At 40.7% G+C, this 72,089-nt stretch overlaps 1 protein-coding gene across 1 annotated transcript; it reads right to left on the bottom strand.

Moving 5' to 3' along the window:
* Window positions 1-29,572: 29,572 nt before the first annotated feature.
* On the bottom strand, window positions 29,573-63,820 carry LOC145655647 (homeodomain-interacting protein kinase 1-like). Its single transcript, XM_081709141.1, has 9 exons — window positions 63,780-63,820; window positions 35,398-35,749; window positions 34,465-34,832; window positions 33,788-33,911; window positions 33,396-33,500; window positions 33,193-33,279; window positions 32,710-32,891; window positions 32,434-32,513; window positions 29,573-29,851 (listed from the first exon to the last, which is right to left on the bottom strand). The coding sequence occupies exons 1-9, from the start codon at window positions 63,818-63,820 to the stop codon at window positions 29,646-29,648; spliced, it is 1,545 nt and encodes a 514-aa protein (XP_081565267.1). The 3' UTR covers window positions 29,573-29,645.
* Between the last annotated feature and the right edge of the window lie 8,269 nt (window positions 63,821-72,089).

Below are 72,089 nucleotides of genomic sequence, written 5' to 3'. Positions count from 1 at the left end.
TTATATTTATTTTTCCAAAGCATGCCATTTGTGTATTTTTAGGTATGCTCTGTAATTATAGCTCTTTGCCACCTGCCTGAAGTGGGGCCGCTCTTCTCTGACAGCAGCCTGTGGGCCGCGGATCCTTCGCTCTCTCTGGGGCTCATCCAGTGGTGGGAAATGGCTCACAGAGGAAGCATCTGCCTCAGAGTGGGAGCTACTCTGGCTTTTCCTCAGGGGATCAAATCAAAAATCAAAATCAAAAGTTATTTATATAGCGCTTTTTAGAACAGATGTCACAAAGCACCTTTACAAATGTCCAAGTCCAAGCCACCAGTGAGCAAGCCAAGGCTGACAGTGGCAAGAAAAAACCCCACTAGAGCATGAGGAAGAAACCTTGAGAGGAACTAAAACTAAACGGTGGGCCCATCCTCCTCTGGCCGACAACAGTCACCACAATAATAACAATTACCGAGAAAAATATAATTATAAAATGAAAAAACAAGTAAAGTGTCTTGGTACAGGTAAAGAACCTGCACCTTTCGATCTAAGCAGACATGGTGGTTTATAATGAACTAAGAGTTCTCTAAGGAACTGTGGGGCAAGACCATTCAATGCTTTGTAGGTAATTAGAAGTATTTTATAATCAATATGAAATTTTATTGGGAGCCAATGTAAAGTATCTTAGATAGCCGTGATGGATTCAGATTTTGTCGTTCTAATGAGCACTCTGCCTGCTGCATTTTGAACTAGCTGGAGCTTGTTTAACCACTTAGTAGTACAGCCTAATAGTAGGGCATTACAATAGTCCAATCTTGAAGTAATAAATGCATGGACTAGCTTTTCTGCATCATGTGAGGAGAGCATGTTTCTAATATTAGAAATGTTCCTAAGGTGGAGAAAGGCCTTCCTAGAAATATTATTTACATGAGCTTCGAACGAGAGACTGGGATCCATGATACCGCCAAGATCTTTATCTGTGAGGGAAGATGTGACTGTGATTTCATTGAGGTTCTTTGAGTAATTAGAGGATCTAGCTGTCTCTGTGTCTAATAGAAGCACCTCTGTTTTGTCAGGATTAAGTGAGAGAAAGTTTCTCAACATCCTTTATGCATTCGGTTCTGATTCAGATATGCGCTTAGCTGCTGAACTACAGCTTTTTCTAGGATCTTGGAAATAAATGGTAGGTTTGAGATCGGTCTGTAGTTTGACAGCTGACATGGGTTGAGGTTAGATTTTTTGAGAAGTGGTCTGATTACTGCAAATTTGAATGATTTAGTAACGTAGCCAATATTTAAGGATTAGTTTATTAAATTTAGTAAAGGTTCAATTACTTCAGGTAGAATTTCTTTAAGAAAGTGTGTGGGCAGTGAATCTAGTAAGCACTGGAGGACTTTGAGCGCAACATCAGATATGCAATTTCTGGCTCTTGGATAGGTGTAAAAGATTCAAAAGTCATTTTTGGCTTGGTTGTTCTTGGTTGTACCTAAGTAGTTGCCCGATGTCATATTAATGCTCTTAACGTTATCTCTAATGTGCTTTATTTTCTCATTGTAGAAATTCATGAACTCTTTACTACTATGGTGGTGATGTAATCTGAGCATTGGTGTCAATCTTATTCTTAGTTAGATGGGCAATTGTACTAAAAAGAAATCTAGGATTATTTTTTTCTTTTTCTATTAGGTTTGAGAGATAAGCTGTTCGAGCGGTAATAAGTGCTTTTCTAAACTTGAGAAGGTTCTCCTTCCATGCAAGCCGGAAGACTACAAGCTTAGTGTGGCGCCATTTACGTTCAATTTTTTATTTAAAATGTGAAAGTGTTTTGATTTAAATTGCAAATGTGGTCATTATACCAAGGTACCAATTTTTTGTCCCTAATTTTTTTATTCTTAAGTGGGGCAACATCATTAAGTGTGCAGCAGAATACTGATTCTAAGCATTCAGTTATTTGATGAAGTTCTGTGGCGTTTGAGGGCATCCTAGTCACAAATAGTATGTCTGGGAGACTGCCAATGTCATGTTATGGCCCCACCCCCTCCTCAAACGTCTTGGTTTGTGTGTTCATCCGTGTTGCCATGTCCTCTCGTGTTGTCCACCTGTTCTGCATTATGTGTAATCGTCTTTAATGTATATACATCCCCTGTGTCGTAGTGTGTTTGTTGATGTTTAAGGTGTACAGAGCATGTGGGTTGTTTTATGTATCATTCGTGTGTGTAATAAACGTCTGGTTAATCGTGCCTCTTCCCCGCATCCTGTTTACCTCGAGACGTTACAGAAACACCAACCGAAGAAGGATGCCTGGGAAGGGTAGGAAGAAGGGGAGGAAGGGGAGTAGACACACTTCCCCAGCTCGTGCATGCAATTCCCCCGTGTTCTTGGCTACCCTGCTGACTCCCACAATACGGGAATGTGGTCCTGGGACGGAAGTGGAGGAGTCACAAGGGACTGCGTCCGACTACCATGACTGGTATAATGATTTCCAGTCCTCGGAGTTGTGTGCAGCAGAATACTGATTCTAAGCATTCAGTTATTTGACCAAGTTCTGTAGGGTCTGAGGGCATCCTAGTCGCAAATGATATGTCTGGTAGATTGCCAATAAAACCAGGTGCAGTGGCTGATGTGATTGTGCGTACATAGTTCAAATGAAATTAAGGAATGGTCTGAGATGGAGTAGTATAACTACATCTACACCATACCTCAGTACTAAGTCAGGCATATGTCCACCAGAGTGTATGGGTTCTGTTATACATTGGGTAAAACGAACTGATTCTAATATAGAACTAAAGGCCCATCAGAGGGTCTTGGCCACTATCAAAGTGAATATTGTTGAAATCACCAACAAAAGTGTAAAGGGAAATCTGCAAATTCCTTAATAAATTCTGAGTAGCGTCCTGGTGGCCTGTAGATGCCAATTACTGGAAGAGGCTGGGTGGGCTTTTTATCACTGGCTACATGATTTATGCTAGTAAAAATCATTTCAAAGGCTTTCTGGTTTATGCTTAATGTATCAATAGAAATAACTGCAATGTCACCTCCACGGCTAGTTAGACGAGGGTGGTGTACATAGCTGTAGCCAGAAGGACACGCTGCATTTAAAGCTATGTACTCGTTTGGCTTGATCCAGGTTTCTGTTAGGAAAAGTACATTACATCTATGATCTGTTAGTATTTCAGTTATCATGAGCATTTTAGATGCTGATGATCTAACAGTTAGTAAACCCAGCTTTAGATAAAAGGAGTTTTCTGTGAATCAGTTACTTTAATACTAATTATGTTATTAAGAGCATACTACAGCATCGGACATCGCCTTCGCTAATTGACACACCTCTTCAATATTATTTTCAGTAATCTCTGACTGACGAAGGCGTATATCGTTAGCTCCTACGTGAATAACTATCTTAGAAAACCCATGCTTGCCTAAAACCTTAACACTACCTGCAACATCCGGCGCCCTGGCACCTGCTATACAGCTAACTGTTGCTGCTGGTCTCCCTAAAGGCCTGCTAATTTCACGTGTCGCAAAATAAAGTCCCCTATAACCAGAGCACTTCTAGCGCTTGAGTCTTCTCCGTCAGACTAGCAATTCAACTACACTTCTCACAGATAAAACTATCGCTAACGACGAAGAATAAACATGTTGCAAAAAGCAAAATGTTAACGTTACTTACGTTTCTGGTAGTTCCTTAGATGTAGTTTGTGATGATAAAGTAGTTTTCGATGGAAGTTGCCACCATACCTGGTATGGTATTAATCCACAAAATAGCACATCAAATCGAATTATTTGGCTAGTACAGGGTTATGCAATATTCCCTCAACTCAGCAAAATGCAACAGCTTGAATTCCTTAACTGATTAATAATTTAAAAAAAAATCTTTCCTAACTATAAAAATATAGCTTACCCATTAGAAAGATTAAACATCCAGTGTGTGTACCCTGGCAGTTTAATGTAAAAGGCAGCTCCGACTGGAATACGTTTAAGCGGTCTCGGGCGCCATCTGGTGGCGACTTGGAGTCATTATCACGCTCTCATTTCTTTTATATGGCGGGACAAGTGTTTTGTTATCCTACCTATCGAGCAGTCCTACCTAGATTTAATGCACTTATGTACATTAGTATTCGTCCAGGCTTCTGGTGTTTATTTTGGATGTATATATTATAATTAGGCTACTGTGGACATTTTCTATTTTGTAAAGCTACAGCACCTGTACTTCACACACGTGTAATAATCGGATCTAGAAAGTTGCCAGCCCTGTTAAAATATTAGGTTTATAGTATAATAGTTTAATTAAACAGACAAAGCGTTAATCACAATCATTTGCATGATGATTAATCTTGAACCAAAAATCTCACCGGGAGCTGTAGTTCTCTTTCCAGACACACACCCAATAAAACTGTGCTTGATCATTTCTTGTTGATAGCCACTGACTATAGGATCAATAGAATAGTACAACCAAATAATCTTTATTGTTTTGCTTTACTGTAATACAATTTAGAATTGCGATGTTACCCTTTTAAGAAGAACTGAACACACTGTGATAAGAGCAACTGGATGTAGCTTTATTGACATGCTGGTCAAGGACTCACATCTAATATGTTTAAAATACATTAATTGAGGCCAAATGCAGCATAAAAACTTTTTTAATTTATACAGAACCAAAACAATCAACATTAAAATATATAAAATATATAATGTATAAAAATATGGGTATTGTTAAAAAAAAATTAAAAAAAAAACTAATCCTAACCCTAAACCAGTAGCACAGACGTGTGTCCCAATTTGTCTGGGACAGCAAGAGAGAGGGAGAAAGATAGATAGATAGATAGATAGATAGATAGATAGATAGATAGATAGATAGATAGATAGATAGATAGATAGAGAGATAGAGAGAGAGAGAGAGAGAGAGAGAGAGAGAGAGAGAGAGAGAGAGAGCTACTTGAAAAGAAATGTGAGCTATGTCCTATTTTCCTTTCTTTACTGCAACACTGTCATGGGACCCAATGTTAATGCCTTTCTTTTGTTCCACTTTCCCACTGTTCACTTTACTATGTTATGAGATGCTATGAAAGGAAAAATAAAACATGCCACAACTACTGTACGCATAATAAAGCACAAATAGAACATGAAAGTCCAAGCTATTGTGATCTTTGGCGTCCAAGAGCTCGTCTGCGACTGCCTCTTGCCGTAGTTGTGACAAGTCACCACAAGAGGTCTCTGTTAAAGCAAACATACAAAAAAGACAGGTCTTCTGTGACCTACGGCATTAATTCTGCTTACTCCAGATACAAAAACAAGTATACAATTTTGCAAAAGGTGCAGTCTTGTATGTGAGATTTGTTTATAGATCTGGGAAATGTCAAAGTATATGTATCCATACCCTGCCTGTTCAGACACAGAACAAATGTGTAAATATAATAGATAAATGCATTTGTTATAATAATTTTAACAGAATTCAATACATATATTTTGCATAATTGATGAGAGAAACATTATCAAATAAAACCAAGACAAACAGCTGGAAAAGAATCGCGAGGATCCCTTTTTTAAGTGCACACTGTTCAAGTTCAAGTTTGGTTTATTCGTCACATACATAGTCATACACAGTATAACTGTTTGCACAGACAGCAGTGCGAGCCACTGCTAACCAGACTGGATCTGCTTCTCCAGAAAATTGGTTATTTCAGTGATCAGTAACATATAATTTTCTAATTTAAGGCATATGTTTTGAACAGTTTGCATACTTTTAGGGCACGCACACTGGCTTTGAAAATTACGTGAACTGGCTTTGATGTGGTATGAATGAACAAACAGAAATAAAATGGATCATTAACAATGCATTGGTCAAGGAATGTGCAGTCATGCAACCCGCAGTCCCTCGCTCGCCCTTGGCCAAAACTAGTCGAGGAATAGCAAACCCATTCCTGATACGGTAGGCTTGGACAAAACTCCAGTTGTTTCTGCACAGTCCGAGTTCGCTACGTCTCAGCGCCACCGAACCAGAGACAGTAAATCCCCTGGCACTGCAGGTACACGGGCATCTCGTCGTTCACGGAAAAAGCAGGATGTGGTTACTTTACAAGTTTTATCACACTAGGTTCTTGTCCGTTATCACACTTTGGGCTCTTAACACTTCTTTTTATGCTCACGGTTTATCTGAAAACCATTTCCTTTTTTCCCACCTACACTTCTTTCTTAAAGCCGTGTTTTACGGTACTTCACTCCTTTAGTTCACAGTCGTAATTGTAAGCGATACATCTAAAAACTTTTGTCAAGACCTCTGAACGAACATGGACATGGCTCATCCGTTTTGAACAGGTAAGCAATTCAGTAATGCTTAACTAATTCATGCTATACTTTATATTAGTATAAGTTACTAAAAAGGCTGACGTGTATCTAGTTATTTATTTAGCTAATGGTTGAAATAATTTATCATGCACTGTATGATTTAACTCGGTAGGCCTTAGCGTCATAATTAATTTTTAGGTCTAGATAAAACATACATCTTAACAAATGATCATTACATATTATGTACATTATGTACGTATCTATTCTTTTTGCGAGCTAGGAAAGGATATTATCTTTATTCTGATTATTTTTGATCAATATCAAATATGACCATTGTGTTTTAGAGTACGTGAAACATTTTGATTGACTGAAACTCGATGGCTATTCTTATTCTCATGGCTAGCTATACAGAAAAACTTGAACTTCGAAGTAGGTAATTCTATTTCCTTAAATGAATCATTAAATGATGTAACATCTATTTGTTCTGGTAAAGAAGATACCATCATGATGATCTTTTTATGCTCACGGTTTATAATTCTATTTTATGTATCTCCGTAGGTTCACACGATCACGAGTTCCTTGTTCCTGATAACATTGTATGGTGTTATACATGTTGGCAACCTCTGTATGATGAGCTGATGAACAAAATAAACCCGAGTTACAATTTTTTTTCAGTTTTAAAGGCCACTAAAGTCTTTTGCAGCTCCTCTTCATAAAAGATCCCATCTATATTTTCCCCATCAAAATCCCGTAATTTGTATACAGGAGGGTCTCTCCTTAGACATTCAGAAACAGTAAAATATTCATCCATAAAGTGATTCATCCTGCTCGTGCCCTTTCTCAAAATGTCTTTTTAATCGTGACATTCTGATGGTATCACCGACTTTAAACTTCAATCTTAGTTTTTCCACCTTTTTCAGTTGAAACAACTTCACGGTTTTAAACACCGTGAAGGAATTTCCTTCGTTCACTTCAACGGCTTTCATTTGAATGCTTCTGTGAAAGCTGTTGTTATAAGCATGAACCAAGTCTTGTACCACATCGATGTATTTTCTCGTATTGATGGCTGTGAAGTATCTCCACATTCTGGTTTTCAACATCCTGTTGAACCGTTCACACACTGATGCTTTTTGTCCCGTCCCAGTAGCAAATTGATTGACGTTGTTTTTTTCATTAATGTTTTGAATCCTTTATTAAAAAATTCTTTCCCTTCATCAGCCTGAAGTTTTTTAGGAACTCTGCCTTCTTTTAGAATTGAAACAAAGGCTTTGGTAACCTCAGCACCTGTCTTGTTTTTCATCATGCATACCCAAGCATACTTGGAAAGTATATCTATACACGTTAGCATAAATTTCATGTTCCCGTTATGTTGGTCATGTCCACCAAATCGGCCTGCCATTGTTCATCTGTGTTTTTTTTACAATGACTCTGTTTCTTTTAAATTTCACAGAGATTGGTTTATGTAGCATGTATGCATCCTGAGCTGCTAACCAGTTTTTGATTTCCTTATCATCAATCCGTTTACCGATTTCATCCACCACGGACCTTTGCAGACTCTTGACCCCTCCATAGGATCCTGGGTTTGAAGGAGTGTAGTAAATATTTTTCAGCAGACGTTCAGTCATGGCGAAATGATTGAAACACAATGAAAAGAGTGCTAGATTGGATTATGGTTTTATTAGCATCTTTTTGGCAAAAGAGGTTATGTTTACGTTACATTCAATTAAAAATGAAAGCATGCAATCAAAGGTTTTATATACATCAACCTTTTCATCGTTACTTAGTTTCAAAACACATACATCTATTACATATGTGAATATATATATAATATATGCCCGTTTTTACATTCATCGGGTTTTCAAACATATGTGAAATAACATGACATATATATATATATACATATACATATGTGTAAAGGATAACATGTATTATTGGCTTCCGATACTAGAGAACTCCACTGACTAGACTCACATACTACACACATCAGCTTTTCCAAATTATATGCGGATTTGATATTATCGATTTACGGTTCTGACTCTATTTTCAAGGGTTTTACAGAACAGCGTGATCAACTTCGTCCTCAGCACTCTTTTTTTTTTCTCGGTTAAAGGACCAGCGCTGGTGTCCATGCAGATTCCCATTTGGCTCAAGCACCAGGGTTCAGGCTTGTGTGCAGCTTCCAGTAGTATTCGACATCGCCGTGTACCTGCTCCCCGCACGCTATCGTTTTCATTGTTCAGGTTTTCATGCAGCTTCCAGTAGTCCATGACGTCGTCATGTACCTGCTCCATGCACATGCTATCGTTTTTTTCATTCAGGTTTTCGTGCAGCTTCCAGTAGTCCACAACGGCGTCTTGTACCTGCTCCCCGCACACGTTATTGTTTTTTACTATGAACTCTTTGAGAGTGGATTTGATATTCTGTTCTTCCTGCAGGTCGGTTACCACTACCTCAGCGATTGCCTGAATCTTGCTAGAGGATGGAGGTATCTGAATGCCGCACAGCTTCAAAGCTCTGGCTAGAGTATGTATGAACCACGGCTTGAACAGTTTATTGTATCAGCTTAGGTGTGTTGAGGCTGAAATAGGATTCATCCGGATCGTACAGGCATGTGTGCTGACGCTGACTAGGATGGTCAATAGCACAGCCGTGACAGTTTTCTCTCATATCTTCATCAATATTTCTATACAACAGATTCCTGATCACAGCTCGAACGACAACTGCTAGCACCGGTGGGTTGATGCACCCATCGGTTTCGTTGTTATTCATGTTTTCACTAAAGCTTGTTTCAGAGGGTCCGCTCTCACTGTCATTCACACCTGCAAGAGCCACTTTATTGTCATGAGTTCATTGTTGGAGTATAAAATATCGGACCTGTTTCTAGACTCATCGTTTCAAGCTGTAATATTTCGGCGGGTCCATGCCCCCCCTATGCATATTAGATGGGCGGGGGTGTGTGAGGTGGGGGTAGGAAATGTTTCTCTTTGTCTGTTGTTCGTAGGTAGTTGGCTAGGCAGAAGGAATCGTGGGTCTGACCAGGTGGGACCACAGACAAGTTCAAGTTCAAGTTCGGTTTATTCGTCACATACATAGTCATACACAGTATAACACGCAGTGAAATGGTGGAGAGTGCTCTGTCCAAACTGAGGAAGAGAACCAGGGGTGCATAGAGAAAAAAATATATATACAGATAAATATATATATTCTATGTATGTACAAAAATATATTAACAATGTATGTACAATATATGTATATTATGATTATATACACAATGTACAATGTACAATGACAGCACAAGGGACCTTGCATCAATAGATTAAAAATTGCTTCACCAGAGCACTAAAGAATCAAGTTCATTTGCGTTTTTATTACATTTTGCTGTTACTTCAACCCAACCCTGCTGGAAGCAGCTTTTGTGCATTGCCAATGGGGGGAGCCTTGCAATGCCATCCATGGTTGAGCACTTGTTCACCAACCTCTGACATTCAGAACTCTAAGGATTGGAGACACCATTCTTTTACTTTGGGAGGAGAAATTTTGAATGAATGCAATTTTAAATATAATCAGTAAATTAGTCAGCCTGTGATATTGCTGTTTCTGTCCTTTTCTATCCACCTGTTTCCTGTAGGATGACTAAAGAAAGTTTCGTTCCTAGAGCTTCCTAAGTTCAACACTGTTTAGTCAATACACAATTCAATTCAATAGAAATAAAGATCCAGACTTTGAAATAATTGAAGAGAACTGCTGGTCCTGTCTTTATTCTGAGCTCAATGTTACAAATGAGGCATTGACAGGAGAATGTCTAATAGTCTCAGGTGGGCACATCTTTTATACATTTTCTTCAAGGACCCTTACATAACCATTTTTATTTTTTCATAATACTTGTCCAGGTTCCAATATTGTTCTCCAAACCATACATTATTCAGTGTTTGCAAATTGATATTCAATACTTACACCAACCGGTTCTTGGTACCATTATGTTCTACCTGAACTACTTTTTTTTTTTTTTAAAGGCGATCCTATTCTATATCACCGGATGCCCATATTGGTTCTTCCAGTGATGTCCATATTGTTTCTACCAGTGTATTTTTCCGCTTAAGATATCTTTATTACCTCATTTCCCCTCTTTCATGACTTTTGTCATGAACCCATTATAGTCAGCGTTTTTGTTTGCAATCTATCGATATATTTTTTTGATAGTGTTTTAATAGTTTGTTTATATACTTAATATAACTCAATTGGTTAATTGACTATCCCCAACCTTTCATTCCTTCTTACCTATACGTTGTGTCCAAGGCGGCTATCTCTGCCAGCAGAGACCCTATCTAATCATCATCAGGCATGGGGCAGGATAGTTGAGTTGTTCCTTCTACTAAGATATTACACTTCATAATTTTACTAATACTGTGAGTAACTGTAACCTATTGATATGAACTACTGTATGTGAGCTCACTAATACATTCCTAACCATCTAGGAAGTCAGGAAGGTTCTCTTGCTGTGCTGATTCGGTACACTGGATGATTAGACATAATGTATAAAGCAAAGTAAAAGAAAACAACAAAAGTAACTGGGAAATGCGAGATAAGTAGGAACAAAAAACAAAATTGGATAAAATAAAATAAAAACATAAACCGCCATCAAGTAGGAGCTGAATTTATATCCTTACCCAGCAAGACAAGACAGTATTACCATCGCTCTAATTTAGAACGAAATCTACTGCATCACCATGAATGGTCATGCTAAACATTTTATCCAGCCTCTACCTTAAACAAAAATGACCTAATGTCAATCAAATAGAAGAAGACTAAAACAAAGAAAGTCATCATGTAGTCAAACAGTAAAGAAATGATAACAAAACAAAAAACAAGAAAAAATAAATAAAACCATAAAAGCGAAAAAGCCATCATGTAGCCTCCATGCTCCTCCTCATTTCCCCGAATATCAAATACACAAATTTAAAGACATAATTTATGCTGAGGCCTAGAGAGGTCTTTCCTCTATGAAACCAGTTTATTCCGGACCATCCACACTTTTCTGATACAATATCATTTTATTACCTCAAGAGGGCCCCCAGTACAAATGTAGAAATGTGTCTACATATTTGATCTTTTTATTAACCACTGCTCCTCTAACACACATAGACACATATTTCTTATTGTTTAATTTCTTTCTACTGGACAAATTTGTAACTTGCTATGTTTTTCTCAGAACGACGACTGGTTTCCAAAGTTCTGTCCAGGCAACGAGCAGCTTTTACCTTCTCCTTACCGTCATTACTTGGTCTTAACCATCAATATTTGCTCCTTTTCTCACTCACATCCATATCACCCACTCTCCCTGACCTGTCAACATCCTCATACTTTCTGAATGAACCAGAGTGAACAGGAAATAAAAAGTATAGAACGAAATCTAAAAACATTAACGTTGTCTGAATATGACCGAGACCATTGATGAACACTGCATGAATGTGTGACTATTTAACTTTCCAGGAAACTTAGACATGATAAGCTAAAGTCAGTAGTAATGGTTGATTGATTTCGCATTTACAAACTGACCCATTCTCACCAAAAATGTCTGTTTCCACTTAACACAATTACTGACACTTTTAAGTAAAATATTTATTTCTACAACTACAGTTTCAGCGCGAAAGGCCGTATTGACGTTAAGGTTGCCTTTTCCTGCAAATCAAGCGTTAGATAGTCAGTAGTAGTGAGTGTTATAATAAAAAGTGAATCATTAGCAGATGAGAACACTGATGCATCCTAACACAGCTGGTGAGTGGAATATTTAAATGTATTACCTCGATATTGTGACTACAGTCTTGCCTAACATTCATTTTTGCAGACTTGCCCCTCAATTAAACGATACACAAAATCAGCTAGCTAGCAAGATATAGAGTTAACCTAGCTAGCTAATTCTGGTTCATACTGGGTCATTTGACATACAGCTGGTCATAACGACATAGCTACAAGTTTATCCTTCGGTCATACAGTTTGATGCATTAATGACATTTACCATCTCCAGTTAACATTTTACTTCACGTTTTGGCATTTTTACCACAGGTTTTTACCATAGCGTTTGTGTACTCAAAGTTTCGTTGAATAGTTAGCTAGCTGGCTAGCCTAGCTAGCGCTAGACCAAAGGCAGTGATCTAACAGAAAGAAACAAAGCAGAACAAAAATGGATTTTCACATGAATCATTGAAAAATAATTAATCATATTGGTGACCCTTGTTAATAAAAGGGGACAGAATAGCCTCGCCATTACTGGAATTTTCTATGTTTACATTGTGTTTTAGTGCCATTTCTGACGATTTTGTATCATGGCAAGTTTTAGCCACCTACCGTTAGCTAACTGAAGGCTAATCGGTTAATGTAGTTATAACAGGAGGAAAGCAGCATAGGCTACGGTGAAATTTAGGTTACCTTCACATTACGATATATTAATTAGTTAACGTTAGTTTAGTTTGTTTAAGATCAATAAATAATACGATTAGTTTAATTTTAAGTAATTAACATGTCACTGGCCAAATGAACACAGAAGTATCAAGAAGACGTGGGCGAAGTAATGTTATAGCTTTATTACTGGCTTGGCCCACAATGTGAGGAGGGTCGAACTGCTGGCGTGTGGTTCAGTTTAACATCAATATTAACGAAAAGGTAACCAGTATTCTGGTTATTCGATGTATCCTGTTTTGTCGAAATGTCATTTTACTTTTTATGTTATGGTTAAGCACAACATCGAAAAGAACTACGCGGGTCCACCAGAAACCTGACCTGATGGTGATTGATGTACCTGTGTGTTAACGCGTGGTTGCACCGCTCCGTAGGTAATAGAAATCGACCGAACACTGGCGCTTTATGTGGACATAATTTAAGCCCTGCCCTTGAGAGAAAGCAAGATATTTATAACTTGGCTATAGAGCAAAACATCCGTAACCCAGTCCCGTAAGTAGCATATTTTAATCACGATAAAACGAGACAGTCGTGTGTATATTTATGGCATTTGGCGGAGGCTATTATCGAGAACGACTTACAAAAGTACTGTTGTCGTTTACTCATAGAATGAAAACATTCTAGCCAGTATAGTAGGTTAGATACCAATGAACTAGAATACAGTATATTAGCATACAGTAGAATACAGTATATTAATGTGATGCCTAGAAGTGCAAAATACATATAATCTCTCTCAGACAACAATCGGTGCAATAAACAATAAGCACTAGAGCTTCCTTTAGTCAGCATCAGTGCAAAAAACAATACCCTATAATAAGTACTAGAGTTTCAGTTAGTCAGCATAGGAGCATGGAAAGTGTTCATTTAAATATTCCACAAATAGATGGGTCTTCAGTCTGCGTTTGAAGATTGCAAGGGACTCTGCTGTCCAGAGAGCAAGCGGACATTTGTTCCACCATCTAGGATACAGGACAGAGAATAGTCTCCATGCTTCTCTTCCATGAGACTTGAAGCATGGTGTTTCAAGGCGAGCCGTACTTGAGGTTCGAAGTACTCGAGGTACAGATCAGGCTTTTACCATTGACATCATGTATTGAGGGACTGGTCCATTTTTGGCTTTGTAGGTTAACATTAAGTTTGTAAATCTGATGCAGGCAGCTACTGGAAGCCAGTGAAGGGAGCGCAGCAATGGAGTAATGTGTGAACCTTTGAAGACTGAAGACCAGTCATGCTGCTGCATTCTGGACAAGTTGTAGAGGTCTGATGGCTCTTAGAGCAAGACCACCTAAATGCTGTCACCTAAATGAGAAACCACAGCCAGGAGTCTCTAGGTGGGTGCACATTCCTGCAACCAACAACTACATCTGTTTTTTTTTCATACGATTAACTGAAAATGCATCATGGATCGTTGAAACCCCATCTCTGTATTAACAGGCCTCTTTCATTCTCTCTCATTCTGTCTCTGTGTCTCTCTCAGCCTGTATCTCTCTTCTTTTTGGTCTCTCTCTCTCCTCACCGGTGGGCTTACGTGCTGTCTTCTAGCTCCCTGTCCTTCTCCTCTGTCATTTACTACTGATGGATTAAAAGAACTTAGTCATTATGGCAGATACTTATACACAGCCATATTATCACTCCACTGAAAGAAAATGGCACAACTCTACCTGGCTGGGGACTGGAGTTTGCCCCCAGTTTATCATTTTGCTTTTCTTGGGGTTTTTCCTGGGTTCCCGCTGCTCCACTGAGGACAAACCACAAAGCCATTCAGTCAGCATTTTGTAGCTAAATGGGAATGGGTGGACAGAGAAGTATGTGGGCACGGGTTGATGGTACGAGCTCACCTCGACTGCTGTCTGAGAGAAGCCACCCCAGGAAGGGCAGAGAGATCCAGCTCGGACGGGACGTCCATCACGTCTGAGAGCTTTTGGCCCAGCATGTCAAACCGCTTAATGTGGAGGATCAGAATACTGTTCCAAGAGGAAAAGTGACTTAAGGACTGGAAGTGTGTGTGAGTGGAGGAGGGTGTGTGTGTTGGACTGGTTTAAAACTCATTCTTTAAGGTCATCTACGTCAGACGAGACTCACTGTGGCAGTGTGAAAAACTCCACCTCTTCAGTTGCCTTGCAGCCTACTTCACACACAAAAACGCTCAAGTAGTGTTGGCTGAAAAAAGAAAGAGACCCTTTCATTGAGAGTGATAAAATCAAAATGGCAGCATGTCATAACTGTATTCTCTCCTTTACAACACAGTAATGAAGCGTTATCCAAAGAGGGTGTGTGACGTGACAGACCTTAAAGTAAGTGTGTAGACTGTCGGTCATAGTAGGGCTCAGATTAACAGAGAGGTAGTTGTAGACATCCACTCTGCAGCTCTGCTGTCCACAGCTTTCACAAAATGGAGAACAGAAATATTAAAACATTTGCACAGAAATAACTTGCTGCATCCCTTATACAGTGTGTGAGTTATCACATGCTAATATGCTTGTGTATGTTTTACTAGTAGATAACAGCTTATCTAATGTGGAGCATCAAAACAGTAAACATGTACACTAATGGAAAGCCAGCAGAGCACGTAGAATGCTCAGTCCATGTCAGTTATGTTTTCCCAAACTCACACACTCTGGGATTTGAAAGTTATGTGATGAATAGAAGCTGAACTGGTGAGCATTTTAAATGTTCACATTTAAGTTATGTATGTTATGAAACTTTCATGAACACTTTAAACAGATGTCCGGAGAAAGCGCCTGCTCTCGGTGAGAAAATGTACACTTTAAACAAGCACGTTAAGACTGGTTAAGACCAGTCCATTAACACAAATGAGATATGGAACAGTGATACATAATTACCTGGTGCATGTGAGCACAGACTTGATATGAAACTCAAAAGTTTTCCACAGGGCAGATGTAAGAGAAGAAAGAGGCCCCGAGCCTCTCTTCCTCCTCTTTCAGCTGCAGTAACTCAGGAACTCATGGGCATCCTTTGGAGGACAGCACAGGAGAACATCAGAGGAGGCTTTGCTCCTGGACTTCAACAGCAGTGAAAAAACAAAGGTGCCTGTGTTCAGTTCCTGCAGGGTACTGCGTGAGGTTCTGAGGTGTTCTGAATGGCTGAGGGGGCCGTTTAACTGGACATGATCATAATCTTCTTCAAATGCAGGGCAGCGGGCTGAAACACACTCAAGCAGGGCTCCCAGGAGCTGAACCTTCTGCTTTGTGCTCCGACTGGTGAGGCGGGCCTGCTGCAGATCTGCAAAACATCTACACCCAGCAACAGGGAGACCAAGTGGTTTATATCTCTGAGCTTCACAGCACCTCCTTAAGCACTCATGATTAAACTGTTCATTTAGACCCATCTGAAGCCTCTGGTTCTGAACGGACATGTGTGCTGGTGTGTGTAGACATGCCTGGAAGAGCAGGATGTTCAAATATATGGCACAGAAATCCAACCGGAGGGCTCTCGATTGGAAGAATGTGGTTGGACCAAATCCATATAAGAGTCTGAAAGTGTGTGAGTAAAGCGCACTTTTGCGGCAATTAAAGTGTGTAAGGCTCACTCTAGCAATGATGAAAGTGTGTAAAGTGCACTCTAGTGACGATGGTGCGCATAGCTTTAGCAGGCCCGTCCAGAGCGCTCTGTATTTGTCCATGACGTCTGCAGTGTGGATCAGCGCTCAAGGAACAGCTCACATCACACCTAACCTCAGCAGAAAACACCAGACTCCACATGCTGATTGCCTTGCGAAAGCACAGACTGCCTGCATGATCCCAGCAATGTTCCTCTTTAGGACTTTGGGAGCAAGTCCCTCCTACCACACAGTAAGTCCAGTGCTCCCAAATTATATAATCATTTCTGCATTAACCTTTGAGTTTTAATTGGGTTTTTCAGCAAAACATATTTACTGAGCTTTTGCTGAAATTTAGGATATTCTATTAGTCATATAATGCTAATGTTCTTCTTGCTGTCCTGGTTGCCATGCTGGTTGCCATGCTGGTTGCTGTTCTTCTTGCTGTCCTGGGTGCCATGCTGGTTGCCATGCTGGTTGCTCTTCTTGTTGCCATGCTGTTGGCCGTTCTTGTTGCCATGCTGGTTGCTTTTCTTGTTGCCATGCTTGGCGCTGTTCTTGTTGCTGTGCTGGTTGCTGTGCTGGTCGATGTGCTGGTTGCCATTCCTGTTGCCGTGCTGGTTGCCGTTGTTGCTGCTGTCCTGGTTGGAGTGCTGGTTGCCGTGCTGGTTGTGGTTCTGCAGAACTGAGTCTTTGCTCCTCCATTTCCTGTACCATGTAGGTATGCTCAGAGATTGCCCTGTATGCACTCTCAACATCATTTGGTCTTTGCAGCCTTACAGCTACTTCCAATTCATTCCTCATGATTGGTGTTGTGTATTTTGAATACACTATGTCTGCTTTTTCCCTGGCAATTTTCTTCATTTCCTGCAACAAAATGCTGTTGGTTGTCTCAGAGAGGAGTGTATCGTAGTGCTGCTTGTAGCTGTTCCATTCACAATTGCATTTAAAGCAAACCTAAAGGGAAAATGAGTCGTGAGTAACACCACAGCTGCTTAAGAGGTACCATAGAAACAATCCACCAGCCATGAGGATCAAGCCATACGTCTACATTTTCTCTTTCATGAGCATCATTTCTTTCTCTGTTTATAAACAGTATAATTACAGGAGGTAAAAGCAGATACAGTACTCCATTTACATGTACACCAGGTTTGCAGGAGCAATGAAATTCCATTTCAAAGATGCTCTGGAGGATGTAGAAACTATGAAGATGAGAAAAGCGTTGGCAGCCGTTGAGAGGAGGCTGAATAGTTTCTGTGGTACATGAGGTTACTTCACTCAATTCACTCAGTTCAACTTCAGATGAAGAAAAATTGTGAGAAAAAGTTGATGTCCAGCTGCCCAAAAGCCCTGCATCCCGTCTTTAACTTGTGTGATCGCTTTAGAGGTGTCAGCAGTCCAAACAGAATCTGATTCCAAAGGCGAATCCCTCGGAATGCTTCAATTATGGAATGTATCATGAGGAGGACATTGGGTATCCACAGGTTCCTCTTGGAAATATTTCCAACCACATTAGCAAGTTTCAGTATAAGTAACATATGTTAGAGACTTATTGTTAATTTCATATTGATGTGTAAAATTTCTTTTTGTTTTCAGTACCTATGAAAGATTTTGTCTGTTTTCTTGCTTTTTTTTTTACCAAGTTTATTTTTTTGTATGTGATGTTGTTATTAATTCCATTCTTTTCTAGGCTTATTTACATTTCCATTCACGATATTTAGCAGATGTTTTTATCCAGAGTGACTTACAAAAGTGCTTTATCATTTACTCAAGGAATGAATACATCCTAGCCAGTGCAGTACGTTAGAGTCCAAGATACCATTGAACTAGAATACTGTTGAAATACAGGGATCAGTGCTGATGCCTAGAAGTGCAAAATACTCTATAACAGATATCGATAAGTTCGGAAAACAATACTCTAGAATAAGTACCAGGGGTTCAGTTACTCAACATAGGTGTAGGATCAGTGCTCATTTAAATATTCCACAAATAGATGGGTCTTCAGTCTGCGTTTGAAGACCACAAGGGACTCTGTTGTCCAGACAGTAAGCAGACATTTGTTCCACCATCTAGGATCCAAGATAGAGAATACTCTCGATACTTGTCTTCCATGAGACTTGAAGCATGGTGTTTCAAGCCAAGCCATACTTGAGGTTCGACGTACTCAAGGTACAGATCGGGCTTTTAACATTGACATCAAATATTGAGGGACATTTTTGGCTTTGTAGGCAAACATTCAGGTTTTAATCTGATGTGTGCAGCTATTGGAAGCCAATAAAGGGAGACCAGTCGAGACCAGTCTTGCTGATGTGTTTTGGACAAATTGTAGAGGTCTGATGTCTCGGAGGAAGACCAGCAAGTAGCGAGTTGCAGTAGTCTAGCCTTGAGATTACAAGAGACTGCACAAGCACCTGGGTAGCTTCCTGTGAGAGAACGGGCCGAATCCTTCGTATGTTACAAAGGAGAAATCTGCAAGACCGTGTTAGATTAGAGAAGAATGTCAAAGGCTGGTGAAAGGACTAGAAGAATCAAAACACATGACAGTTTGGCAGCTTTAGCAGCAAATTTTTCCGTCACTGCTATGAGGGCCGTTTCTGTAGAATGTGCCGGTTTGTAGCCAGACCGATTGATCACTTTATGCAAGTGCATGTACAACCAATGTTTCAGGAACTGCTTAAATATTAGGTTTCATACCTCAAATGTTAATCAAAATGAAGATTTTGAGGAAAATAAGTTTAATATGTAACTTTTCTCTGAAATATACCACCACTTTACTGGATATTATTGTTACTGACTTGTTCACAAACAGTAAATGTCATTCTTTGCAGTACAAATCTTTGTAAACTTTGCAGAGAATTAATTTATTATGATTATTCTTTATGTCTTTGGTTTGGCCTTTTTTGGGGCAAATATTGTTTGAAACTGGATGTTTGACAAATCACATTTTTTTTTTTTACACACAAAAGGGTCTCTATACGAAAAAAAAGTTGATAGTCATATAAGGGTTCTTTTGAAGAAAGATGTACCCATCCACCAGTACCCATCTATCAGCTACTTACTCGGCTGCTGCTAAAAATAGGGATTTCAAATATTTTTTGAACTATTGACTTATTTTCCCAATAACCAAAATGTCAGTGCAGCATTCTAGAAATGTCACAATTGTCACAATGTCACAATGATTATTCTTTATGTCTTTGGTTTGGCCTTTTTTGGGGCAAATATTGTTTGAAACTGGATGTTTGACAAATCACATTATTTTTTGTTACACACAAAAGGGTCTCTATACGAAAAAAAAGTTGAAAGTCATATAAGGGTTCTTTTGAAGAAAGATGCACCCATCTACCAGTACCCATCTATCAGCTACTTACTCGGCTGCTGCTAAAAATAGGGATTTCAAATATTTTTTGAACTATTGACTTATTTTCCCAATAACCAAAATGTCAGTGCAGCATTCTAGAAATGTCACAATGCATATGACATCACAACAGCTTTGACGTCACTACAAGTATATAAAGGTGAGCGCAAGCATTTATATGTCATTTCACTTGACAGATTTCAGCAGTTATAAAGTTGGAAGACAATAGAGTGAATTAAACCTAATCGTAGGTCAACTTTCCAGAACAAGGTACGGTTGAATAAGTCAATTTTGTAATTACAGAAGGCTATTTTCCATCTAATTGTATGTGTATGTATCTGTCTGTCTGTCTAAATGTCCGCTTAGCTACTATAGCTAGAGCTTTTCTAATTTTATGATGAACGGTCTGTCTGCTGTAGTTTTATATAGTTATGGAATGCATTGACGTTCCACCTGTTTTCTCACACAAGGCTTTATGTCAAGCATAAGCGACTGCTTTTTATGCTATTTAGATTTTGCTGTTTTAAAGGTACAAGACAAGTAATATAAGTGATTAAACCAAATTTCATCACCATACCCGCCCTTTCTCGTCTGCCCACAATTGGTGACGTATTTCGATGTGGTACGTCCACGCTGCAGGTGCGTATAACGTTCCTAAGTGCGGGCAGTTTGAGACGAACAGCTCTACTTAGCAGAGAAGAGTCGATCCACAGTAGCGCCCCTCTCTCTGCGTCTACCTCTGTTCACTCACTAGAGAGAATCTGCTTAATATAAACAATTTAATTTGATAATTTTGACCATTAACACTTTGTGCGCTGTGTGAGCAAAAACAATGTATGTATTCTGTGCTTTCTAACTTTCACAGCAGTTGTCGGTTATGTGTTGATTCTGTCAGATGCCCTCACGGTTATAAAATCATTTTAGCGGTGCCGAGCCACAGGTTGAATATTTGGAAGTGACTGTTGGTTAACACGTAAGCTAGTGTTAATGGGTGCGTTTCAGTCGCTGTCATACTCGTCCCGTTGTCTGAAACGGAAAAAAATATATGTAATAGAATTATCAAAAAAAAAGACTTATTGCTTGAAGCAGTGAAGCGAAAACGGGTTTTATGTTATGAGCAAATTTTTTGGCCCTTAACTCAAAAGAGAGTTCCATTTGAGAGTTCCAAAGTCTAGAGTTTAAAAGTACCTTGTTAATGGCTATAAATGAACAGTTTAAATGCGTAAAAAGAGCAGCTGACCTGTTGCTTGCCATATGGGCTAGTTAGCTCACCTTCATATGTACTGCTAACCTGACTGGTTACTTATCTTAGTTGGCCTTCTCCAACAGTCACCATTACGTGGGGTCAGATATTTGTTAGCTAATAAGTTACTTCCATATACCCACCAACACATTCTACAGGTCAACACATTCCTGCTGCCCCTTTTGTGTATGTGTCATGACTGTTTACTTAATGATGTTTAAGTTGTTTGTGACCTAATTATTAACCACTAATAAAATCAGTTTAAACCATTCATAAACTTTTTGTATTCAATGCAGTAAGATTTAGCCTTTGGAACTAATGGTTTAGGGATATGCATACCCAGCTGCTTGCCTGTTGAAATTTGCCTGTAAAGGTGTGCTGCCATTCTGATTGCTTTCTTGCCTGTTTTCTGTCCTCCATGAGTGTTGGTCTGCATACTGACAGTCTTTCTGAACTGACTGCCATTCACATGTATAACTGTCTGCCTTCTGATCCTCAAGCCTGCCTGCTTACATGTTAGATTGCTGTCTGTCCACCAAACTGTAAAAATGATTTATGCTTTTGACTTCATATTGCCTTTTCAGAACAAAGTATTCCAGGAGAGTCCTAAGAAAACTTGGACCAGGACAAATGGAGAAACAGAAGCGTCTTTTTGGCAGGAAGATGTAAGCCCTTTGCACTACAATGTTAAAAAATCTTAGAATAACAATATTAATTTAAAATGATTCTTATTTATATAGCATATTCCTTATAGAACCCAAAATCTCAAGGTGCTTTACACTGCAATGAACGAACAGTATTCAGTAATAAAACATTGATCAAATAAAACAGTTAAAAGTCACAAAATATAAATGTAGAAAATGAAATTAATTGAAACAGAATTTAAATTAAACCGGCTAAACAAGCTGAACAATTAGATCAAGCTAAACAAGCCACTATTTAATCTGTATTAAACACCAATAGAGCTTGCACTCTAAATACTTTCTGGACTATTCCAAAGTATCGGAACGATGAAACATGAAACAGATGAAACATGTTTCATCAGCCTTGTTATTTTAAAAGATTAGGAAGTAATGTTAAAGGAATTAGTCTTATTTTCCTTATAATGTGCTAAAGTAGAATAAAATAATTTTGATTGTATTGTGCAATTAACAAAATACAACATGGACCTGAGCTCTATGAGTGATTCATCCATTAAATAGAGAATAAGAATAACAATCTATAAACTTAGACACAAGCTCTCTCAAAATAATTTGATCATGGATTTTAGTTCAGGCTGTTGATGTTTGAAGAATGACAAACAAACAACATTTCCTTATATATTTTTTTTGTTTCCATAGTAAAATTCCTTCACCTCCAAAAGTGGCACGGGCTTCTTCAGTATTTAAAAAGGTGAGTTTAAAATGACCAAATTTGTTATTCATCATAAAATCGAATTGTTGCTAATAAGTGAGATGTCAGCACAGTTGTTATGTTATCCTGATATTTAATTTCTTTTTATTCAACCTCTTCTATGGTTCTCAAAACAAGAGCAAGTCAAAAAGCACAAGACAAGACGAGAATAAACCTGTGAGGAATGACAGCAAAATGCTCCTTGATAGAGCCAAAAAAATCATCCCAGACTTGGAGAAGCTCGATATTGCACCAATCTTGACCCATTTTGTGATGGATCTGACTAATGAGTATGCCATTTTTAAACCTTTTTTTCTTCTTCTTCTTCTTCTTCTTCTTCTTCTTCTTCTTCTTCTTCTTCTTCTTCTTCTTCTGCTTTTTCAATTTATCATTTTTATTTTTGGTATACTTTTGAATGTATGAGATTTTTAGAATAAATATTAATTATAGTTCTAAAGAATGCTTTTATTCACATTCTTTTAGGCAGTGGACATCTATCCGGAAAGCAATCCCTAGTCCAGTAAGTCATACTACATTGCTTACACATCAACATATTTTAAATGGGATTCATATTAATTCTAAACCAAACAACCAAAACCATTTTGGAGCAATTTTCAATGTTCGCCTTTCTATGTTATCTCTCCTTTCTTTCACAGGAGACAAAGGTCATGATCTCTCATATGGGTTCATTCATTGCGGACATTGTCACTGAAGTAACTGTGATGGGTCTTCTTTCATCTCTGGAAGAAATGTTAGATGTTGATCTAAAATCAGTGTTGCTTTCAAATTCCAAGAAGGAAACTGCAGATTTGCTGAATGCTTTCCGTACCAGATCTTGTGAGATAAATCATTCAGCTTCAGTCCACGTGAAGGAGGGGACAGCTCATATAGACTCTCTAAGCAGAGATGTTAGGACTGCAGTTATTGATACGCATCGCAGTTGCCTGGATGACCATGAGAGAGACCAAATTGTGATGAAATTCCACTCGACTATGGAAGATACAAATTCAGAAGCAATGAGTGAGCTTCTGATAGGAGATACTGAGAGTTTGACATCGTTATCCTCAGATGTCCATGACGATGGTACATCTAGACCTATAAGTACCATTCCTATAGCTGGCTCTCCGGTTTCGGATATGCTTCAGCGCTTTGATGATGAGATGGAGGAATTTGCTGAACTGTCGCAAGACATCAATCCCCACATAAAAGGAAGGACACATTTTTTGTCCCGTCATTTAATAAATCCTGACCTTGAAGGGGTCTCATCTTGTGAGCTCTGTGGTATGGTCATGCCAATCTACCTAGAGCAGGATGACTTGAAATCATCACAGGCATCATCAGAGCTATGCACAGATAGTATGAACACCTCCTCCGACGTCATGGCAAGCCAAGTTATGGAGTTGGTTGTCCCACCCTCTGTGAAGAAGGCTCAAGAGTCCCCCAGTGTACACAATGACTGGTCTTCCCTGTTCAGCATCGATATACATAGCTCTCCATCACTACAGTCTGAGATGTCTGCTAGGTCACCATGTACTGAGCCTGCTCTGGACAATCAGAGCAAAACCATGAAAGCCCAGAAGGGGAGATTGCATTTCCTATTCCCCTTCAGTAAGGTCTCAAAGAACTTAAAGGTAAAACATTTGACTTATTTCTTATTTAGATTTTGTTACATTATTAATTTTTAAAGTAGTGCATATTTGAATTTCATTTCACACTGAATGTGTATATATCACTTTGCATAAATGACATAATTTGTTCTAAATTATATTCTGTTGCATTATTACTGGTTTGTATCTGTACTTTTAGTTATAAATGTACTTATGCTCTGATATTTTTCTACTAAATCATTGTTTTGTTTTTGTTAGAAACTCAAAAAGAAAAGCAAGGAGCACCCTAACACTGTGGCTGCTGCTGCAACTACAGGTAAGAACATATTGCTAGAAACATATGACAATTTAGTTGTTAGACAGAATATCACAGTTATATCCATTTTTTAAAAATCAATAACTTTTTTGTCTTATGATAGGTAGTGAAGATGTTTCCCCCATCTCGTCACGTTTCACGAGGATGTTATCGTTCTTTACAAGGCAACGCTCAAATCATCAATAAAGCCTGAAACATCAATTTGCTGAAAATGTGCAAAAATGGCTGGTTTTTGATTACATTTACATTTACATTTACAGCATTTAGCAGATGCTCTTATCCAGAGCGTCTTACAAAAGTGCTTTGTCCTTTACTCAAAGAATATATCCTAGTACAGTACAGTAGGTTAGAGTCCAACATACCAGTGAACTAGAATATGTAAAAGTAGATTTGGTGAATACATTGTAACATTGGTAGTGGGATGGACAATTCTTTGTGCAAGAATGATGTTATTGGTTCATTTTTCTGCGGTTGCATTTAATATCACTATCCTTATGTATTTATATATCGCTTTTTACTGCAGATGTTGTCACAAAGCAGTTTTACAAATGTCCAAGTCCAAGCCCCCAGTGAGCAAGCCAAGGGCGACAGTGGCGAGGAAGAACTCCCTAGAGCATGAGGAAGAAACCTTGAGAGCAACCAAGACCCAAAGGGGAAGCCCATCCTCCTTTGCCTGGCAACGCTCACCACAATAATATCAATTTTAAGAGAGAAATAAATAAATAAATGAAAAAATAAGCAGTTAATGTCCAGTCCAATTTGCTAGAGGCCCTAGTCTTGACGCGATGGTGTGCATGTGTCCAAAGCCCATCCCACAAGAGAGCATCCATTAAGAGCAAGGGAGAAGCAGTTGGCTAGGGTGGAGCTGTGGTGGCCTACAGCAGGGCACATCAGGGGGTGGTGGGAAGAGCCATGGCAGCTGAGACGGGCTGAGGCTCAGTAACATCATGACATCAGGAGTAGGTGTACCTCGGCAGAAAGAGAGACTAGATTATTAGGCATGTCCAGGTACAAGGGTGTGTAAATTAGGGAACTATAATGTGCAAAGATGGGCTCCGGCAGATCTAGCTATGGCAGCACAGCTAAAAGGAAAGAGCCAGAAGGAAACACAGGCACGAGGGCACCCTGGAACATCAGCACTCCGCCGCTCTCAGTCAACACACTCGAGTGACAAAAGAGAGGTGAAGTGACAGCATCATAACATCCCAGTTTATCATAACTCTCAAAACCCATGGACCCCCAAGATGGGAAGTAGTTAATAAAATACCTGACTGTACAGATACTAAAAAGAAATCTAGGATTATTTTTGTTATTTTCTATTGGGCTCAAGAGATAAGATGTTCGAGCAGTAATAAGTGTTTTTCTATAGGTGAGTAGGCTCTCCTTCCATGCAAGCTGGAAGACTACGGGCTTAGTGCGGTGCCATTTATGTTCTATTCTTTGAGTGTTTTGTTTTAAATTGCGAATGAGATCATTATACCAAGGTACTACATTTTTGTAGCTAATTTTTTTATTCTTAAATGGAGCAACATCATTAGGTGCACAGCAGAATACTGATTCTAAGCATTCAGTAATTTGATCAAGTTCCGTTGGGTTTGAGGGAATCCTAGGCGCAAATTATTAGTCTGGGAGATTCCCAATAAATCCAGGTGCAGTGGACGATGTGATCGTGTGTCTGGTATGATAGCGAGGCGAGGTTACGATAGTGTGGCTCATGCATAGTTTAAATGAAATTAGGGAATGGCCTGAGATGGCACCTGACTGGGGTAGTATAACTACCTTCTCCATGTCTACACCGTATGGCAGTACTAAGTCAAGCGTATGTTTACATTTACATTTACAGCATTTAGCAGTACGCTGTTATCCAGAGCGACTTACAAAAGTGCTTTGTCATTTACTCATAGAATATATCCTAGTACAGTACAGTAGGTTAGAGTCCAACATACCAGTGAACTAGAATACTGTAGAATACTGGGATCAATGCTGATACCTAGAAGTACAAAACACATAAGGTCTATCTTAAACAATGATAAGTGCAATAAACAATAAGTGATAGAGTTTGTTAATCAACATCATTGTAATAAACAATACCCTACAATAAGTACTAATTTAGTCAGTCAATATGAGAGCAGGGTAAGTATGTCCACCAGAGTGTGTGGGTTCTCTTTGTACATTGAAACCAATTGATTCTAATATAGAACTAAAGGCCAAGTTCAGAGGGTGTTGGGCACTATCAAAGTGAATATTGAAATCACCAACAATAATGGCACTTTCTACTAGAGCAGATCCCTCTCAGTATCTACAGCTAGACAAAACGCACCTGCCACCTTGTGGTCAGTTGAAGTATTTGCTAGTGATTCTAGACAGGTTTTCCAAGTGGACTGAGGCGTTTCCTTGTTCTAAGGAAGATGCCCGCGCTGTGGTTAAAATCCTAGCCAAGGAGATAATACCGAGGTACGGTGCGCCTCGGGTAATAGATTCAGATCAGGGACCCTGTTTCATTTCTATGGTAACTCAGAAACTATGCACCTACCTAACTATTGACTGGAAGTTTCACATCCCTTACCATCCTCAGTCATCTGGCATTGTTGACAAAATGAATTATACATTGAAACAAAGGCCATGATGGAAAACAGGAAAGAAATGGATAGATCTTGTCCTTCCTAGGTCTTCCTAAGTTCAAGACTGTTAACTCAATACACACTTTAAAACACTCAATACACAATTTAATTTTTTAATAATACTTGTTCAGGTTCCACTATTGTTCTCCAAACCATACATTATTCAATGTATGCATATTAATATTCAATACTTACACCAACCGGTTCTTGGTACCATTATGTTCAACCTGAGCTACTTGCATTTTATTTAAAAGGCGATCCTCTTCCATATCACCGGATGCCCATATTGCTTTTATTACCTCAATCTACTGCCAGCAGTGTTGTGTGAGATCAGAATGATGCCCAGTGCCACCACCAAATTGTCACTATTTGAGGTCGTTTTTGGTAGACCATTTACCACCCCATGGGTCAGAGGTAACCCAGGTGTTTCTCAGTCAGGTGACACAGCCATAGCTGATGACTGACAGACAAATCCTCTAAGACTTGGCTTGCGTTGCTTTGGTGTTACAGGAAAGGTTTGAAGCCCTTGTTTTTGTCTGTCTGGCATTCAGATTTCCTGAGCAGCCATGTTGTGGTTCCTAATTAGGAACATGTTCCAGCCTGCTCCATGCAAGCTGGAGCACTGGATCCACTCTTTAAATGTGCCTTTTTAAGGTGACAGCTTATAAAAGTCATCTCTGATTATTTTTTTTGTTGTTAGCTTTTTAATCTGTCAAGTCTGTAATTTTCCAGATTTATATCCATTAAAAAAACAGATGCTCTAAAGGGAGGGGGTGGACTCCTTCAGTGGTACAGCAGAAGTTGATAACTTCAAAATCATTTACAGCAGCTTCAACCTTGTACTAACAGAACAAATACGGACACAGCATTAACTGAACTATGGCCTGAGTGATTTAAGTAATTAGTGAAACTGGCACAGCACCACCAACCGTTTATTAAAGAAAACGTGTATGACACATGATTATCTTAATTCTTTTAATTAAAATAGTCCCTTGCAAGGCATATTATTCAATTATGTTCAAAGAGGTACATAGAGCATGCTGGCAAAACCGAACCGTTGAAGATACTACAGGAAATAAGAAATTTCCATAATGTGAATGAAACATTTATTTAAATGTATTGAATATTGCACATCTCAGAGCCTCCAGAGGTGGAAAAGACCAGGCCAGGTGAGCCATAGGTTGAATTGGACCCCGAATCCGAGGGCCAGGGTGTCCCCACCCGAATCCGAGGGCCAGGGCTCCCGCCAGACGCATGACGCTCGAATTTGATCTTCTTGAAGTAATTAACTAGAGTTAATTGAAAGCGGAAGAGGATGCCTGGAGCTGCGATGCCATACCTTTAGGGAAAGATGAAAAAAGGAACACGAATCAAATAAATGAGACTGTTTGTTCTTCGAGGCTGAATGGGATGTGCCATAATAACCTTCAATTACTATATTGGTGTCCAAGCTGAAATTCAACTTGATTACAATAGCCGCAAGCCATGCAGATCTAGTTATGGGCTTTATTCAAAATTAAAACTAAAACAGAAGTAGATTTTAAAAAACACAACCACAATTCTGTGATTTATCTAATGCCAGCTAGTTAACTTCATAACTTATTCTCTGTTGATTTTCCCACCCTTAATCTTGCAGAAAGAAGGCTCAAGAAAATCAAGCGGATGTAAATCACAATCATCCATGTTGTTTTGCCTCCACATCACCCTGAAAGCGCTTTATTTAAATAATCTAGCTGTGCTGTATCGACAGGTATGAGAAGATTCCCACAGAATATCAATTTACTACTCTATGGATTCTTCATGACTTGGCAGTAAGGTAATAATAACAGGCAGGTGTAGCATCTAAAAGTGGAAAGTCCAAGTGCACGTGTTATTAGCTAGCCAGTAGACAAGATCAAATACAAGGTCACAAATTTTAACCTGCCCTTTATATGGAAAATCTGCAATATTTTATATTTGCCACATCGTTAGTGGATAGGTAGCTAGCTATAGTAATTAACCTGCAAAATGTGTTCTTAATCTGTTGATTGCAACTGTCAAACATTTTTTAAAAATGTGTTGAATATTACCCACTCACAGCCTACAGAGGTGGAAAAGACCAGGCCAGGTGAACCATAGAACAAGTTGAACCCTGAATCCGAGGGCCAGGGCGACCGCGCCCGAACCCGAGGGCCAGGGCTCCCGCCAGACGCATGACGCTCGAATTTGACCCTCTTGAAGCAGACGAGCCCACTAGAGGTAACTGAAGCGGAAGAGGATGCCTGGAGCTGCGATGCCATACCTTTCGGGAAAGATGAAAAAAGGAACACGAATCAAATAAATGAGACTGTTTGTTTTTCGAGGCTGAATGGGATGTGCCATAATAACCTTCAATTACTATACTGGTGTCCAAGCTGAAATTCAACTTGATTACAACAGCCCCAAGCCATGCAGATCTAGTTATGGGCTTTATTCAAAATTAAAACTAAAACAGAAGTAGATTTTAAAAAACACAACCACAATTCTGTGATTTATCTAATGCCAGCTAGTTAAATTCATCACTTACTCTCTGTTGATTTTCCCACCCTTAATCTTGCAGAAAGAAGGCTCAAGAAAATCAAGCGGATGTAAATCACAATCTTCCATGTTGTTTTGCCTCCACATCACCCTGAAAGCGCTTTATTTAAATAATTTAGCTCTGCTCAATTTCAGCTTGATTACAATAGCCGCAAGCCATGCAGATCTAGTTATGGGCTTTATTCAAAATTAAAGCTAAAATAGAAGTAGATTTTAAAAAACACAACCACTATAGTAATTAACCTGCAAAATGTGTTCTTAATCTGTTGATTGCAACTGTCAAACATTTTTAAAAATGTGTTGAATATTACCCAAGTCACAGCCTACAGAGGTGGAAAAGACCAGGCCAGGTGAACCATAGAACAAGTTGAACCCTGAATCCGAGGGCCAGGGCGACCCCGCCCGAACCCGAGGGCCAGGGCTCCCGCCAGACGCGTGATTCTCAAATTTGACCTTCTTGGAGAGGGAGATCCCACTGGAAGAAACTGAAGGGGAAGAGAATATAACTTTAGCGAAAGATGAAAACTGACCACTAACCAAACGAATGAGAGAGATTGTTCTTTGAGGCTGAATATGATGTGTCATAATAACCATCAATTACTATAAAGGTGTCCAAGCTGAAATTCAACTTAATTACAATAGCTAGCCAGCAGCCAAGATAAAAGGTCACATGCCACACAATTTTAAGCTTCCCTTTATACGAAAGAACTGCAGTATTTTAAATTTGCCACATCGTTGGCGGACAGGTACCTAGCCATAGTAGCTAATTATCCTAGCTAGTTCACACTTCATTCTCCCCCAAATGATCCCATTATCGACAGGTATCCGTGCTTAGACATGAAGACAGTTCATCGACCGAGGACTGACATGCAGCTGTCACAGCTCTTTTAGAGCAATCCGACGGTTAGCGAGCCAATGCTAGATAATAACGTTAATTGCAGCTACAGCAAATAGTTGGCAGTTAATCTGCAAGTTAACTAACGTGCTCCATCGCCATGAAAATTAGAATCTGTTGCCGCAAGAGATGTGCATAAGTAATGTGTGAACTAGCTAAGTTAACCATCTCAAATAGACAGCTTGTCTGTTAGCTAACCTAGCTAGAGAGCCCAATGTTACCTGAGTCGTTGAATTCAAGTCCGACTTGACACTTTAGCCTTTCCCATTAGGCCTCATCGTCTTTTTAAACAAAATTAACATACTATTCATAAAATCCATATAGAGCAAGTTTTATGGATGATCTGCTCAGTGAAGCTGCATTATTTCTGTTATAATACGGACACGGCAGCATTTTCACGGCATGTTTTCTTAATCTGTTTATTGCAACTGTCAACACATACGAATGATTAATAATTAATGTAAACTGTTATGCAGCGAATTAAAGATACTATATTTTCCTGTTTCCCTAGAAATAATCCAAACTGCAGTGTCTGCTTATTTATGCTGAAGCACACTTAAGTGGGTATAATTTTTGTGGATTCCACATATACATTAAAAGGAAAATGTTGCCCAATCATGTCAGAAATAGCAAAACAAAAAAACACAGGCTCCGAGTTACTGAAAGAGAAGTACGCGATGAGGTCCTGGTAGAGCATAGGCACAGGTTGGTCATACGTGTTTATGAGGAGTTTAATTTAAGCAAAATCCTCATCACACACCCAAGAAGTCAAAGCCTGCAAAATCCCCAAGCAGCAAGACTGCATCAAGTTAGCACTGGCTGAAGCAAAAATAGTGCTGTGTCCTGCTCTGTGGCTCATCCACTCTACCAGTCTCTTAGTATTGGGCTTAGTGTGCTTAATTCATCTTGATGTCCTAACTGACATTCAAAAAGAAATGGATGTGAGAAGACAGTGTAGGAGTTCAAATTTGAATTGGCTTGAAATGTAGGCTGAAGTGCTCTTCTGCAGCTGAGCAGCTCATTTTCTGCTGAGCATCTTCACAGCCCTTACAAGGAGAGCATGAAAATGATGGAGGGGACAAGAAAAATCAGAATAATGCTTTAAGGACTGGACACATTTACAGCTTCTCACACTAAACAAAGTACTCCAAGGTAAAAAGTTCATCAAAGTAAAACATGTTTCATCCATCTTTCTGTGAACTGATATTTTAATGACTGACAGACAAATCCTCCAAGACTTGGCTTGGGATGCTTTGGTGTACAGGAGAGGTTTGAACCCCTTTCATTAAAGAAAACGTGTATGACTCAGGTGCTAGGGTATTATCAGAATGTAATTTATTCCAAATGTAAACACATGATTCTCTTAATTAGAGATTCCCTTATAAGGCATATTATTCAATAATGTTCATAGAGGTACAAAAAACAAAACAAAACAACAAAACCCTACTGAGTCTGGAAAAGAACATCTTTATCAATAAAAAGTATCAAATGACCTGAACACAGTTGTACCACCATTACAAACTCCTTGCTTGAGTCTGCATGTATACATGTATGATAGTAACATATCAGCCAATGAATGATGGACTCGAGTTTGTACTCGAGGAAAGAAAGAAATTTTCATAATGTCATAAAGAATCAAGTGTTTGGAAAACGTCTAGGAAAAGAAAGAAACATTTATTTAAATGTGCTGAATATTGCACAAGTCGCAACCCTTGAAAAACCAAGAAGAGTTCTCGGTCTGCTTAAGTACTGTGTACTGCAAAAACACAAGTAGAATTGAATTTTCCACAAATACACATACAAGAACCATAGAAGAAAGCATAGTGTTGGTCTTATAGAACGAGAGACACAAAAACCTCAGCTACAATGATCAACAATTACACAATGAAGTTTGGATTCAACGGAATTTCGTTTTGAACTACGGTAGAGGGGCCTCTTTATCGGCTACTCGAATACTAGGCAACAACCTGATTCACCATTTGTGGATCACATTTGAGCAGTAACATGATTTGGTAGAACACTTGCATTTGAAACCATTTTTGTCTTCTTTTATAGGTGGAATCGGAGGCCAGTTTGGTGATGTTTTAAATCTACTTGAAGAATAACAAACAAACAAAAAGCCAACCCTAATGTAACATTTAAAAGAAGCACCAAAGTGGGCATCAGATTTACCATCAAACAGGGTCTTGCTGCTGTCGAAGCCTGTGCACTGCCGCTTGCAGATCTCCATGTTCTGCAAGCAAGATTTCACACTGCAGCGAGAGACACACACACACACACACACACACACACACACACACACACACACACACACACACACAGGTGGGGGGGGGGTTACAGTACTAGCAGAGAAACTCTGATGCTATTTGGATTTCTAAATTAACACGGTGTTCCTTAAAATGTTTTTGAAACACTGACATGTAGATTGGAAGGCCTGGAGCAACTCACTGTGCACTCTGAGGGAAGTGGAGGAGGTGGGTCATGGTCAGAAACAGGTGGTTCACGGTCTTCACTGGCGTGATCCTTTTGTGAGCGTCTAGCGTGAGCATCTTCTTTAGTAGGTCGATGAACTCCCGCCGGTCGGCCTTCTCCGCCAAGACGTCGGTGCCTTTCAGACTGGTCATATTGACCTGCGAGAGAGACCCATGGGTGAGTCATATTATTCACCAGCAGAGGGCGGCAATGCACCCAATACGAACGAAGTTCTGCAGCAAATTTCTACGCACTGCTCTGCCCTTCGCAGATGCCGTTCTCCAGAGCGACTTACATGCGCTACTCATTATGACAGCAGAAACGCTCGACCTTTCAGCTAGCACCTTGTTCTACCTGCTCTATAATGTGAGCTGCGGGAGCCCTTTGTCACGTTCTTCAATTTCACATCGCAACACTAAAAGAAATGCGTATAGTTACGCGCACAAAAGCCCAAATAACCTGCATCATGTCGTCAAGGCAGTTTAAAATGTACTTCCGAGTCTCTTTGGACTTGATGCCACGCTCCGCCTCATGCTCCGAAGGTGTCTGGAGAAAGGAAAGAAAAAACAAACCATTCAGCTCCACCATTAAGTTACATGAAGTCATTAAGTTACGTCCCTTATAAAAAACACATGGCATTTGGCATTTGAAGACAGGCAAACCTTGAGTCTCCACAGGGGGTAGCAGTAGAAATAGTAGTGCGTCTTGGTCCCTGCGCTCAACATGCACTCTGCTGGTAGGCCCTGCGTCTCGGAGATGTAACGGATCTGCAGAGACACCATACGGCAAAAGGATTATGACTTTATTTTGAGTTAATCCTTTCATTTTCAAAGTGCATGTCTAAAAAAACAGGCCATAGAAACTCATTTATATTAATCCTAAAAATGAGCGGGCCGACAAAGCAGCTAAAAGGTCAAACTACACACACACAAACACACACACACACACACACACACACACACACACATATCACTACAGCCACAAAACCACTACAGGTCTGCACCACTGATGCTGTACGGGCGTTAAGGCACAGCTCAAAGGACCATGTGCTTACCTGATCATATTCGGAGGCTCCGGGATACAGGGGCCAGCCCAGGAACAGCTCAGCAATGACACAGCCCAGGGACCACATATCGATGGCCTCACAGAATGGGAGACCCAGGATGATCTCAGGCGATCTGGACCAAAAACACAGAGATCGCCATCATGAAATCAGCCTCGGCTGATAATTCCGTGGGGGGGGTGTTTGTGTTCCTAGACATTACACACCCACTATTCTAGTGTAACATGGAACCAACACTACAATGCACCAACACTACAATAATGTTCTGTTTTGCATTAAGTAAATACAGAGTACCAATGCAGTTAAACACCCGTTACTCAGTATATTACACTGTTAATTAACAGTGTAGCTACAATGTAATAGCGGTTTTGTACAGACTTGCTAAATACTGATATTACCAAAGCCTGCAGTTCAGCGCATCCTAACTAATCTCAGACACCGAAGACGGTTCATTAGGTGTTTTGCTAAATAACAGCACTCACATGACCCAATAAAAATAAACCACTTATAAATCAATCGTGCTCCAGTTAACTGTAATGCTCATCATAGGCTTTTAATGTGTAGCAGGGTTATTACAACTGTCCACAACATGCAGCTCTACTCTCAAGCACACTAGAGTGCAACGAGTGCATACTTATTTCTAACACGCCTCAGCACGTGTCCCTCACCGGTAGTATCTGGACTGCAGGTAGCTGGGGCCCTTGGAGAAGTGGCTAGCTGAGCCGAAGTCGATGACCTTGACGCGGTACGGCTGCCTGACGGGGTCCACCAGCATGATGTTGTCGGGCTTGAGGTCGGTGTGGATCAAGCCCAGGCTCTTCAGTTTCATGAGCGCTTTGGCGACCTGCTGCAGCACGGGCCGGATGCATTTCAGCAGCAGTGGGCTGAACTTGCTGCGCTTGAGGAAGTCGTAGAGGCTCTGCCCCAGCATCTCGAACACCAGGCATATGTGCTTCTTGTGCTGGAAGCACTCGTACGCGCGCACGAAGTTGAACTCGTCGGCGTTCTCCCTGCTCAGCCGGCTCAGGATGCTCACCTGAGGAGGAGCAAAGGAGGGAAGACAGAATACGCGTTAAGCCGAAGCTACGTGGTCACAGCTTCAAAGTTTGATACTGCTGACAAATAGCCTACTTATTTTCAATAGCATCAAGCACTTTGTGTACTTCCCTTCAACCATTTACTTCTACAGGATTTGGGAGATGCAATTATGGAAGTGGTCCCTTGGAAATGAACCCATGAACTTGCTTTTGGTACTCAAACAATGCAGATTAATGCTCTTTCATAACAATAACATTTTTAATGCACATCCAAACAGGCATGGCTTACACAACTGAAGCTAAATCTTCTTTTTAGAGTAAGCTTCAAGCTGTCCGTGTGTTATCCGAACTAGTTCCTACTGAACTAGTGAAAATTAGAACTAGTGTGCCAAACAAGTATTTCTGTGCTACCCTGGCTGTATACAAATTCCACGGTGTGCGTTAGCACATCTGACACCAACAGAACATATGTTGTAAAACTGAAACAAACAATAACAGAATCAGGGCTACAGCTGATTCTAGGCCATATCAATAGCTCATTTAAAGCAGGCACAACTTTCCCACCTCGTTCTGGCCCTGTCGAGCATAGGACGGATGACTTTTCAGGATCTTGATTGCGACTACTTCACTGGTGCCCCGCTTCCAGCACTTGGCGACCTGGCCAAAGGTTCCACGGCCCAGGGACTCCAAAACCTCGTAGCTGTTGGAGACGGAGCGGAGGATCTCGTTCTGCACCAGTTGGTACTCGCAATCGCTGCCCCTGGCCACACGCTTGGACAACCCAGGGGAGGAGAGCTCCTCCAGGATCTGTACACTGTTGCTGCTGTGTGCCTCCTCTCTCTTCCTCTTGAGGCTGCCCCGCTTCTGATAGCCGTCAGCACGCCGCGAGGTCAATGCCTCGTCTCCGCCCTGCCAGCTGGAAGAGGAGGAAGACGACGACGAAGCCTCGTCCGAGGCTCCAGAGGGGGAAAAGACCATGGCAGGTAAGCCATCGATTGAATTGAACCCCGGATCCGAGGGCCAGGGTGTCCCCGCCCGAATCCGAGGGCCAGGGCTCCCGCCCCGTGCAGGATTCTCAAATTTAACCTTCTTGGAGTGGGAGATCCCACTGAAGGAATCTGAAGGGCAAGAGAATATACCATTATGGAAAGATGAAAACAGGACTACTAACCAAATGAACGAGAGAGATTGTTTGTTCTTTGAGGCTGAATGTGATGTGCCATAATAACCATCAATTAGCTAAATTAGCTAAATCACAGAGCTTTGATTTTTTTTAAAACATCTACTGCTGTTTTAGTTTTAATTTTGAATATTTCTTTCTGAAGCAGAGCAGAGCCCTGATCGATGCCATTGTTTTTTGGGCAGGCTTTAGCAAGTGATTGCTTTCTCTTTACACGCTTCTCAGAAAAGACAAGTTCTTTGTCTTGCGTTACTCAAAGGTGGTTCTGTGTGCTAAAACAACATCTTGACCTTTCAGCGATGCTGCCACACTGAAAAACAGAAGGCCAAGAAAAAAACAGCTTCTATTCTTAGACTCTCTGGCACTCTAAGTGCTTGCTGATACCTTGCTGACTGCAGTATTTCCTACACCTTTCCAACTGAGAGGCTCCTGAACTTGCAGCACCTCTGTCAATTAATCAATTGCATAACAAGAGTTCATCCACTCTATAATTGAGGGAGATACCCCCTCTAATCATTAATGCTCATCATTACAAAGACCATTAGTGTAAGCTGATGAAAAATGTTTCAATGTATTTAAAAGGTAAAGAACAGAGTAGCAATGTAAAGATACCATTTATAATGCATTACATTTTAGTCTTTAACACAATCTCTTGCCCTGAAACAGTGTTTAGGGCGATTACAATGCTGTTTCAATATGTTTAAAAGGTAAAGAACAGAGTAGCAATGTAAAGATTCCATTTATAATGCATTACATTTTAGTCTAAAACACAAACTCTTGCCTTGAAACAGTGTTTAGGGCGATTACAATGCTGTTTCAATGTGTTTAAAAGGTAAAGAACAGAGTAGCAATGTAAAGATACCATTTATAATGCATTACATTTTAGTCTAAAACAAAATCTCTTACCCTGAAACAGTGTTGTTGGGCGATTACAATGCTGTTTCAATGTGTTTAAAAGGTAAAGAACAGAGTAGCAATATAAATATTCCATTTATAATGCATTACATTTTAGTCTAAAACACAATCTCTTGCCCTGAAACAGTGTTTAGCGCGATTACAATGCTTTGAAACGCTGTTTCAATGTGTTTAAAGGTAAAGAAGAGAGTTGCAATGTAAAGATTCTACTTATCATGAATTACATTTTAGTCTAAAACACAATCTGGGTTTGTGTGTATATAAATGATGTAATGTTACTGTTGTGGAACAAATTACTTCCATTTCCATTTTTAAGGCAAAAATATTAAATGTTGGAATTTATCATTACATATTCATATGAATATGACTTTAATTTGTATACATATTTGTTGACATTAGCTATTTTGATCAGTCATTTTTGTGTCTGGTTGTTCTAGCTCATATTTAGCACGTTGTCCTTGACCATGTCCCTCTGTCCACAGGGTGGTGGTGTTGGACTGTGTTACAGACACGCTGCTGTTTTCCTGCAAGGTGCTAGTGGTCGGATTTGTAGGTGAGAAATATAGAGTGAAGTCATGTGTATATTACCCATACTACACTTCATCACATTCTGACCATGATGGCACATGGCAACACACTTTAATAGGTAACTCTGAGGGTTTTTCTACATTCCCTGTAAGGTCTGCTGGCTTTCTTCTTCTTCTCTGGGAGAATCAGGCTGCCATATGACAATTTCCAGCTTCAGCTGCTGCATTATTACTGGTTGCCCGTTATTGTACGTATTGTAACCTCAGAAAAGCTCAAGTGCTGACACTTGCGTCTGTGTGAGAACAAAACATCAGCATATTCAGTACACTGAAGAAATGGTTCTTTCTTTTTTAGATTCCAAAATGCTTATTGACAGTGATTGTAAAGTCACTTTGTTTGTAAATAACCATGATTTACACATTTATTCTGGACAGCAGTTCCTCTCATAATACTGAAGGCCCAGCATGTATATCTACTACTGCTGTTTTTTTAGACGGTGATTGTGGGAGCTTATTTCATCGCGCAGGGCTTCTTTAGTGTGTACAGCATGTGTGTGGACACCCTTTTCCTCTGCTTCTGTAAGCTGCACACACACACACACACACACACACACACACACACACACACACACACACACACACACACACACACACACACACACACACACACACACACACTCTCTCTCTTCATTCCAGCAGTTCATAATGACATTGGGCACACACAGTCGAAAGCTTGTATGGTCTCGTCCCTTTACTTCAGGGAGAATAGAATTATAAAAAACATTATTAGCTCACATTTCACTCTCAAGCTACTACACATATGCCAATCATGAGGACTATATTGGTTTTATTTCCACTATGATGTTTCTGTCTCCTCTAGTGGAGGATCTGGAGCGTAACGACGGCACCGTGCAGAGACCATACCTCCGATTTACTCCTCCACATCAGCCGACTTTAAAAAACCATTTAAAGCTCTACACATCATGGATCACAGAATGTCTGTTATTAACGCTATACAAGAACTATACTAAGGCCATAGATCTAGACTAAGACTATAAAGTTATTTCACTTAGCTAAATAACTTTAATACATAATTTAAATCATGCAATGTGTAATAATATTTCTTGTTTTTGTTCAGGAGATGTGCAGACATTATCTGCTGTATTATTTTTGTGGCTGCCATTGTCACCTATATTCTTATTCGCTCCCTGGGTAAGAAACATTTCCAACTACACTTTCATGGGGGAAAAAAAATCATTATTATTGTGGGCTCAAGCGGAAGGTCTTTTACCCATGTATGGCTTGTGAGATATCCTTCTAACGGAGGTTCTAACACAGCGTGGCTGCTTGGAGACTCTCGTCATGTCGTGTTGCCCCAGAACTCCACTGGGATGTTTTGTGGAGCTGGAGTCAATGTGTAAGTCCCTCACATACTGGATAAGTATTTATATCTTCACAGGAATACCAAAACAGCACACCCAGTATGTAAGGAACACCGTCAGTATTCTTTCGAATGGACTTTAGTGAGTCGGACTAGGGTTACAATGGAGCTGTGCAGGTGCAAATCATGTGGAAACATGAAACATCAACAAGACAAGATGGGTTAGACTTTAGCTTTAAGATTTTCATGATTGGCACTGCACAGCAACAAGTGGAACCAATCAAATCACTTGTGTTTAATGATTGTCTCTAAACCAAGGGGTCCAAACTCAGGTCTAGGAGTGTCACAACACTGCAGAGTTTATTGGTTACCCCAGTCCAATTCACCCTCGAAGAAAGAACACTTAGCTGGGTAGTGGTGTGACTCTCCAGCACTGAATCCTGATACACATACTCAAAAAATTGAATAAAAATTGTTTATTTAATTGGCTAATATTCATGTGTCAAGCTGCATTTGTTTCCTGCATCCTCTCGTGTTTCAGTGACAAACCAAACGTCCTCTACTTTGACCTTCTGAAGTGTGCCAGAGCAACGACAGAAATGGACGCCATTCTAGAGGGTCTCCAGTGTCCAACCACTCAAGTGAGATTTCCACACAAATGTCCTGTTGACATTGTACAGAAACCAAACACGTATGTCAGTAGCCTTTTAGAAATATGCACATGAGACTCATTTATTACAAAACAGTTTAGCATGTAGTATGTGAATGCCAGTTTGTAAGTCTGGGGGCTTGGGTCTCCTTTTGCTGCTTGGTTTGGGAGCCTTTTGCTCTATCATGCAATGAACAATGTGTAAATAGTGTAGATAGAAATATAAAAAGCAACACTGTGTTTAGCTACTCAAATAAGATCTCCTTCACTCTGTGTGTTTGTGCGTTGGTTTGCAGGTCTGTGTTAAAAAATGCCCTTCAGAGTTCTGGAAGTTGCCCCCAGAGGCGTATGCCCCAAATGCCCTGCCTAAAGACTTCTTTCAGCAGCAGTATTGTGACCCTAGACTTGACCTCGCCCAAACCACATTGGTAAAACCTCACACTGCAAATAAGCAATGTAACCAGCTTCATCTCTGAGAAATAAACCCTCACCTCACTCTTGACAGAACAGAATTTGTCGTATCAAAAGTCTTTGCAATATGCAACTCTTTGTACATGTAATTCATGCATTGGCTTAGCCACTCACGCATACATAGCATTTGTGCATACATAGCATTCTGCATGTTAATGAGATTTTCACATGCATTTCCACTACAGAGTGTCCAAGACATCCTCAATCAAGAGCTTTGTCCATATTTCTACACGCCAAGTAAACCAGGTAAAGACAGCAGGATTACACAACTACCTGTTAATTTGTCCATTCTGTTTTGTAACAGTTTGACTATGCTATGTACCAAAACATAACCAAACCACCAGGAAAGTACTTATACCTGCAGTGATAAGTCAGCAGGTTTAATTGTTAGTCATATTATTTTCTGTCTCTCCCTCCACCCAGAACTAGGGAGATGTCTGCCTAGCTTTGACTGGCAGGACGTTCCTCCAGACTTCTCTCTCCCTGGATTCGCTTCCGTTAATGAAACAGTCGAGCACATAAAGGGATATATGGAGTAATCCTTCACACACACATTTCACTCTCAAGCTACTACACATATGCCAATCATCAGGACTATATTGTTTTTATTTCCACTGTGATGTTTCTGTCTCCTCTAGTGGAGGGTCTGGAGCGTAATGACGGCACCGTGCAGAGACCATACCACATGCCCAGGTCTCTGTGGCAAATCCTCCACAAGAGAGACAGCTTTCTCCCTTAATGAATAAACCATCCAGCATATATTTGAGTCTTTTTTCTGTTGTTGTAACTGTAAAACTGTTCTCAACAGCATTTCGACCACTGTTTTGTTCAAAAGAGATCTGACGGGGCGGCCTCTGGACTGATCCAGTTTTGACCGAACGGCAGACACACACTGGATGTTCTGGCAAACATTTACATATCTGGCTGGACCTTAACCATGTTGCTCTGTTTATTTGATACGCCTACTCTTTTCATATACCGCACTGCTTATTGTGTAGGAGTAGGCTTGCTCCTAAATGTGGAGTATATGAGAGGCTTAAGGGGAAGTTGATATATTTAATTGAGTTTTAGTTCTTTGCCAACCTCTCTCATTATGTGTGAAAGATCACATTTCATGGGATGCTACAATATATTTTTTTTAATTCCTGAGTGTAATAATGTCAAGATTGGCCACCCTCCTGGACTCCCTCTTTCCGTGGTTTCACGTCTTGCGCTGCAGGCCGCTCCCCCCTGCAGCGTTGGTCAAGACGGGTAGACGCTTACCTGGGATCTCGTCGTTATCAAAATAAACGTGAGCCTGCTTCTTCCGGGAACGACGAGATGCCCGTGTACAGGCAGCCACGACCAAGGCACACAGCAGGGTTTAAATACATGAACTAGAAACGAGGGACAGGTGTACGCAATCAGTGTGAGGACAAAATGAAACCGTGGAACGGAACAAAACACAAGACATGGAAAACACGGAACATGGAAGGGACTGATCGTGACAATCAGCATAGATTATTTAACACAAAGATTCAGAACTGCTGGTGCTGTGTATTTAATCATCTAATATAGACACCAGTACCTCCACTAAAGCCTGCCATAATGATATCAACATCAAATGCAAAAAAAGTAATTTTGTTTCCAATAGTAAAACCAAAAAAAAAAGCCAAACAAATAAAACGTGATGATGGACATGCGCCTCTTTAAAGGATTTTCTCAATAAATATATGTAGAATTTATGACTATAACAGAAAACAGCAAAGAGAAAAATGCAAGAATGCATATGGCGAAGGACGTATGGCAAGTATGGCAAATTCCTCCTAAATGTCTATATGGTTCCATCAATGCAATATTTGAAGCTCTATGAAATAAACAAACCAAATTGTTATCAGAACACTCCACTATATTCATGAAAAACACTTTCTCATGTACTCATGGTATAACTCATTTTTACTGTAGGAATTTGGAATAATAGGATGGCAAAATCCTGTTCATGCCTATTCTGTTCCATATATGCAATAGTTGAAGCACTATAAAATACACAATTCATATTGTTATCAAATCCTTCCAATATATTCTTGAAATACACTTTCTTGTGTATCCATACTATTACGTTCCAATGTTTTTACTTTAATTTGGAGTAAAAGGATGGCAAAACCCTGGTTTTCTGTATGGCTTTAGCCACTCCTGCTGCATGTTGGGTGTCTTTTTTCCATGTTGTCTAGCTGTGTGCTCACATGCATGAGTACTTGTCTCTCTCCCCCTTTCTTAGCTCACAATCTGATTCCAGTTTTCGAGTGCAAAATACAATCCTTGCTGTCACGTAGGAACCCAAACCAGGCGAAACTCTCTCTCCTGGGGGCTACGTGTTGACATACAAGCTGACAGCAGGGCCCAAACTTCGGGAATTAAACCTTAACAAGCTTGCCTCTCTAGGTAACTCAATTAGCGAGTAGGCTTAGTTAAAATAACAGCTTTAGTGAGCAAGGCTCCGATGAAAAACGCAAGTTATGATGGCCATTCACACTCCAGACACATTTTTTCGTAACTCAACAATGACTCCTAAGTTCTTTCAAACTTCTCAGTAAGGAATTCAAATCTGAAAAAGGACGTTCAAGAATAGTTTTGAGATGTCATTCACCTGGTTCTGAAAACTTGACTTGTAGAGTAACATACCATGCTGATGAGGTTACAGTGTCAAGCGTGAATGTGTGGAAGCTTGACTTGGAAAAAAGACAATGAATTGGCCATCAAGTCTACAACAAAAGCATGCCAGCTAACATTGGTACTCACCCCAACCTGCCTTTGCACTGTGCAATTCCAGCAGTCTTAAACATTGTTTTGCATTTCAAACTGTACAAGACGATGCATCTGAAACCTTGACCAAACTCCATGGCACAGTGCTCCATCGATAGTTGTTCTCAATATTGGTCTACAGATTTTCTGGAAACTATCATGCTAGATCATTAAGATATTGTGCTTTTGTCACAACAAATGTGAAATCAAAAAGGCATTCTATCTGCTGCCACAACTGCACAAAATATTTTTGTGTCCCACATACTTCATGCTCATTTCGCTATACCGCTGTTATTTGTAGTTGGCATGTGAGCTATGGCAGGCTGTTTCCTATTGGTTGTTTTTATACGCGTGTTGCGTATATGTGTACTGCGAGATTTTAGAGCAAAATTTCTGACACTGCATGAGGAGACATGAGATGCCCAGTCCAACATTTCAGTAAAAAAAAAAAAAAAAAAAAAGTCAATCATTCATATTTTGAAGCACTATAGACTTTTTATGGTCTGAAGCTATAGTGGAATGGTTTTCCAGGCTGGACGAGGTATGAAGTGAAAACACGGACTCGATCATCTCCACGTGTGGACTCTGTGTCCAGCAGGGCCTCTCCAGGAGCCTGGATAGTGACCGATTTGTCCCCTCTGCTGTCCCTGCTCTTAGAGCGGTGCCTGTCTCTCCGATCCCTGAAACAGCACCACACACGCACGCGCACACAGATGAAAGGATGGCAAAATCCTCATAAACATGTATTCGTTCCACTATATAATCAGTTTTTGAAACTCTAGAAAACAAACTAGTCAAATTGTTATCAGATCCCTCCACAATATTCATGAAATCCACTTTCTCATGTACCCATGGTATGACTTTCAAGTGTTTTACTGTAGGAAGCTTGAGTAATAGGATGGCAAAATCCTCTTAAACATCTGTTCAGTTCAACATATATCACTACTCGAAGATCTATAAAATACACAATTCAAATTGTTATAAAATCACTCCACTACGTACTTGAAATAAACTTCCTCCTGTACCCATGATATGACTTTCAGTCATTTTTACTGCAGAAATTTGGAATAATGGAGTAGCAAAATTCTGTCGAATGTCTATTCAGTTCCATATATGTAATAATTGAAGCTCTATAAATAAATCAAATCAAATTGTTATCAGATCACTCCACTAAATTCTTGATATACACTATCTTATGTACCTGTGGTATGACTTTCAGTCATTTTTACAGTAGGAATTTAGAGTAATAGGATGGCAATATCCTGTGAAATGTCTATTCAGTTCACTATATATCACTACATGAAGCTGAGTGAAATGCACAAATCAAATTGTTATCAAATCACTTCATTAAATTCTTGAAATACAGTTTCTCTTGTACTCATGAATGACTTTCAGTCATTTTTACTGTAGGAATTTGGAGTAATAGGATGGCAAAAGCCTGTTAAATATCTATTTGGTTCACTACATATCACTTTTCCTTGTACCCATAATATAATGTTGAATATATTTACTGTAAAAATTTAAAGTATTGGGATGGCAAACTCATGTAAATTGCCTGTTTGGTTATATACATGCAACTTTAGAAAGTCTTTAAAATAAACAAATCAAATTGTTATCACATATCACTACTATACTCTTGAACTACTATACTATACTACTATTCTCATAGTCAGTGTAGACGTAGTTTAGGTAGGGGACGGGAGACGTTGTCACTTAGCCTCACAGGTTACATCTTGGCGATAAGCCTAAGGTTACATTATTATGTAAAGATTATTTTATTATTTGTGTAGCTTTTTTTGTACGTTAAAAGCACAGTAACCACGGACAGTTTAATCGTATAGGCCTAAATATTCGATACAGGACATGGAAAATTGAGCGCGAGCATCCCATAGCATGGAAAGCAGGTGCTCGTGACCAAGCTGCCTTTGTTGATGAGCTAAGAACGAGAACGTGCTGTGACTTCCAACATCACAATGTGTCAATAACCTGGAATGATGCGTCATAAGAATAGATTATCGAATGCAAGATTATTTTTTACTGAAACATTACACATTGCGGACTCTGTGTGATGGCGCTTATCGAAAGTGCAAGGGAGTGTACTGTAGTCAGCATGCCAGATTATTGCGGTGAGTTTTGTTGTTGTTGTTTTTTCCAGATATAGCCATATGCCAAAGATTTTATGAGAACCCATACGTCAAATACAATGGTTAAAAAAGAAAAAAAAAATGTACAAAACTAGCTTGTACATTTCATGTTAAAATAATAAATGTTCTTACGTACTTGGTAGGTCTACCTTATATTAAAAACATTTATATAGTGTACGATCTGTAACTGTGTATCAGATCGAAAGCGTATGTGTGCAGAAGGTGTCATAAAAAAAAAAGAAAAGTGTTGTAACGGCCCTAGTGTCGCTGGACAAGGAGCAGGACGGACAGACGTGTATTAACACACGATAAAGACACCGGCGCTCATATGCAACATAAACAGTGAACATAAAACACGAATACAGATAACGAACTATGTGAACACGAACATGGGCATTGACCGACTAAGATGCACACTCCCACAGCGGTTTAAACACACAGACGTTACAAGACTAAACCATGTGCAGTTGCGCGTTAATTACACAGGCGTGGTTACAAACAAGACTATGAACTCCCACTGCACGCGGCGGGCCGTACCACATGGCTAGTGTGAAGGGGAGCGTTCCATGACAACTGTATATAAAATGTGTTAGACAAAATATAGCGTACCGGTCAAAGGTTCAGACACGCGTGACTGAATATATGTTTTTCAAAGGTTTAAATTCATTCTAATGTAATGGTATATACTTAGAATTTATAGAATATATATATTCTTCAATTCTATCTTCTCAGGGGAACCTCCTCCGTATGAGCCCATTTTCAGGCGACCAGTTAACAAGAGGCGAGTCCGGCAATCTCTCAGTGCTTCTCCGATTTACTCCTCCACATCAGCTGACTTTAAAAAACCATTTAAAGCTCTACACATCATGGATCACAGAATGTCTGTTATTAACGCTATACAAGAACTATACTAAGGCCATAGATCTAGACTAAGACTATAAAGTTATTTCACTTAGCTAAATAACTTTAATACATAATTTAAATCATGCAATGTGTAATAATATTTCTTGTTTTTGTTCAGGAGATGTGCAGACATTATCTGCTGTATTATTTTTGTGGCTGCCATTGTCACCTATATTCTTATTCGCTCCCTGGGTAAGAAACATTTCCAACTACACTTTCATGGGGGAAAAAAAATCATTATTATTGTGGGCTCAAGCGGAAGGTCTTTTACCCATGTATGGCTTGTGAGATATCCTTCTAACGGAGGTTCTAACACAGCGTGGCTGCTTGGAGACTCTCGTCATGTCGTGTTGCCCCAGAACTCCACTGGGATGTTTTGTGGAGCTGGAGTCAATGTGTAAGTCCCTCACATACTGGATAAGTATTTATATCTTCACAGGAATACCAAAACAGCACACCCAGTATGTAAGGAACACCGTCAGTATTCTTTCGAATGGACTTTAGTGAGTCGGACTAGGGTTACAATGGAGCTGTGCAGGTGCAAATCATGTGGAAACATGAAACATCAACAAGACAAGATGGGTTAGACTTTAGCTTTAAGATTTTCATGATTGGCACTGCACAGCAACAAGTGGAACCAATCAAATCACTTGTGTTTAATGATTGTCTCTAAACCAAGGGGTCCAAACTCAGGTCTAGGAGTGTCACAACACTGCAGAGTTTATTGGTTACCCCAGTCCAATTCACCCTCGAAGAAAGAACACTTAGCTGGGTAGTGGTGTGACTCTCCAGCACTGAATCCTGATACACATACTCAAAAAATTGAATAAAAATTGTTTATTTAATTGGCTAATATTCATGTGTCAAGCTGCATTTGTTTCCTGCATCCTCTCGTGTTTCAGTGACAAACCAAACGTCCTCTACTTTGACCTTCTGAAGTGTGCCAGAGCAACGACAGAAATGGACGCCATTCTAGAGGGTCTCCAGTGTCCAACCACTCAAGTGAGATTTCCACACAAATGTCCTGTTGACATTGTACAGAAACCAAACACGTATGTCAGTAGCCTTTTAGAAATATGCACATGAGACTCATTTATTACAAAACAGTTTAGCATGTAGTATGTGAATGCCAGTTTGTAAGTCTGGGGGCTTGGGTCTCCTTTTGCTGCTTGGTTTGGGAGCCTTTTGCTCTATCATGCAATGAACAATGTGTAAATAGTGTAGATAGAAATATAAAAAGCAACACTGTGTTTAGCTACTCAAATAAGATCTCCTTCACTCTGTGTGTTTGTGCGTTGGTTTGCAGGTCTGTGTTAAAAAATGCCCTTCAGAGTTCTGGAAGTTGCCCCCAGAGGCGTATGCCCCAAATGCCCTGCCTAAAGACTTCTTTCAGCAGCAGTATTGTGACCCTAGACTTGACCTCGCCCAAACCACATTGGTAAAACCTCACACTGCAAATAAGCAATGTAACCAGCTTCATCTCTGAGAAATAAACCCTCACCTCACTCTTGACAGAACAGAATTTGTCGTATCAAAAGTCTTTGCAATATGCAACTCTTTGTACATGTAATTCATGCATTGGCTTAGCCACTCACGCATACATAGCATTTGTGCATACATAGCATTCTGCATGTTAATGAGATTTTCACATGCATTTCCACTACAGAGTGTCCAAGACATCCTCAATCAAGAGCTTTGTCCATATTTCTACACGCCAAGTAAACCAGGTAAAGACAGCAGGATTACACAACTACCTGTTAATTTGTCCATTCTGTTTTGTAACAGTTTGACTATGCTATGTACCAAAACATAACCAAACCACCAGGAAAGTACTTATACCTGCAGTGATAAGTCAGCAGGTTTAATTGTTAGTCATATTATTTTCTGTCTCTCCCTCCACCCAGAACTAGGGAGATGTCTGCCTAGCTTTGACTGGCAGGACGTTCCTCCAGACTTCTCTCTCCCTGGATTCGCTTCCGTTTATGAAACAGTCGAGCACATAAAGGGATATATGGAGTAATCCTTCACACACACTCACACACACATTTCACTCTCAAGCTACTACACATATGCCAATCATCAGGACTATATTGTTTTTATTTCCACTGTGATGTTTCTGTCTCCTCTAGTGGAGGGTCTGGAGCGTAATGACGGCACCGTGCAGAGACCATACCACATGCCCAGGTCTCTGTGGCAAATCCTCCACAAGAGAGACAGCTTTCTCCCTTAATGAATAAACCATCCAGCATATATTTGAGTCTTTTTTCTGTTGTTGTAACTGTAAAACTGTTCTCAACAGCATTTCGACCACTGTTTTGTTCAAAAGAGATCTGACGGGGCGGCCTCTGGACTGATCCAGTTTTGACCGAACGGCAGACACACACTGGATGTTCTGGCAAACATTTACATATCTGGCTGGACCTTAACCATGTTGCTCTGTTTATTTGATACGCCTACTCTTTTCATATACCGCACTGCTTATTGTGTAGGAGTAGGCTTGCTCCTAAATGTGGAGTATATGAGAGGCTTAAGGGGAAGTTGATATATTTAATTGAGTTTTAGTTCTTTGCCAACCTCTCTCATTATGTGTGAAAGATCACATTTCATGGGATGCTACAATATATTTTTTTTAATTCCTGAGTGTAATAATGTCAAGATTGGCCACCCTCCTGGACTCCCTCTTTCCGTGGTTTCACGTCTTGCGCTGCAGGCCGCTCCCCCCTGCAGCGTTGGTCAAGACGGGTAGACGCTTACCTGGGATCTCGTCGTTATCAAAATAAACGTGAGCCTGCTTCTTCCGGGAACGACGAGATGCCCGTGTACAGGCAGCCACGACCAAGGCACACAGCAGGGTTTAAATACATGAACTAGAAACGAGGGACAGGTGTACGCAATCAGTGTGAGGACAAAATGAAACCGTGGAACGGAACCAAACACAAGACATGGAAAACACGGAACATGGAAGGGACTGATCGTGACAATCAGCATAGATTATTTAACACAAAGATTCAGAACTGCTGGTGCTGTGTATTTAATCATCTAATATAGACACCAGTACCTCCACTAAAGCCTGCCATAATGATATCAACATCAAATGCAAAAAAAGTAATTTTGTTTCCAATAGTAAAACCAAAAAAAAAAGCCAAACAAATAAAACGTGATGATGGACATGCGCCTCTTTAAAGGATTTTCTCAATAAATATATGTAGAATTTATGACTATAACAGAAAACAGCAAAGAGAAAAATGCAAGAATGCATATGGCGAAGGACGTATGGCAAGTATGGCAAATTCCTCCTAAATGTCTATATGGTTCCATCAATGCAATATTTGAAGCTCTATGAAATAAACAAACCAAATTGTTATCAGAACACTCCACTATATTCATGAAAAACACTTTCTCATGTACTCATGGTATAACTCATTTTTACTGTAGGAATTTGGAATAATAGGATGGCAAAATCCTGTTCATGCCTATTCTGTTCCATATATGCAATAGTTGAAGCACTATAAAATACACAATTCATATTGTTATCAAATCCTTCCAATATATTCTTGAAATACACTTTCTTGTGTATCCATACTATTACGTTCCAATGTTTTTACTTTAATTTGGAGTAAAAGGATGGCAAAACCCTGGTTTTCTGTATGGCTTTAGCCACTCCTGCTGCATGTTGGGTGTCTTTTTTCCATGTTGTCTAGCTGTGTGCTCACATGCATGAGTACTTGTCTCTCTCCCCCTTTCTTAGCTCACAATCTGATTCCAGTTTTCGAGTGCAAAATACAATCCTTGCTGTCACGTAGGAACCCAAACCAGGCGAAACTCTCTCTCCTGGGGGCTACGTGTTGACATACAAGCTGACAGCAGGGCCCAAACTTCGGGAATTAAACCTTAACAAGCTTGCCTCTCTAGGTAACTCAATTAGCGAGTAGGCTTAGTTAAAATAACAGCTTTAGTGAGCAAGGCTCCGATGAAAAACGCAAGTTATGATGGCCATTCACACTCCAGACACATTTTTTCGTAACTCAACAATGACTCCTAAGTTCTTTCAAACTTCTCAGTAAGGAATTCAAATCTGAAAAAGGACGTTCAAGAATAGTTTTGAGATGTCATTCACCTGGTTCTGAAAACTTGACTTGTAGAGTAACATACCATGCTGATGAGGTTACAGTGTCAAGCGTGAATGTGTGGAAGCTTGACTTGGAAAAAAGACAATGAATTGGCCATCAAGTCTACAACAAAAGCATGCCAGCTAACATTGGTACTCACCCCAACCTGCCTTTGCACTGTGCAATTCCAGCAGTCTTAAACATTGTTTTGCATTTCAAACTGTACAAGACGATGCATCTGAAACCTTGACCAAACTCCATGGCACAGTGCTCCATCGATAGTTGTTCTCAATATTGGTCTACAGATTTTCTGGAAACTATCATGCTAGATCATTAAGATATTGTGCTTTTGTCACAACAAATGTGAAATCAAAAAGGCATTCTATCTGCTGCCACAACTGCACAAAATATTTTTGTGTCCCACATACTTCATGCTCATTTCGCTATACCGCTGTTATTTGTAGTTGGCATGTGAGCTATGGCAGGCTGTTTCCTATTGGTTGTTTTTATACGCGTGTTGCGTATATGTGTACTGCGAGATTTTAGAGCAAAATTTCTGACACTGCATGAGGAGACATGAGATGCCCAGTCCAACATTTCAGTAAAAAAAAAAAAAAAAAAAAAAGTCAATCATTCATATTTTGAAGCACTATAGACTTTTTATGGTCTGAAGCTATAGTGGAATGGTTTTCCAGGCTGGACGAGGTATGAAGTGAAAACACGGACTCGATCATCTCCACGTGTGGACTCTGTGTCCAGCAGGGCCTCTCCAGGAGCCTGGATAGTGACCGATTTGTCCCCTCTGCTGTCCCTGCTCTTAGAGCGGTGCCTGTCTCTCCGATCCCTGAAACAGCACCACACACGCACGCGCACACAGATGTATATAAACATTTATATACACAGTATACTCCAAGTTGGTACATAAAGCAACATAAAATGGATAATCGTTAAATAACGATACGGTGGTACCCTCAGTGTTTGCAGTAGTGTACATTCACATTTGTATGTTCTAGACAAAACATCAATGCCCGCCCACATTTAGGCAAAAGGGAAGAATGTCGGGAAATGGCATACGCACCTGTGCTTGCGAGAGCTACGGGAATGGGAGGACTTGTAGGAGTAGCCTGAGTACTGTGACTCGTTGTCCATGTCTGGGGCCAGTGCCTGGGGTTTGTGGACCTCAGCTCCACCCCTGGAACGTTCTGTTGCTCTGCGCAGTTGAGTTTTGCGCTCTGAGATAGATTTAGAGGATAGCGCCAGCGGCAGCTGCAGCAGTTCAACCTTACTCCTGAGAGAATCTATTTTGAAGGCTGAAGAGGAGGAGGACTAACCTGAGGGAGGAAGAGAAATAAGTATACCTTTAAAGCAAATACCATAATCCAGAGCAACACATCTCAGAGTGAACACGCTCCCTGTTAATCAAACCAAAGACTGGTGGTGTCAGCACAAAGCTCTATCTGCTCTTAAAGGTGAGCTACAAGTGCCCACAATTTCATTACAATCTGTTCTCATTCAGAATGAACAAGTGCATATAAAATCAGAGCAACACCATAATATGTAGAGATCTATAAAGATCTCTTTTTATATATTTCAATGAATCCATTAATGTCCCGGAACAGTGATAGTATAAAATTAAGTCACATTTTGAAAATGAACATCTTGAATACACACTGAAAATTCAAACAAAGGTTGTAGTCTTCATCTATTAATTGAACTGTGCAAGAATAATGAACAAACCAGAAAATAGCATTACACACTACTTCACCTTCAAGGTATTAAATGTGTTTCACCCTAAGGAAGCAATTTACAAAAACAGGCCCATCATTCAACAACTTTGTGAATCAGTGCTTTCACAATTCTCACACTCACCACAAGGTCTCATCACACACACACACACACACACACACACACACACACACACACACACACACACATACACACACACACACACACACACATTCCCCAGCCATCTCCCATCATCTCCAGGGTTACCAAGCTTGGCTCTTACCAAGGGAATGAATAAGGGGGTACAGGAGCAGTGAACAGTGTGGGGGCTACGTTTCTATGGTTACATGACCTTTAACCACACAACCCTATTTCTGGGGAGAGCAAAAATATGTCAGTGAGCTGTTTGTATGTTTACCTGGGTCTTTGTGTGTGTGGTCAGCTCTAAAATAACAGCAGCAACTGTCATTGAAGAAGCTGTTGTGTGGGCCTGAGTAGGTACTAAACACATTCTTAAGAATAGTGACTCTTAATCCAATTCCTTTAATGAAGAACCACAACTTTCCTCACTTTCTATTTCTAAATGTCTGTCCCCTTCTCTCTGATTGGCTGTATATGAAGGGAACGCAAACTTGATTAGGAAGCCAAAAACACAGACCTCCTCTTTCTGCTGTGTCTATGTGCATGCACTTCTCACTCACCCACTTGTCAGGGATTGTTTACAAAACTGATAATACAGTCAAGGATACTATTTGTCGAGGGCAGACTCCCAACACATGCCACTCATCAATCTCAAATAGGGGCTCTTGGATTCTCTCACACACACACACACACACACACACACACACACACACACACACACACACACACACACACACGCACACACACACACACACGCTTCTCACAGGAATTGTAAAAACAGTAGGCCTACATTTGAACAGAATAGAATGGGACCATAACCCCATACATTTTATGATAAAGTTTAAAATAAAAACTCATATATAAAAACATAACTCTCGAAGAAAATTAAGAGATCAGTCCAAATTAGTATCTCTGCGTTTGGCAATGATTTCAATTCCACAGTCTGTTGAATTCCACCACATGTACAGCTCTTTGTATTTAATGAGATTCTGATTAGGTAATCAAAGCTTATTTAACAAGCAGTGTGAAAGACTGGTGGAGAACACCTCAAGATGCATGAACAAGCTACAATCAAAATCTGAGATATTCCACCAAATACTGATTTCTTAACTAATCCTAAATTAAAACATTAGTACCATAATCCTTAGTCCTTAACACTGATCTTAGACTATTTCATTCTTTTTTGAACCATAACATTAGCCATTATACAACAAAGGCCAAACTGGAGTCAGTGTAAAGGAGCCACTTCTACCAACATCTTAACAGATCAAAGTATAAATCCTTTCATATGTGTCAAAAACCAACCCTGGCATCACTGAGCCATTTCAAGAGGTGAGGGACGAGCTTCACAGAATTTACACTACACAGAATGTGCCTCTTCATCGGTAATGACATGATATCAGACAACAAATATGTTCCTTTTTGTCCCCTGCAATGTTGACAGGAGTCAGTCCAGAACAGGGCTGCACAAATAAGTATACAGTAATGAGCAGTGAAGATGATGTCTTGCCACAACACAATGGCAATCCCAGTAAGCCCTGCCTTATCCATTGTGCGTAAAGAGAGGCCAAACCTTTATTTTCTATTCTGTAGAACGCTTAAAGAAATAAAATAAACTCCTTCCACACTCTTTATTCTTTGCTCTCGCATAGTGTTAATTTATAAAATAAAGGATACAACATAGACATATGATGATATTAATGCAAAATACCCTCTTGGAGCCCATGTGCCTTGCAGGGGTCCCAGTGCAAAAGAACCTGAATTTGTTTAAGTCACCCATCCACACATTCCATAAGGCGAAGAGAGATGAGGACCACCATCTTGCCTCAAGTTGACATGGGCACATTATGGGTTCTCGAGCAAAATGGCACCTGTTGGATTGCCAGTTTGTCACTGATGGCGTGAGTGAGTATTAACATACATGTATTGGGCAAAGTGCTTGGGGGGGGGGTCCCTTTAGTGGGCAGATTCATTTCCTCAGCCATACATTTTCAGTCTCATTTTAGTTCCATTTCTTCATCTTCACTGACTAATTTTTTTTTTTAAACTGTCACCTCAGTTCCCTTGTTCCAACTTTAGCTTTACCTGATAAAAAAAAACACCTCACATATCTGGACTTTCATTTGAATGCTTTTTATTCCAACTCGGTGCATGTGCTGAAGGTTCGTCTGTCCTGTCTCTCTCTTCTCAGTTGCAGACAATACAATATTTGCAGGTTTCTCCCAGGAGAAAGGCATGCTGGGATTCTAGTAAAGAGCTACACCGGATGTATGAAATGGCAGGAATGCCACACCCTTATTGTGTGTGTTCATGTTTCAAATGTGTAAGTAAAACTCTTTACAATGTCTCGTGTAATAAATCAGAATCCTGTAGAATGGATCTCGGGCTGAGCTGGTTCTGTTGGCCCTTCTTCGTTACCTAAACAGGTTGGAAAGATGACCATACAATTGTTACAGTCTGCAGGGGTAGTACACCATAAGCAACATAATTACATCAACTCCAAAATCAATACTAAACATTATTCAAATACATACATAAAATTCTTAAAGTTGAAATTAGGAATTGCTACAGGTTTGAAGGCCAGTTTTCAGTCTGGCAATAGCAAGACCCAAGATCTGCGGTGATGTTTTAATATTCAACTGTGTGCTCCATTTAAACTCAACCCCAAATTATCCCAGTGATTCCAGATTAGTTCTTTTTGTTTGGTACAATCAAAAAGAATTGTGCTACAGCATTAAACAGGTTTAGCCCCAGTATTTATAAATTGCTTCTTTGACACACTTACCATCGCTCGACCCAAGATAAATAGATGGTGTCCTGATAATGGAGGAAGACCCATGGATGGTGTCATCTGAACTGACTGACAGGTGACTTTTTTCTCACCATTGTGAGCAGTCTACACTGGTCTGCTTCAATCTCCTATGAAAATGAAAACAAGGAGTTAACCAGGATCTCACAAGTGCACAAAGCCATTCTTTTAAAACATAACATGAAAGTGCTAGCTAGCTGCAATGATAGTGTGTGTGTGTGTGTGTGTGTGTGTGTGTGTGTGTGTGTTGAGAGAGAGTGAGTAATATATCCACTTTACCCTAAGCTGATGCAGGTTTTTCATCAGTCCCTCCATTCTTTGAAAGATTCCATCCACATTTTTTATCATGCGCTGCCGTATGCTTGCTCGTGATTGGCAGGGCCTCGTTTCATGCCTCAGCATCTCCAGGTGTGAACGGCCTTTTGGTGACTGGCAAGGCATCTCCTGCCCTTCTTGCTGTGAGGACAATGATGTCACTTTCTGCTTCTGACTGGCAGCCTCTAAAGGATCCAAGGATCCAAGGATCAACAGTCTTAGTGTCCTGACTGGCAGAACACAAAGGGTGCAAAAAAGTTGGTAAATATCTGAGCTGCTAAAATTCTATTTATAAAAACACCACCACCACCACCAGAAATATACTGTTTAACTATCATAGTGCAACAATGACTGTGTAACGGAGTGTAACAAATTCTTACCATCTTGAAAAGCAGCATCAGCCACTTTAGCTTGTCCTCCCACATAACCCTGCCCACCAGTATGCATGTAGGCTTCTGATTGGTCAGTTGGGATAGTAGGTGTGAGAACATTTTCATCATCACTCTGTGAATCTCTCTCTATCGAACCAGACTCTTCTGATAGGGAGCCATCTAGGGACCAAAGGCATCAGCCATAAGTACCACAGAGAGCAAATCCTATGACATTGTATACAAACAAAAACAAACATGGGCTTACCTAGACGACCGACTTGATTACCATGCAACCGTAGAACCGCAGACCTAGAGGAGATGTCAGGAGTCCAATCATTGTAAGTGCATCTTTGAAATTCTGCCTTCTCTTAACAGCATTACAGCAGCATTAGAAAACTTTAAAAATCCTGAGTACTTACGGAGCTGTTGATCCTTGCTCGGTGGCTTCAATGCCTCCAGAGGCCGAGGAGATGGTCTTTTCTAACAGGTTCTTCCATCTGTGGAAACATCGCTAAAGCCATCAGGTCCCAATTTCTACAACAGCACAATGTTGTTAAAATCATCTGAACATAAATGGCCTGACACCATAAATGTTATCACAAAACAGACACAGCAGTGCTGACTGGTTGACCTTGATGAGAAGATGGTGGGTCAGAGAGAGACAAAAAAACAAACTCACGTGTTTTTCTCAGAGGAAGTCCCAGCCACCAGCTCGTATATCTGTCTCTCTGATGTACTGATCACATACAAGGCCTTGTTATCTGATAGAGAAGAGCAGGCTGTCAAACAATGTATTCAAACTAACCCAAATGCAATTTGTAACTGGCTTCTTAATTTTTTAAAAATAAAATAAAGACATAGTTATTCCAGACCCATTCATCTATTCTGTCTATTCACAGCTGTAAGAATAACTACAAATATACCTGTAGCCACAGATCTGACAAGAGATGAATCCAAGCGAACAACGGGGCAAAAGGGGGTTTTGAGGTCCGTGTTCCTACCCCAAACCCCACCCAGTGAGCGCGCAGGACATCGCAAGATCAAACGGTCACCTGAACCCCTTTGGAGTAGCACCAACAGGTCTGAGAGAAGCAGAGCATGAATGTCTGAAACACACACACACACACACACACACACACACACACACATACAGAGTGAGAATGGACCTGTCAAGTAATCATTTGCAAGAGGAAAAACAAAAATGTGATTTGTTCAGCTGTGATGATCTCTTACCTATAGCTTTATCTTTACTAACTTTCCAAGTCAACGGTCCTTCGTGGATCATTTTCTTAGTGGTCAGGTCCAGATTCTACATAGAAAAAGAATATAGTTAATAATTCATACTCTGGATCAGGTGCTCCAAGACCAGAGAAGCTGTTTGGAAGGCAGATGGTGGATACATAGTAAGGCCGTACCTTGAACTGAGCAGCGACAGGACTGGCCTGCCTCTCCAGAGGGGACAAGTCTAGCCTGCGCTGATAACGGCTGAGCAGTTGCCGGTGCTCCGTCTCCCTGACGACCTCATTGACAGCTCGTAGTATCCCACGGCAGCACGCCTGTGCCCTCACCAATGTCTGCAGGTCTGGAGAACCAGCTGTTGTGGGGGCACATACTAGTGTTAATCCAGGAGAAAGGGTGTGTGTGCTTGCCTCCTTGGTAAACTGGTATGTGTGTGTATACTGAAGTGTTTTCATGGTTCAATACATTGTGTGTGAGTGTTTCTATACATGCCTTCTGTGTGTCTGATGATGTTATCCAGCAGCAAGGGGTATTTGGTGAGTCTCTGCATCTCAGACACTAGAAGGTCCTTTAATTGTAGTCGGCGGCAGTGAGGGCTGGCTTCACATTCCTAACACACACACACACACACACACACGAATGAGCCAAGGACATCTAAGTCCAAATGTGGATTCTGTTGACTGCAACACCAATTTATACCTAAAACAGCATCACTAGAAGTTATGTGCTGCAATAAAAGTCAAATATAAAAGACTGGATAGTCTCCAATTCAAAGTATGGGTCAACCAATTCACAACCCAGCCCACTAACAAATATGGCAGAAGCTCTAGTGTTTGTAGGTTTGTCCAAAGGCTTTATACCTCTAAAAAGTGTTACCTGTATAAGGTGCGCGAAACGCGGGTCTTTGCATTTATTTTTAATGAGCTCCAGTGCCTGACTCTGCTGACTGCACAGGTGAGACACCTGCTCCTGGAACTCCTCTCCTGCAGCGTCTTCAAACTATCACGCACACACACAAACACATGAGCTACTGACATATCAAGTAAAGCAACAAGTATATCCCACACTGCACAGAACAACCCCTTCATTTTAGACAGCACCAAAAGATGATGTGAACTAGAAAGGGAGTAACACTAGCCAGCTCTCACTCTAGACACCATGATGTCTCCGATGCCTTGAACTATAGAAGAGTCCCTCAGCCTCTTCATGGACTCACACAGATTCGCTGAAACACAAATGCAACACCACAAAACAGAATCTGTTTAAGCGAGCCAGTGTATATGTGGTTTGTTAGAAAGTTGTGTCAGTGGGCAACAGAACTCTACTTGTGTCATGAAGGCCACCGCAGAAACAACATGTACAGCCTCCAGTCCATACCTGCTCACAGTAATGGCATGGTGCCGATAGCTGATATTGTTCTGTCATTAAATTCTCAGTTTGGGTGGGTTTTACACTTCTTTAATCTTGATTATGATTTAGACACCAAGTAGGCTTCAGAAATTTAGGTTTGAAAACACACTAAGACAAATGGAGCAGATTTACACGCACACACACACGCTCGCACACAGAGAGACTGACCATGAAGACTGTAGACCTGGGGCAGGTTGGGGAAGATACAGGAAAGTTCTTCGACGGTCAAAAGGTTCCTCATCTTCTGGAAGAACACCTGATCGAGAACCCTGAGAGTCCGCAAGTGAGATGCTTCCGTTGTGAACAGCTCTGAGGAAGAGGATATAGCAAAGTCACTACAATTTCTTACAAACGTTACACAATTCAGAATTCCACATTTTCATGAGTCAGGATAGAATTATCATATGTGCATAATAAATAGAATACTGTATGTTCAAAAGATTTAGTAGCTATTTAGTTTAAGTTAGATCAGTAAATAATTTTTTTCATTTTACATGTTAACTGTGTACTGGGAGTTGTCTTTTATAGTCAGTTGCTGTGCACCACATTTGCTGTTTTACCATATATGACAGCCTGCCGTTCGATCTCCCGGGAGCCGAGAGAGGCGAGTGTGTGCGGCTCCACTGTCTCCTGCCAGTTCTGACAGTGGACCGTGTCCTCTTCCAAAGGAGGTGCATCAGGCAACAACGCCAGTGGTGTATCCACACTCCTACAGGAAGGGAAGGAGGCATGGGGAAAGAGAGAAAGAGAGACAGAGCTTCAGCAGCAACTTACTAAGATAAATCAAGGTGACGGATATGGATGTTAAAGAACTGGACGGCAGGTGTGCATGTGTGCTCATTAGCATCAGACTAATGAGGTGTATATAGTTATAATTACATCTCAGTCATGCTCACGGATCTCTGCGTCCTGGTGCAAGGCGGTGACATACCTGTCCAGAGTAGATGCTGGAGGCCGGACATTCATGGCTCAGGAACCTCAGCAGCTCTTCCACTAGTGTGTCTACTGAAATATCTTGAATGTTGGATGATCTCTTTAGTGTTCGTTTCAGTATCTGTTCATTCAGCTGAAGAACACCTTTTCTGAACGGGTTATCAGACGCAACAATGGTCCTTAAAAATTCCACATTACCTATTATGATGTAATAAACCGAGGTGTGAGAGCTGCAGTAGTGATCTAAGCCAGTTAGCTAGCTAGCTATGTTCTTGTCCAGACACTTTAATGCCTCATGGCTGGTGCAATGACACAATATTCAACATTTCCCTCTGATTCTACTTTTAATTATGTGACATTAGCTAAGCAACTATAAAGCTACTCTTGTCCAAAAATGCCAGTGTCGTTAGACGTATCAAAACGTATCAAACATAGCTTTAGCTAGGCTAGCTAATCAGACCTTCTATGAAACAATCACAACTTAGTAAATTCATAGTTGTTAATCACAGTAAAGTGTTTTTTCTTTTTGTTGTTTAAAAAGAGTTACCTTGTTACCTTGCTAGCTAACAGTTAGCTAGTAACAATGCCTTCAAAAGTAGTTCTCCACTGATACAAGATACCTAAGAGAAGTTTGGCTCGGAATGTGACTGATTGAAAAACAAAAATACATCACAAATAGCGTTATGCAATAATACCTAAAGTGCATGCATCAAATACAAACAGTCCCCAATGCAAACCTCTTTTACAAGGCAGCTATTTAGCATCTGCTACTTCTGCAAAACAAACCCAGTCTTGCATGTTAGTGTTAGCTATCCAGCTAGCTAGGCATTGCTCCAGGACAGGTTTTAGTATAGCCAAAATAATTTGATTGCCTGTTAATTTTTTTAAAAAGTTGATGTAGAGATGTGACATTTTACTAAGCGTGCCCTGATAAAAAGCTAATAAAATAGCTAAGGGCCAGATTCTGTTATATCATTAGTTAGTGTCATGTCCGTTGATGCAGGAAAGAAGAGACAGGAAACAGTGCGTTACCCTGTGGCCTTTTATTAATGCAGAGCTCTTGAGATGTCACTTCACAACACAGTGCGAGTGAGATCTAAAGCATAACTTTGCAACAGACAGACATATTTCTCTCGCCTTGTGCCACTTCTGCTTTTGTGTTTTTCCATCTCAGCCGTCACCTCTGTTTGACCGTCTCGTACACATGTCTTCTTGCATAATCACACATATGCACGTCTAGGGCATTTCCTGTTATGTCTGGACATACAGTAATTATTTTATTTATTCAAGCATTAGTCCTATTCCATTCTGCACATTATTCTCTACTAGTGTAAGCTTAGCATTCATTTAATTTCTGAAACTCCACAATTCCCCCTTTTGATCTCTACAAAGAGATCACCAATCACACTCCTTTATTCTGGCATCTCCTGTCTCTACGTCCCTTTCCCCCTGTATCAGTGGCATCATCGTGGTACCCTCATGCACATCTTTCCTTTCTATCATAGGTGAGATTAGTCTAACCATTAACGCCCTAATACATGAAATACAGCAGCACCCGCATGTCACAGCAATTCCTGTGAATGTGGCTAATGAAACCATCAATGACACAATTAAGTCTTTCCACTGACCGAACCGGCTCTCCATTCAGGATTCCAACTGGTTGTTTATGCCTGAATTCTCATGCATTTCCTCTGATAGGGTCTTCAAACCATCCAATGCTCTACTAACCGACCCATCCGGAGCGGTATTATTAGCAATGAATGTACAACACACATCCTCAAGCATAGCGCAGACACCCCCCTTTTCCGCCAACAACATGTCTAATGCCATACGATTTTGCACCGCCATCAGTGAGGTTGGTCCCAGCTGATCTCTAAGTCCTTCCACTGCATCCCTAGTCAGGTTGGCTAGCCTGAGGACATTATAATGTACATAGTTAATCCGATCCACATTTTTATTTGGAGTAATGGGGAATAATGCAGAAAGTATCGGAATATTCTCAAATCCCCCTGCTATCTGGTCTGCTAACTTATATCTGTCCGGAACTCCGTGAGGTATTCCTATTGCATCTATGTATGTGGGGGTATTCCTTGTTAAATCAAAATGGTATGCCTCTCGCTACTGTCTTGCTGCATCAGTTACCGGGTCCCTGTGTAGTTTTTTGCCTATCAGTAATAAAGGAGCTGCTAACCTGACCATGGCGCATGTCCCCTCCGAGTTCTCTGGCATGTTAACAACCAAAGTCATCCTTCCACAATAATCATACAATCCTGCTCGTGCCCATGAACCCACAGACTCGTTCCCAGTGACCGTGCCGTTACACCATTCCGCCGGGATGTGCCCCAAGCGTACTTGAGGTGTGCTTGAACTTCTAACGAAGCACGTGTAGTTCCCCTCCCCCTTTTCGGGTGAAAATAGTCCTGTCCTGGTTCTGTTACTGATGGGGGGGAAAATAACGCTCAAAGTGTCACAATTCTTAGGGTTTCTTTCCTTAGTCAGGCCAATCATGCACGCATAACCCTTGGGGTCTTTTTGTGGGAATAGGGGTGCCGGGGTGGTTATAAGTCTGGGTCTTGCGGCTGCACATGCTACACATCCACCAATCTCTACCCCCATTCTTCTTCAACGTCTTGTTGTTAATGTTTTAATCCTTTCCTACTGCCATGCTATTATTTAACCCAAGCGTGACCAAACTGTAAATGGAAACACACAACACAATACACCAACAAATAATCAAACAACACAATTGTCCAGAAGTCATCACTGGTGTTCTGTTCTTCTTACTTCGGGGTCTAAGGGTGGACTACCTTGACCCTTTTGCTCCCGGGGATTATTCTGCCCCTTCCGGGTCAGGTGAGTTAGGTGATGTTTCAGCAAGGTCCCTCGCTGTCTCTTGCAGACTCCTCTGCGGTGACTCTGCGGCGGCGCACTGGCTCAGATGAAACCACGTTTCCCCTTTACCCTTCAGGCGTACGGCGTGGCTGGTTCTTTCTGTCACCTGGAATGGACCTGTCCACCTCGGCTCACTCCATTTTCTCTTGATGACTCTCAGCAGCCCCCAGTCCGTAACGGGTATCGTCTGGGTTTGTCTGCTCCCCGTCCGGTCCCCCTCCTGCGTGGAGAAAGCTGAAACGATACTTTGCAATTCATTAAAGTATGATGTGTGTGTGAGATGTTTTTCTTTTCTCATTTATTGTTAAGGGTCCCTGGGGTCCTGGAAATCCTCAACCTGTCTGCAATTCAAAAGGGGTAAAACCAGTTGTTGCATTTACTGAACATCTAATTTGCATTAATGCCAAAGGTAAGGCATCAACCCAATTTAATTTTGTCTGTGCACAGATTTTGGCCACTTTGTTTTTCGCATTTAGATTCATCCTTTCCACCTTACCTTGAGACTGAGGATGATACACTGCCCCAAATGAATGTTTCAGACCCAGCATTTTCTCTAACTCCTGCAAATTGCGTGCTGTAAAATGAGTGCCATTATCTGATCTCACCTTTCTCTGAAACCCATGGTGAGGAATGTACTGGTTCACCAGGAACTTTACCACTGAAGCACTGTCTTCCCGTTTTGTTGGCCACGCTTCCGGCCACCCTGTGTAGTTGTCTACGCACATCAATTCGTACGTGTATCCCTGTGCTGAGTCCACCATGTCTGTGTAGTCAATTACTATCTCTTCCCCTGGTGTTAATGACAACGGATACTTACCGGGTGCCACCTTAATTGTAGGTTTGGGATTGTACTGTTGACATACTCTACATGTCCCCTGCACTCTATGATAGCTACTCTTTCTGGTCCCTGCAAGGCCTTTGCCAGCTCCCTCATTTCTGCCTCATGTTTAATTGGTTTGTTTCCCGCTGTCCTAAACCCTGCTCTCATCCATTGTCTTAGCTCCACATGTGCTGCCCCTACCGTGTAAGCAGAGTCAGTATAAATATTCACTTCCTTGCCCTTTGCTAACTTCAAGGCCTCCACTACTGCCATTACCTCAGCTCGCTGTGCTGATTGCTAACCTTTCAGCCTTTCTGCTTTCACCGTCCAAAATTCATCTACTTCTCCCTGTGTTTCTGCCACCACTGCATACCCTGCTTTTATATCCCCATCTGGTCCTCTAAATCCACACCCATCAGTGAACATGTTCCCTGCTCCTGGAATTGGTTCTCCTTCTAGGTCTGGTCTCACCTTCTCCTGCTTTTTGACTTCCTGTTCGCACTGATGAGGCTCTCCTCCTCCCATCATGTCTGCCATGTTGATTCCTTCATGTGTGTACGTGATGTGTGGTGCTTCCAAAATTTTGCTGATCCTCTGTTGCCTTAGTGCTGTCAAGGTGAAGGCTTGTGAGTTCACGTATGCTATTACACTGTGTGTGGTTAGTACCGTGATTGGATGTCCCATTACCAGATGCGTTGTTTTCTGTATGGCTTTAGCCACTCCTGCTGCATGTTGGGTGTCTTTTTTCCATGTTGTCAAGCTGTGTGCTCACATGCATGAGTACTTGTCTCTCTCCCCCTTTTCTTAGCTCACAATCTGATTTAAGTTTTCCAGTGCAAAATACAATCCTTGCTGTCGCGTAGGAGCCCAAACCAGGCGAAACTCTCTCTCCTGGGGGCTACGTGTCGACATACAAGCCGACAGCAGGGCCCAAACTTCGGGAATTAAACCTTAACAAGCTTGCCTGTCTAGCTAACTCAACCAGCGAGTAGGCTTAGTTAAAATAACAGCTTTAGTGAGCAAGGCTCCGATGAAAAACGCAAGTTATGATGGCCATTCACACTCCAGACACATTTTTTCGTAACTCAACAACGACTCCTAAGTTCTTTCAAACTTCTCAGTAAGGAATTCAAATCTGAAAAAGTACGTTCAAGAATAGTTTTGAGATGTCATTCACCATCAGGTGTTGGAGCAGACCCTGGTGACCCTGCCAGACCCCGGCAGAGCAGACCTCGGTGCCGCTGCCTTTTTACCTCCCCGAGACTTAGGCATAGGTCCTCGCCCTAGGGGGAGGAATGTCCTCCTCTGTTGATGATGCCATCTCTCCACCAGTCACCCAGGGCTGCTTGCTGACTCCAGAGCGCCTAGATTCCCCTGAGGTACCTCCTCCACCTCCATCGACGGGTCCTCCTCATGATCCGACCCCAAGTCTGACTCTAGGGTGACGTTACGGCACTCCCCTCGCTCGCCATACTCCGCATATCCCTCTGTAAGGTCCATGTAGGACTCTGCGGATTCCACCTCCAAGTACCTGTCCTCATAAATAGGTAGGTCTCCGTAGTACCCAGCAGGTCCCTGCTCTGTTGTGATCCCATGGAGCGAAGACAGGATGAGTGATGGCCTCACCCTGGTACAGGAAAAGTCCGCGGTGTCCGACTCCGAGGACTGGAAATAGTTATACCAGTCATTATGGTCAGACGTAATCCCGTGTGACTCCTCCACCTCTGCCGCCAGACCACGCTCTTCTGCAGCAGGAGTCAGGAGGGTACCCAAGAGCACGGAGGGATTGCAGGCACTATTTGGGGAAGTGCGTCTTTTCCCCTTCTTCCCCTTCTTCTTGCCCTTCCCAGGCATCCTTCTTTGGTTGGTGTTTCTGTGATGATTCGAGGCTAACAGTATGTGGAGTAGGGGCACGTTCAAACACACATTTTTATTTAACACAGACGACACATCTAACACCGCACACCTCACTAAACACCGTTCAAACACCAACAACACGTACTACAACACAAGAGACATATATACACACACACGAGGATTACACATAATACAGAACAGGTGGACGACACGAAAGGGCGCGGCGACATGGACGAACACACACACGTACACACCAAGACGTTTGAGGAGGGGCGGGGCTGCAACGTGACATAACCAAATCTAATAAGGCACCCTATGCATAGTTTTTTTTCTTTCTTTAATCACTGTTGTCATCTTTTAAAGGTTAAACAACATTAATAATTTTTACACCATTTAATTGATTAGATACAAAACAATATACCTGCAAGTGCATCAGTGACGTCAAAGTGAACAGGAACTTCTAGACCTCCAGTGGAGCACCAGTACCAGCCAGCATCAGTCTTCTTCAGTCCAGTCATCAACACCGTGAAGGTGCCTTTCCCATCATCACTGATCTGCACTGCTGAATTCTGGGATGTGTTGGTCCTCCCCACTGTGTAGCAGGTCCAGTCTATAGATCTGCACCACTTCTTCGCCTCTTTCTTATATGCAGCGCTGTAGAGACACTGGACACTGACGCTGCTCCCCTCCTCTCCACTCACTCTGCTCTTGGTCACAGACACAGCAGGAGCTGGAAACAAAGAAAGGCACTTTTGTATGAATATGTATGGATGAAATATATGCGATATGAAAAATGTCACTAAACTGAATATTCAATATTCATAAAGAATTTGTAATACCTGATTTCACAGTGATATATAGCCGTGTTTTGACATCTGGTTGAAGTATTCCTGAAATCTCCACTGCACACCAATATGCTCCAGTGTTTCTCTCCTGTAGATCCCTCACAGTGACAGTAAAGAGAGTCTGAGCTGGGTTATCAGTTACTGTCACTTTCTTGTTTGTATTGTTGGCATATGCCATTGTTGCATGGCCCCTAAAAGGTGTGGGGCCTACAGGTCACTGCCTGCTCTGGTAATCTATTGGTAATCCGGCCCTGACTGTTTATGGCTTGTGTGGTGTAGTGGATGTTCAAAGAGTTTAAGTATTTAGTTGAACAGTTTCTTATAGTCTGAATTCATGTGCAGATATTGCTCATAGGCCATTTTAAGCAGCAGATTGGATAATAATTTAGGATTCGCAAATTTGGATGTGAGCAGTAGAAAAGATCATTAATAGATTATCAGATTGAAAAAGCCTTATGCTTATCAGATATGTGAAATAAGGTTTGACTGCCATAGTCAATTTGTGCTGTTTTCGTTTGACCTGTGCTGGGGTGGGTGAGTATGTTTCCTGAAGGTGTTATAGCTAATCCAAGAGCGGAGGAACATCTGTAAGCAGATCCACTTGCCAGCTCAGAGCGGCAGCAGCAGAGTCTTACAGACCATGAGGCGTGGGTGAGAAACGCTCCTAGAACGACAGCACTCACCACAAGCACAGTAGAGATTAGCCTGCTTATCTCAAATCTCTTGATGTCTCATATGTTAAAACTTAGTTCTCACTTTAAGTCATCATGCTCTGGGATGTTTTCATAGGTATACTAGGGAAGCCTACCTTGAGCTTGTGGAAAACATTCGAAAGATAATACCAGGTGTCCTATCATTACCAAACATTCAGTATGTAATTATAAAATTATTGTAGCTATAATAGGTCTTGTGTGAATAAATATCTATGTATAATTTCTTTTTACAGGGGTCAGTCTGAGCAGTGACTTCATCACAGGCTTCTGTGGGGAAACAGAGGAGGACCACCAGCAGTCGGTCTCTTTGATCAGGGAAGTGGGCTATAATGTAGCCTTCCTGTTTGCCTACAGCATGAGGAAGGTGAGATCCTATTTTGTCATTGTGTTTAACACTATCAAAAAACAGACATTCTCCCTGGTTCATGTGATGGTTCTATCAAGAAATTCACCATTGTCTATTATCATTTGGAGAATTGAAAGGGTCTTGTGGCTGCCAGTTGGGCTTTACCTTCTGACATGAAGATGTGTGTACCACACCCACAGAAAACTCAGGCATACCACCGTCTCGGGGACGATATCCCAGCTGAGGTGAAGAAGCTGTCGCCTGGAGGAGCTTATCTTTACATTCCGAGAAGATGCGGCTAAGGTCAACACCAGTTTCATCGACAGCAAACAGCTTGTCCTAGTGGAGGGAGTGAGTACTGCAGTGGGTTGAAGCCATGCTGTGTTACAACTGTGTTTGGAGCACTTCTGCTGTTAATAATTTGGGATTGCTGCATCTGTGTGTCTTGGTCATCATGTTTTGCATATCGATTTAACTAGATTTCTGCAAGAAAATAAATAGTTGCAGTAAATTCTCCTCCCTTATCTTATTTAGACCTGCTGGATCAACATCATGAGGTCTGTCTGACAACGATGATGAACAATGGCATTGTCTATCAGCTCAGCCCTAGCACCTTTTGGCATTTCATTTTGGTTTTGGCTTTGTTCTTTTCTGGAGGGCAAATAGAGTTTATGTGTTTATGTATTTAGGGCATTGTTTGGTCTATTTTAGTCTATTTGAGTTGTATGGTCACTTTCCCGTTTGTGGTGTTAGTTTGCGATTGCCGCATGGGTTTCTGTGGCCCTTTCATTTGAAACCCTTCCCTGGTTAGGCATAGCATTGTGTCTGTTTTGGATGCTTTGAGCTTTTTGTTATTTTTGAAGTGTTGAGAGCAGTTCACATCTTTGGTACCGGGAAATCCCAATGACTGGTTTCCCTGTGCTTGTGGTCTTTAGTGTATTACCTGCCATCAATAACTGTTTGAAGATTGGGGTCTTAGTTAATTTTGATTCTTGTTAGTGTCCTTCTTTTGAGGACATGCCTGGCGAATGCACAGAAAACTACCACAAGGTGTTTGCCACTTGTGTGTTAATATGCGCTACCAGTCATGCTGAGATTGGATCTACCGATATACACACTGATAACAGAATTTTATGACCATCTACATAACAGTGGGAATAACCACCCTTGGTTTGGATAACACTAGTGAGACGTTGTGGCATGGTATCTGGAGGCAATGTAAGAGCAGGAGAGAATTTCTGTCTGCTACAGTGCTTAGTCAAGCCTTTTATATTGTACAAATGTTATCTGCTGTTTTTGCTTGACTGAGTCTGTTTTCTGCAGGAAAGTAAGAAGTCATCTCAAGATCTTTGTGGTCGGAATGATGGGAATGTGAAGGTTATTTTTCCAAGAAAGGATTTGCTTTCTTATCCCACGGATACCAACCCTGTCACTGTTAAAGCTGGAGACTATGTACTGGTGAAGGTGAGCTCTTACTTCAGTTTGCTACTCCTACATGTATATCTGTCTGTGTTGAGACTAAAACAGGAGCATGTTTTTACACACACACACACACACACACACACACACACACACACACACACACACACACACACACACACACACACACACACACACACACACACACACACACAGATATATATGAGCTGTATGTGTGGAATATTTATTCTGGTAAGCCTGGTCTGTGATATGTAATATACATGGCTGTGAAATATACTGTACAGTTATGGCTACATTTCCATGATTATTGGTGACTACTCTCTCCTTTAGAGATTACCTCAGCCAGCTCTCAGAGTCTGCAAGGCCACGCCTTCAGCCACGCCTCCCTGAGTGATGGACACCCCAGACGCCTATTGATGCACAGGCAGCTGCATATTAGCCTGTAGGTTCCACCTTCTTAGTATCAGGACTGGGTGGGAGTGTGTGTCACAGACCTATAGGTCTTCCCAGCTCCAGCTCTTGGAAGCCAGTATGCTCAGTGAGGAGTGTTCACTGCCTCAGTCACCCTGTCTCCTCATTATCAAGCTCCTTATGAGGTGATTCAGGCATGGTGAGGCAGAAAACCCCTGAAAATATGCAGGGAAGTTTCCTCAGAACTTGAGCTCAGTGTTCCTGAAGTGCAGTTTGAAATGAAATAAGGCTTTTCATTTTTTCATTCATTCATTTATTCAGAATCATGTCTGACTCATGTATGACTCTGTGTTAAAGGAAAGTTTTAACACAGATTTTGTCTGGGTACACACTTTGCAAACTTCAAACTGCATGATTAGCAGACAGTATTGTAGCTATTCAAGTTTATGATCAATAATGTCAGGTAAGTGTGTGTTAACTCTGGGTGGGTCAGGGTGTATTCTCCCCTAAACATACTTCTGACATAATGATTTGTTTAAACACTACAATTCTCTATATCCTAATAATTACTGCCACATTTTAATAACCTGCAATACACTGTAAATACAGCATTTGTAAGCTTTAAATTTACAAACTTGAACAATCATACTATTTCAAATACATGATACTCATACATGTGACATAGTGTTTTGAACAGACATTTGCTGCCACACCTGCTATTTTAGCAGGCTAAATAATCTGCCTTCTGAAATGCTAATATGCTTAATTTCATGCAAGTGCTAGTGTTCCTATTTGCTTGCTGATGTGCATGGAAGCGCCATATTATTATCATTATTATTACTATTATTATTATTATTATTATTATTATTATTGAGTCACACTGCTATCAAGTTAGCTGGTTGCTCTTAGCTAGTAGTGTGAACAGGACAGGGGACTTAGGGAAGACCCAAAGGGTGAGATTTGTGTGTGTACATTCACAAGTATTGGTGCACAGCCACTGACATACATAAACACTACTATCTGGATCTGGAATTTTTAACATTAATGTACAGACTATTCTTTCTTCTTAAAAAATTCATTATGGTAATAATTATGGCAGTGTATGTTCCCCTGCAAACAAATGCTAGGCTGCAGGCTGCATGATGCTGCAATCAACCAGCTGATGGCAAATCCAGACAGTGTTGTTATTGTGGCAAGAGACTTATTGTAAATGCATTGCCATTAATTGAGAGTCATTTTAAAAGATATTTACTCTCCCACTGCGCATACTCCCGTTTTCATAAATTGGCAAATATACATGTTGCTGCTTGTCACACAAACTTTTGTTGTACACAAGTAATAATGAGAAAAGGACTCATCATATGTTTTATGATATAGCTAAAGCTATGCATTTATCGAGAGGATTTAACACATTACAGAACACATCTAATTAATCCTTTCCATGATTGACCCAAGGGCAGATAGCAATTATTTAAGTATTACTATGTTTTAATTTAATAATAAAAATGACCATATGAACCTTTTTGCTTTATATTTGTTTATATTCAGCTGTCTTTATAATGACAATTATTTATGACAATGACAATTTACAATACATTATCAGTGAGTGGTATAATTAAAGTAAAATCATTGTTAAATAAGTCTCATTCTTGTCTCAGATTCAAACACTACAAAATCTTGGTCTTTGCTTGAATGATTTTTTAATGGTCCTGACTACAACACTATCCTTTGATAAGCTTGGAAGTTGTACACTACTGTGAGAGGAAGTTACATTCAGCTAGGAAAGAACCAACAATCAAATAATATACACAGATTAAGATGGTCATTAAAGATCCCAAACTAAGATTAATGCACTAATTAATAAACTACAACTTGTTTGCAGGAGTTCATCAGTGTTTTATCATTGGCATAGGTAAAGGGGTTTTCAGGCACAAGTTAAAAAAGGCACAAGTTGTCAAAGCATAAGAATAATGACCATAATGATCATAAGAAAGCCTTTCTGAGCCAAAGATCTGAATTAACAGGGAATAACAGGAGCACTTGCAAAACTGTGCCTAAGTGTATCCAGAAAGCACTGTTGGGCTTTTGTAGGAAAAAAAGGTTACACAAAGGTTACACTGATAAAACAGTTTAATCTGAATGAAGAATCAAGACCCAGGAGCTGTAAAAGAATAAGTTAATCTCTGCATTGCTCTCTATATAGGGGGAGTTTTACAACATTGGAGTGCACAAGAAACCCGCTTTTGCCCCGACACCATTTTCACTGCCACCTGATGAAAGCAACATGCTGTATATGGGCATCTCTGCCTTCACTGCCAACTCAGCAGGCTTTGTGTAGAAAAATGCAGGAGCACTCACACTCAGAATCACAGATGACATGGTGAGTTTAAACCACTCCTTGCCATCACTGAGGGAAAGGTGTGCATGTGGTTACCTTACAAGACCAGGCTGTTTAGTTAGAAGACTGATAAAGAAGACTGATAACTTTATACTGTTCTCCCAGTGCACATTAATAATCCCTTAATAGTGTAATAAATGAATGGACAAATAAATGATCAACAGTCCCTGAAAATGAAACAAACGTTTATCCTTCCAGATTCCCAGAGCCTCTCCATATCGTCTGAACACCAAGACATTTGAAGCCTTAATTCCGCAGGTATAAGAGATCACTTTCTGTATTCATCACACAAGCATGCAGAAACTGCTGATTTTATATTCTCACATAGGTTTCCTAACACAGTAGACTTTGAATCTTAAAGGAATAATAAGGTTTAAAGAGTAACAAATAATATGATCTCATTAGCAACACAACCATATTTAGATGAAGAATTTCCGAAAAGAACAACATTTCACATGATGATGCTTGGATGAAATGTGTTGAAAACACTGAGTTCTTTTGCTTTTGGTGCTAAAGGCACTTGCAAGTACACCTTACACAGATTGATGGTGGTAGTATAGTTGGCATTCAGTTAAATCAATTAAACTTTGGACAGGGGTAGATTTGTCCTTCATACTGTTATTCAGCACAGGTAATAGCCATTTTGGGACTTTGTATCACTTTTGGGAGGCTGCCGTGTTCTCCTTAAAGTACCCAGGTTGAAGAGTGCTGGGCCCAGGAGTATTATCACCTGCTCCTGCATTTCTGCCGATGAAATAGTGAGACGGATCCACATCCTGCCTGCTTATTGGGGACGTACTGTTCTAGCAGCTCTTCCTCATCTGTCCATGCTCATACCATGGGTTGCTGTACTGTTTCCATGCTTATGTGGTACTCTTTCCGCAGGATGCTATGGAACTTTTGGTGCTCCCTGCTCCTCTCTGGCATTTGTAGCTTGACCTTCCTGGTGATTTTTTTGCAGTCCACGTCACTTTGCCAGGAGCTTCCTTTTGCTGATTAGCAGAAGCAGGAATACCTCCTGTCCTGCCAGGCTTTTGCAGTCATATTAGGCACATTGACTGCTCCGCTCTTACCTGCTTTCTATATCTTATGTTTGGGCTACTTGTGGAAGTGACATGAAAGCAGTGTTATGTTTATGTTAGTGTGGAGTTTGATATCTTGTGGAATTTCCACCACGCTGTTAGTATCATGGCCAACCACAAATTGTTGATCATGAATGTTCTTTAATTGATTTGACTGATAAATGGTAAGTCTGACTTTTAGATCATATAGAACACCACAGACAACTGTTTGGCACATCACTGTTAAACCTCCTGATTGCAACCCGGGGCATCGTGAACTGTACAACATGACCCTCAGACAATGATCTCTGAGTGAATGTGATAAACATAATCATCTTCATATCATCACTTTCTCTACAAGTTCAGTGGAAGAGACGTCAGTGAAAGGGAGTTTTAATACCCTATCCATTTTTAACTTTAATAAAAACACAGACGGAAAAATTCCAGAAAGTGAGACAGAGAAAGGAAAC

Source organism: Electrophorus electricus, unplaced genomic scaffold, assembly GCF_041902795.1.
Source record: "Electrophorus electricus isolate QZ-2024a unplaced genomic scaffold, ASM4190279v1 Scaffold31, whole genome shotgun sequence".
NCBI lineage: Eukaryota > Metazoa > Chordata > Actinopteri > Gymnotiformes > Gymnotidae > Electrophorus > Electrophorus electricus.
The sequence above is the reverse complement of the archived record's forward strand: the minus strand, read 5'-3'. Positions and strand labels throughout refer to the sequence as shown.

Coding starts and splice junctions, on each gene's coding strand:
- LOC145655647 (XM_081709141.1), bottom strand. CDS start 63,820: ATGCCTAAGTCTCGGGGAGGTAAAAAGGCAGCGGCACCGAG. Junction 33,280..33,395: donor ACCCCCTGTGGAGACTCAAG/GTTTGCCTGTCT, acceptor TCCTTTCTCCAG/ACACCTTCGGAGCATGAGGC. Junction 32,514..32,709: donor CACTTCCCTCAGAGTGCACA/GTGAGTTGCTCC, acceptor CTCTCGCTGCAG/TGTGAAATCTTGCTTGCAGA.